This window comes from Triturus cristatus, chromosome 5_1, assembly GCF_964204655.1.
Source record: "Triturus cristatus chromosome 5_1, aTriCri1.1, whole genome shotgun sequence".
Lineage (NCBI taxonomy): Eukaryota > Metazoa > Chordata > Amphibia > Caudata > Salamandridae > Triturus > Triturus cristatus.
In genome coordinates, this window is record NC_140587.1 from 92,109,242 (window position 1) to 92,180,135 (window position 70,894).

The following is a 70,894-nucleotide window of genomic DNA, read 5'->3' on the forward strand; positions in this document are numbered from 1 at the left end:
AGACAGAGTTCTACACTGAGCAGCAATGACACCTTACTGATCCGACAGAGTTCTATACTGAGCAGCAGTGACCCCTTAGTGATTTGGACCGGGTTCTATACAGAACAACAGTGACCTTTCATGTTCGGTCAGAGCAATATTCCAAGCAGGAGTGATCCATTACTGGTCTGAAAGAGGGCTCTACTTAGTGGCAGAGATCCAAAACGTATTTTTTGGAGCTCTGTATAGAGTAATTGGCGGCCCGCTCTAATGTTTTAAACCTCTGTAAGGAGCAGCTGTGATCCATGACTGATGTGACAGAGCTTACTGATCCTTTTTTGAACTGAGGAGACACAATTACAAACACTGTTGCAGATATCCCCTTTAGTTTTGTAAAGGTGCCGTGATCTGTTAATAGAAAAGCAACAATCACCTATGCTAGGAAGAGAGTTCTATATAGGGCAGTGGAGATACTTCACATTTTGCACGAGGCTTTCTGTAGGAATGACGTCAATTCTTCTTCTTGCCTTCATTCCTTGTTGACCTAAAGTGAAAGGTTTCGAGGAAAGGGTAAAATTAAAACAAAGTACCCTATTACTTGTGTTAAACATTCTTACGCCATTCATTGACAGTAGGAAGAAAACTGCCTGCACACTCTTGTTTCAAGGGCTGTGTTCTACAGGTACACCACTTTCTCTATCAAAACAGAGAAGCTGGGGGCGTGGCTGAACATCCCGCAAGGTGGCTGCAACCCGCTGAGGCTCCTCGATACGACGGAGACGGGACCTCCTTTGAGTCAGTGGTCCGCTTCTTTTTCCAGCTTGAAGCAGTTTATTTATGATGTGAACTCCGGGCACAGGTATCTTCTTTTCTGACCTTTAGCAAGCCACACAGTCTGCATTCTGTATTGTGCCAAGTATTATAGCTAACTCTTTGTTTTAACCAATTTTTTCTACTTTATCCACCTGGCTTGTTTTTCTCTTTGATGGTTTATACATGTGGCTCATATTCTATGAGCTTTCAAGAGGCAAACTGTACCTACGGCAATTTTCCTATTCACTGCCTACAAGGTCCTGGTGGTCGCCAGCTGTGATTTCTTTGGCGGTCTTTTCTGCCCCTCCCCCAATATTGACGCTCTGCTAATCAATAGCTTTTCGCTCACCAGTTTGCTTGGTTCTTTTGGCAATTTAACTCACCTGTTTATGGAGCCAGCCCAGGTGCCCTGTCAAAAGACCACAATCACAAACATGGCCTCTGTTCGCAAAGACATCACTACTGCCTCAAAATGTCAGAAGAAAGAGCCTAACTCCCCCACTAAGTCTCTATTACCTCTAACTGTCGAGGACCTAATGGAAGAAATAAGGCGAATGAAACTATTTGTCAAAGATACCAATGCCGCTCTTCAACGGCTTGAGGAGAAAGGGTCTAATTTGGAATCCAGGGTGTCGACGGTGGAGCAGCGGATCAGCGATGTTCAAAACGCAGCTTCCAGGATTGACGTCATGTCTAAAGAAGTCGCTGTCTTTAAGCAATAAACTGAGGATTTGGCAAATCGAAGCAGGAGAAATAACATCAGAATTTATGGCATCCCTAAAGGGGTGGAAGGCTCTGACATGCTGTCTTTTCTTAAGGTTCGGATACCCAAAATAGTCAGTCTTAAGGCAGGTACCAACCTTAATTTACAATGTGCACACTGCTTCGGTCCTAAATCTGGAGGACCATCGACCTGATCATCGTCTAGTTGCCCTAGAGGGATAATTGTCCTTTTTTTGGAGTACACTGACCTTTTAATGGTTCTGTCAGCGGCTAAGCAACGAAAACAGATGCTTTGGTGTGGGCAGAGGGTATTTATCTCTCAGGATGTGGCTTGTGCAATTGCAGCCAGACGCAAAGAGTTTCTTTCACTTCTCCCTGATCTAAGCTCCATGAACGCTAGATATGGCCTCGTGCACTCATGTTTCTTCAAGGTTACATACAAAGAAAGAACTTTCTCATTTGATTGTCCAGATGATGTAAGGCAATTCATTGCTCGGCACAAAGGAGAAGAGATGGATTTTGGGAAAACCTGAACTTGATAATCTTTCTTCTTTTTGATTATATAATATTCTTACCCCTGTTCTCTTAACATACTTCTAATCTTTTAGAGATTGTTGCTACTGTGGTTACTCTTAAGTTTATTCAGATATCCATTGTATATCTGCTCTTTTCAGGTTGATTTGTCACTAACTTCATGTTTTTTCCTACTTACAGATGTTTGTCTGTTCAGATTTCCCTCCTTGATGTGGCCATTACCATGTGCCTTCTTCCTAATCCTATTGTTAATAGTTCATCTTCATCTGTTGGTAAGTGCTACCCCATTCACTGGTCTTGCTTGTGCAAACCTTCATTTCTTTGGTGCTTGGTTTGTTCCTGGTTACTTCCTTTCTTTTTTTTCTTTATTAACTGCTGTTCCTTTCCTTTTTTATATCCTTGTTCTATTTTTGGTCTCTGTTCTAATGTTTTTATTCTGTCAAACTGCCGCCTTTCTTCCTTTCTACGCTTCCTCGCCTCTCCTCGATACTTTTCTTACACTTGTTGTATACATTGTTACGCTTGACTGAAGCTTTCCTTCTTTCTGTCAACCTCTCTTGCTCTATCAAGTTCACCTTTGTTTCTTTCCCTCTTCTTTTTTATATATTATTTCTGGGTTTTCTCTCCTAACTCTCTCTTTTTTTTTGTTCTGTAACCTTTTATCTTATTCTCTTTCTTTTTCCTTTTCTTTTATTTCCAGATTGATTTTTATGTACTTATTTTCAAAAGGTTTTTATAATGGTTCCGTTATTTTCTCCACAGTAAATGTATAGTGTTATTCTCTACAAATTGCTCATGTTTTTTTAAAAATACTTTTTATTAGCAAATATCAGTATTTCAATCACATTACAGAGGAAGTAATAAATCCGGCAACACTACTACAATAGGCAATAGAAACCATTACAGAATATAGGTTGGAAAGTCTAGGGCGAAGGGGGATCTTCGTTGCTTGCGGCAAGGGGAGGTTGACATATATCCCCCCGATAGGCATTCCACAAACCCCACACTTGATACCACTTTTTAGGGCACCCTCGGGCCACATACACTGTATTCTCCTGAAACATTGACCAGTCCAAATCGTTCTCCCAGTCTCTCACTGTAGGTGGGAGTAGCGCTCCCCACCACTGGGCAATATTTCTCTTGGCAATCATAAGCCCCAAAGTAACCCACTGTGTCGTGTAATCATTTAGGTCTGTCGGCTTGCATATATTTAATAAGCATCTGCGGGCTTCCAGGCGAAGATGTGTGGACAAGACTGCATTAATGGTGTCGTGTATGAGGCGTCAATAAGGTTGTATAAACTCGCATTCCCAAATTATATGCATAAAGGTGCCAACCTAACCACACTCTCGTCTGCACTCACCCTCGTCCAATCTCCCCATTCGTACCAGCTGAGGTCCAGTCACGTAAACCCTATGGAGGCTTTAAAGCTGGACTAATCGGAGGTGAGCAGGTATTGCCACGACTCTGGGCGAGGAAACGACGTCCTGCCATTCCTCATCATCCATCTCGATACCATCTTTGGACCATTTCTCTCGAAGTTTTTTATATATCAATGAGATAGTCCAATCTGGGATGTGGCCATCTAGTACTCTATCTTCCAGTGGGGAGGATTCGGGAGGAGTAGTACCACGCTGCCAGTGGGAGCGCAGGGCGTGCCTAACCTGTGTGTACCGGAAAAGTTCTGAGTCAGCCAATTCAAATTGTTGTTGCAGTGCAGAGAATGATTTAACGTCCGTCTTGTCCCACAGGTCACCTACGCGCGTAGGTCCCATTTGTCGAACCCCTTACTTTTCCACAAACTACCCAGCTGTTCTGAGTCCCATAACAGTGTCGCAAGTGTAAGTCTGCGTTCCCTTCCCAGGCCCTTACAGGCTGTGTGCCAGACATATACTGAGCGCTTGGTGTGGCCCGTAAATGGAAAGCGTTGCGGTTTGTAATAAAGGACTCTATTGTAGTTCCCACCAGAAAGCAGCCACCTGTCCATGTTATAGCCTGGATCTTCCGGTCAGGCGTAGGTACCATGGTTGATGGAGGCCAAGTGAGCCGCCCAATAATACTTTTTAATGTTGGGGAGGCTGATACCTTTATCATACCAATTCAGGGAGAGTTTGCCAAGAGCGATACGTGGCTTTCCATCCCATAACAAATCTCGCTGGAGGCTCTCTACCTCCCTGTAGTAGGAGGCCGGGAACGGGTCTAAGGAATTCTGCAGGACATATAAAAACCGGGGCAAGGACATCATTTTAAAAAGGGCCGCCTTTCCCAGTAGGGAAAGGGGAAGTGACTTCCAGTTATTTATGTCTTTTCGCAGCCTAATTAAAGGGGGATGTAAATTCTGGGTATAACGAAGTGAAGGATCCAGGGAAAGAAAGATTCCCAGGTACTTGAAGCCGTCAGTTCATATCTGTATTGGACACCCCTGCGGTGGGACCGGCTGCTCTCCCGCCACCACAAACAGCAGGAATTTACTCCAGTTAATAGAGTATCCGGAAAATCTGCCAAAAACAGTGAGGATATCTAAGACCACAATCAAGGACTGCCTCGGATATGTCAGATAAAGCAGAATATCGTCTGCGTAGAGGGAGATACGGTCTTCCCATTCTGGAAACCAGCGCATGCCTCGAATCATTGGGTCTCTGCGTATCCAGGCCGCCAGCGGTGCCAGTGCCAGAGCAAACAGGAGGGGGGACAATGGACACCCCTGCCGGGTTCCTTGACTCAACTCTAAGGTTGCAGATTTTTGTTATTAATAACCACCTGGGCAAGAGGCTGAGCATACAAAAGTTGTACCCATTGAATATACTTCAGGCCAAACCCCATCTTTTCCAACACCACCCAAAGATACGGCCATTCAATGGTGTAGAATGCCATGGTGGTATCGAGGGATACTATAATGGCTGGCTCCAGGATGGCGGCTGCCCTGCCTAGAACGCCATGCACCCTACCCAAGTTAAGTGTAGTGCTTCGACACGGAATAAAACCCGATTGGTCTGGATGGACCAGTGCCTCGATCACTGTGGTTAGCAGTTGAGCCAGGATCTTGGGCTCCGCATTTAAATGGGATATCGGCCGATACGACCCACACTCAGTTTTGGGCTTCCCTTCCTTGTGAATGGTGATTATGGTTGCCGTCCTCTGGTCTATCGGTAGGCACCCCTTGACTCTGGCATCTTCGTACATAGTCTTAAGATATGGGGCCAGCCTGTCTGGTTTAAGTTTGTAGAGTTTGATTGGTAATCCATTAGGGCCTGTGGCTTTACCTGATTTGAGGGATCTGATGGCTGTGGCTATTTCCTCATTGGATATAGCACTATCTAGAAAGTCGCGGTCAGTAACCAAAAGCCTGGGCAACGTTATGTTGACTAACATCTGGCGGGAGTCCTCCACAGAATAAGGAGTCACTGAGGAGAAGACAGCGCCGAAATGAGCTGCAAACTTGTCCACAATGTCCTGGGGATCCGTGAGGGCCCCACCCCCCTGTCCATGGAGCTCGGGCACCAGCTGGCTGGCCCACTCTTTCTTGTCTAACCATGCTAGTAGTTTCCCGGCTTTGTCTCCCACCTCGTATAACCACCCCTGGGCAGTTCTCCCCAGGGTTTTAGCCTGGTCAGTCCCTAACGCTCTAAATTCCCGCTGTTTGAGTGTGAGGTGGTGAAGTTTATTGGGTGTGTCGTCTAAAATCAGGTCAGCCGCCAATTGGCTAATCTCCGTCTCAATGACTTCCATTTCCCTCTGACGCTCTTTCTTCTTTCCCGAGATTAAAGAGAGGGCCTGACCCCGGATCACAGTTTTGAAGGCCTCCCACAGGATCTGCGGGGATTCCACAGAGCCCTCACTGTCAATAAAGCAGTTATCTATGGCCACGAGGAGTTCCTTGCAGAGTTTTGGATCTCGGAAATACCACGGGTTGATGGGGGCCACCCGTCCCACCTGTCTATAGCTGGGGACCAAGTGGAGCCAAATTGTCGAGTGGTCAGAAATGCCTCTTGCAAGATGTTTAATTTCATGAATGTGGGCAATTTGGGACGCGGGGACGAGAAAATAATCTATACGTGATAGGCTCCCATGGACCCCAGATTGAAAGGTGTGCTGCACTGTGTTTGGGTGATAGGACCTCCAGCCATCCACCAACCCCATGGTCTCAAGGAAGTCAGGGAGCCAACAAGAAGAGGAGTTAACTGCACGGGGGTATACCCAAGACAACTGAGTTCAGGTCCCCAAATTGCTCATGGTTGTTTCTAACTTCTTTTTCTCTTTTTCGTGACTGGTAATGTACGTGTCCTGGAATGTGAAGGGTTTACGGAATCCTATTAAGAAACAAAGGGTACTTTGGCAGGAATTTAACTGACAATTCTAGAGCTTTTTTTTAAACATAATGCATCTTGCATCCAAGAGCTCAACTCCTTTCTTTAGTGGCTATTGCCTTAGACTCTGAAAAAGCCTTTGATCGTCTTCACTGGCTTTTTTTGATGCACACCCTTAAGTAGCACAGCTTTGGTCCTGTTATTTTGTCCTTCATTAGCTTTCTTTATTCCTCCCCAACTACCTCTGTTTTTGTCAACAGATCCCAATCATCTTAGTTTACTCAGGGCTGCCCCCTCTTTCCCTTATTGTTTATACTATCCCTCGAACCCTTTCTTCACTTCTTACGTCATTATTCTTTATTTCATGGGTTTCAGCATAAAGTGTCTCAAACTAAGTTTACCGCTTCTGCGGATGACATCCTGTTATATGTGTTAAACCCTCAGGTTTCCATTCCTGCTTTTAATGATCTTTTGTCTCCCTTTGCCTCTGTATCGGGATATAAGTCAAACTTTACCAAGTCTGAAGTTCTACCCCTAAACAAATTCTGCTTAAAGGAGATTTTCGTGGATGTGGGTTTTCAATGGAATCCTAAACATATCTCTTGCCTGGGAATTAAATATTCTTTCTCCATTGCTAAATAAGCCCAACTTAATTTAGATGATGTCCTACTTAAAGTGCAACATATGTCAGAAAAATGGTCACCCTCATATTTGTCTTGGTGGGGTAGGTTGGGCACAATCAAGATGATGATGCTTCCCGTCAACACTTTTTATTTATCCATGCTACCAGTCAAGATTCCATTGAAATTCTTCAAATCACTCAACTGTGTCTTAATTAAGTTCTCATGGAACAAACTTAAGGCCCGTAGTTCTCAGTCTTCGTTATCTGCGACCAAAGATAAGGGCGGTGTTAATTTCACCAATTTCAGATAGTACTACTCTTCTTTTTTGATACGTCAACTTTTACCTTATCTTTCCTTTCCCGAGGACACTCCTTCAATGGTCTGGGGTAAATTGGAAGACTCTTTAATCCAACCTTTTCCTTTCTCATCATTACCTACTTTTCCGCATCCTCCTTGCTCTTTCTTATTTCACACTCCAAAATGCTCTCTCCTTTGCAGAAGTTTCTTGATGCCTCTATATGGCACAATAGATCCATTAATTTTCTAATCGTATCATTTTCTGGAAGGATTGGGTCAATAAGGGGATAATTCAAGTCAAGCATTTATTCCACGTAACAATCCCTCTCTCCTTCAGTGAGCTTCAATTTAAATATGGACTGCCCGCCTCCTCTCTTCATAAATATGATTCTTTTTAAATCTATCCTGATTCAGCAGTACTCCTTTCTTTCCCAACCCTCTTTCCCTTCACCGGATTCATCATTAGTGCCACTGCCCACTTCCTCTTCCTTCAAGGCTTCTCACATCAACAAATATCTACATTACTCTCTTCCCAATCGATCTAAGAGTAAGGTTGAACTGTTATGGGAAACAGGTTTACAACAAACCTTCTCTATATACACCTGGAACTCCATCTGGGCACGTTTACACCACATGTCCTGTAATGCTAGCACTACCCAGACTTTATATTACTTTTACAATAGGCTGTACCTAACCCCATCATCTATTTCTAAATACACCCAGGGTTCCTCACTTGCCTGCTGGATCTGTTCAATTACTCCTGGTACATACTTACACTCCTTTTTATGTCCATATATTAACTTGTTTTGGTGAAAAGTTTGTTAAACAATTTCTTCTATATGTTCTATGAGTTTTATCTTTAAAATAAACTCCATATTTCTGGGAAATACTTCCCCAGTCTGGTTTGGTGCCCGTAAACCTGGACCATTTGTGGATCTGTTATTGGCAATTGCCTTCCAGGTTATTACTTCCAATTGGAAAGGTCACCCTTTCTGCCTGGTGGAACCTTCTCTGCCATCACCACAGATTGGACAGGGCTTTTGTCACTTCTTCTCACCAACTTCTCCAAAAAGAGGCTTTCTGGCCTCCACTTACCAATTATTTATCTTCCCGTGCTACTCAGATCCAGGATAATACTTTTGTTTTTCAACCACCATGAGCCTTACCGTCTTAAGTTCCTTACACTGTATATATTAGAACATTTACTGTTACCTTTGTGGTATTGTTTATTCACTGTGTAATTATTGAAGTTAAATATGATTATTTCTATATAGAGCGCTGGATTTTTCTTTTGTATGTTCTTTTAATTTCTTCCTCCCTCCCTTTTATCATAAATGCTAAGTTAATAAGGTATATTCTTCATATTGACTCTTCTACTCCATTGTTAACTATTTTCATTGTACCATATCACATTCATATTTCGATTTTCATACATTTGTATTATGTTTCTTTGATTACTTTTAACTTATATTGTAAATTGTATCCTTGTTATTTCATGTATTTCAATTAAGCTACATTAAACAAAAAAAAACAGAAGCAGTTACTAATAGAACAGGTGGCTAAGGCATGAATAATACAGACCCTTTTGGTTCATTGGATACTAGAGCCACATATGCTAGTACTTAACCTACCAGATAGGGAACAAGCACACAAGTTAAGTCCCCACCTTCTTTTCCATCTACGGTTCCTACAGACGGCTACAGATAGACTAGTCTGCTGGTCTTTTTTTCCTTGGTGAGGGGGGAGCTAGCACGATGCATCTTACATGGGTTTGCTGGCCACTAAGACACACTTACAATTCATCCACTGGGCCTCCAACCCTCCACCATAGTACTTGGCCAAAGGTGGACCACTGCCATAATTACATCCCCATGGCCTCCCCTGCAAAATAGCAGTCTACGCTATTCTCTCTCCAGGCTCTAAAATCTGGGAGATGTCCTAATGTTCCATCTACCAGGATGGCATTTTAGTTTTCCTATTAATTGTACTCTAGAATGTGCTGCATATATTATTGAAAACATGGAAATGATGGCCAATTTACCAGATGTATCAGAATGTTTTCTTGTTGGAGATGTAGAAGTGGTCACGGTTTCTGATGCAGAAGTTTGTGTGTGAACAATCATCTTGAAGGCATTTGTAAACAATAGTGTTTTTGAGGGTGTGATAGCAGGATTTCCTGGGGTGTTAGCTTTGGATGTGTTTTTAGGTGGTGAGGTTGGGCATATGCTCTCCACTGCTCCAATCAAATAGCAAGTTAAATCCACCAGAGCTCCATCCACTTTACAGATGCCATCTGCACCTTTTTTGATCACTTGATAGTTGCCATCAGCAAGTTTATTGATAACTCTGTGCATGCCATCTTCAATAGCCCGCTTTACTTTGCATGGGACACCAATAGTTATAATTGTTGATTTCAGGCTAGTCGTCGTTGTGTTCTGGCTCGTCAGGATGAGTTTGGTTTCTGTTAAGACATAAATGTGATTGTAATTAGACTCTCCCTGAAGTGTCACTAGCAGTATCTGACATAAATGTGTTATTATTATTATTATTATTATTATTATTATTATTATGTACATGCAAAAACAAACGCTTTTGTGAAAATTGAGATGCACGGATTTTATATTCTATAATATCAAACTCTGATCCATTACTGCTGAGATGGATCTCTGTTTAAAGAAGCGGTGAGCCCTTACTGATAGCTATAGCTTTATATAGAGCAGTGGTGACCCTTAGGGATGTGACAGTGCTGTGTATGTGGACCTCCAGGGAACTTTCTATAGGGAACAAGAGGTGACCCCAATCTGAAGTGTCACCGCTTGAGATAGAGCAACAGATATTCATATTTTTGTAACAGCTCTTTAGACAGACATACAGTAATTTTCCTGAACAGTAGCCCCTTTAATGGTGCTATTGATATCTATAAAAGTTATCTCTACTGCTCAATCTGATTGCACAGAGGTGTGTACTGAGTAGCAGTGATCCCTTACTGATGTGATGGGATTCTTCAGAAGGTAACTGATTGGACAGCACTGTATACAGATCCGCAGTGTTCTGTTACCTACCGGACATCGCTCTGTACCGAGCAGCTGTGATCTCTTATCGATTGGTCTGCGTACTGTACAGATCATCAGGGACCTTTGCTGTTTGGTCAGAGCTCTATTCCAAGCAGGAGTGATCCCTTACTGATCGGAAAGAGGGCTATACTGAGTGAAAGTGATCCCAGCACAAACTGCAGTGCTCTGTATGGAGCACCTGTGATCTCTTTCTGATGTTTCAAAGCTTTATAAGGAAAGAAATGAGTCCATAACTGATGTGACAGAGGTGTGCACCGAGCCATACTGATCCCTTATTGAACTGATGAGATATGCCTAAAAAGGAAGTGGCTATTTACAATGCCAAACAGTACATAACCTCTACTATTTACCCAGCGGCTGGCAAAATAGTACATAATCTCAGGTGTTTAGCCAGCCACAGGCTAAATAGTAGAGATGATGTACAGTTTGACAGGCGTCCAGATCAATACTGTGAAGGAGGTCTTTATTTAGCCAGCCATGAAGATAAAAGGGACTTCAGGCAATGGTAGAGTGGTGGCCATCTTTTACTGGGGATGAAACATACTTGAAGCCTTTTTAAAGTAAGTGCATAAACAGATATACAATAGTTCATACAAAGGTGAACGGATTAATCTAAGTGATTTATAAATGAAAAAACAGTAAATCTATTTTGAATAAAACCATTTATGTTATTTTAACATTCAAATAAGAAATGCTTGATTTAAGCTTTTGTTTTATGGCCTCCCGCATATGGCACACAGCTGTTTTATCCATCAGTCTAGGAGTATTCGGCTTTCTGCAAAGAATAATGAATATGGGTTTAAAGCATGTTTCATAAATGTTTTATTCACTCATTCACATACATTGCTTTTGTAATGTTTATGATCCTTCTTTTGGTGATTTCGGAAGGCTGGGCCCTTTTTGGGCTTCCTATGCAGCATGTGCTATCTTTCGACTTTTTTAAGGAGGATTATGATTGCCTAGTGTTAGAAATTGGGTCTCTAGTTGACAGAGGTATGCACCCTGGCCAAGTATGAAACACCCTCCTAGTCAGGGTACGCTAGATACAAACCAAAAGATAAACTGTGCTCACCCTCTGGTAGCCTGGCACAGAGCAGTCATGCTTAACTAAAGAGGCAATATATAAAGTATTTAGGCAACACACACAGTAACAATGAAACCACAACAAAAAAAATCCCCTCAGGGTGTCCGATTCACAAAGGTAAACTTAGACCAAAAGTCTAAGCTTAAACCAGAAGTCTAAGTTTAGGCCTAAAGTCTAACTTTACTACTAGTAGCTTTACTACTAATAACTAACTGAGACCAAAAGTCTAACTTTAGTCCTAGTAAAGTTAGACTGTAGGACTAAACTTAGACTTCAGGACTAAACTTATACTTTTGGTCTAAGTTTACCATTATGAATCGGGCCCAATGTTAGGAAAATAGATGATACCAACAAAAATCCAATAAGTAGAACCAAAGTTAAGATTTTTGGAAAGATAGCATTAAAACATTGTGCTTTTAGTCAAAAAGTGTCAACCGGGGATATCTGTGCACGCTTGACCGAGTTCAATCCGAAGTTCAGCCCGACTGCGATGGAGCGTGTGTCAGATACACGGACCAGCCTTGGCCCGCTGAAAAAGTACCTTGGATGGAAGTTTCGTCGACATCAAAGTCCCAAAGCGAGGAGCAGAGAAGGCGATCCGTCATTATCAATCCCTTGGATGCAGGCGATACGTCGTCGTCGAGCCGCACAGTTCATTGTAGCGATGTTCTTGAGCAGCACTGCATTGGTGTTGAAGGAAATGAATCGATTCCAATTGGGGCAAAGTCGCTGATGCATGCATTCTGCGGGGTCAGCACAGAAACGCTCCCTTTCAAGGGCCCAGGACTATATTGGCACCACTTGGTAGGGCACGTCACACAGATGGCAGAGTCTAGGTGCTGTTGCAGGAAGTCTTTGATGTCCCTGAGACTTCAGAAGGGGGGATAAGCCAGCATGCCCTTAGAGTCACTCTGGGTTCAAGTGAGTGGGTCCAGTCCTTTCCTCAGCAGGACAGAGGGGAGCAGGCAGAACAACAGAGCAGAAAACAATTCTTCCAGAGAAGCGGTCCAGTAGAGTGGCAGTCCTTGTAGCAGCACAGCATTCCTTCTTCATGGCAAAGTTCTTCATAGGCCCAGTCGTTTACTGTTTTGGTGTAGTCAGAGACTCAATACTTATTCCCAGTTCTGCCTTTGAAGTGGGTGCTTATAGCCAGTTGTGCTTTTACAGTAGGGGTGACTTTAAAGAAAGGCCCTTGGAGTGCACAGAGGTCCTTTCTTCGTAATCAGCCATTTGTGGGGGCATGCAACTACCTATTCAGTTGTAAGTGGCAGCTCCTGGCCTGGAAGAGCCATCTGTATTGCTCCACCCTTCAGATAATACAGAATCTCCCACACGGTGGCTCAAACACGGCGAAGCAAAACATAAAACACAACAACACCTAGAAAAGGGTTTTATTTTACAAAATGCAAAGACTCTCTTATAAAGAGTAAGGCTTGGGGTTTTATTAATGCAGTGCTCTCTAACAAAGGCTTTCAAAGACCTCATATAAATCACATTCAAATACACATATATATATATATATTACCTACTGGCGGTCGCCAGTAGGTAGTTATAGTTAGGACCACGTTTCCATAGGAAATCCGCAACATTCTATTTTGAATAACTTTTGCGCCGGTCGACGAATCTTCGCGAATTTTTCAAAATAGGTGGGGCGCTACGCTCCGCTCCTACCCTGAAAGTCTCGGGGGGATTCGTCAAGCGGGGGCTGAGATAAAAGGGGGGTCCCAAAACGCGTTTTTCCCATGCATTTTTGCATAGGACCTTTAGACACAGCTACAGCCCGAACGGCTGAACAGAATTACTTGAAATTTGGCAGAGAGGTAGTCCTCAGGTCAAGGAAGTGCCTTTTGTAGGTTTGGTGTATATCTGTTCAGTAGATTCTGAGAAAATAGCCTTTAAATCAATATATATATCTGAGCCAGCTTACGGTGCACTTACGGTGCGCTTACCGTACGCGTACGGTGGCGTGCGCGAGCGCGATTCTGATTGGCTCTTAGATCTTAGTAAACATTCGAATCGGCCGAAACCAGGAAGCAGCGGCCGCCATTTTCTCTCTCGCACTGAGAGTGTGGATTAAAATACTAAGCACAAAAACATGTAAAGGGGCTGTTTGGACAGCTCCAAAGCACCTAGCCATGTTGAGGGAGTCCCCAAAGATCCCCCAAGGCCAAAAACTGATTTTTTTTTTCCGCTAATTTCGCCGATTACGCTTACCGTACGCGTACGGTAAAAAAAAATTAAAAAAAAAAAATTATCCACACTCGCCCCACCCCGTGTGCAAATGGTGCCCGAAGTGCTTGGCTTATAACAGGTGTGAAAAATTAAAATATTACCTTTCAAAACGAAGTGCATCATATGTCCTCCATGTGCGCACGGTGCGCGAAGCGCATCGTGCGTACATGGCCCATCTAGCGTAACGTGGGCACGCGGTGCGCGTAGCGCACCACGTGCCCACCGTGCGTGCACGGCACTAACTGCGTAAAGTAGGCACGCGGTGCGCGAATCGCACCGTGCGCGCACGGAACGAACTGCGTTAAGTGGGCGCGCACGCCACGAATGGCGTAAAGTAACTTAGCATTTAAAAAAACGTACAAATTCACTGAAAAAACCATAGGTTTCACACACGTTATAGTTAGGAATTAGCATTTAAAAAACCTTGCAAATTCACTGAAAAAACCATAGGTTTCACACATGTTATAGTTAGCGGAAATTTTACTGATAAAAAACCAATGAAATTCCCCCGTTATAGTTAGTGCAGGCAACTATAACTCACGCGACCGCAATCTTCTGCTGATGACATATGTGTCTTTATGAAAAAAAAATATTTGTAATATATGTATAGCTAAAAATTTATGGAAGAAGACATGGGCAAATAAGTGTCTAAATACAGTATTAGCATCAGCAGAGGATTGCGGTCGCGTGAGTTATAGTTGCCTGCACTAACTATAACGGGGGAATTTCATTGGTTTTTTATCAGTAAAATTTCCGCTAACTATAACATGTGTGAAACCTATGTTTTTTTCAGTGAATTTGCAAGGTTTTTTAAATGCTAATTCCTAACTATAACGTGTGTGAAAGCTATGGTTTTTTCAGTGAATATATATATATATATATATATATATATATATATATATATATATATATATATATATATATATATATATATATATATATATATATATATATATATATTCACTTAAAAAACCGTAGGTTTCACACATGTTATAGTTAGCTGGACACTTCACTCGTAAAAAACCAATGAAATTTCCCCGTTATAGTTAGTGCAGGCAACTATAACTCACGCGACCGCAATCCTCTGCTGATGACGTCAGATATTACATCACTGATGACATATGTGTCTTTATGAAAAATAAATATTTGTAATATATGTATAGCTAAAGATTAATGGAAGAAGACATGGGTAAATAAGTGTCTAAATACAGTGATGTAATATCTGACGTCATCAGCGGAGGATTGCGGTCACGTGAGTTATAGTTGCCTGCACTAACTATAACGGGGGAATTTCATTGGTTTTTTACGAGTGAAATGTCCAGCTAACTATAACATGTGTGAAACCTATGGTTTTTTAAGTGAATTTGCAAGGTTTTTTAAATGCTAATTCGTAACTATAACGTGTGTGAAACCTATGTTTTTTTCAGTGAATTTGTACGGTTTTTCAAATGCTAAGTTATGTATTTATTAATTATTTTTTTTTCAGGTTTTTCACCGTGCGCGCATCGTGATTTTTTTTTTTTTTTAAATCGCGAAATTCTATTTTGAATAACTTTAGCGCCGGTTGACTTATCTTCGTGAAATTTTCAAAACTAATGGGGCGCTCCGCTCAGCTCCTACCCTGAAAGTCTCGGGGTGATTCGTCAAGCGGGGGCTGAGAAAAAAGGGGGGTCCCAAAACGCATTTCCCCCATGCATTTTCACATAGGACCTTTAGTCGAAGGTACAGCCCGAACTGCTGAACAGAATTACTTGAAATTTGGCAAAGAGGTAGTCTTCAGGTCAGGCATGTACCTTTTGCATATATGGTGTCAATCTGTTCAGTAGTTCCTGAGAAAATTGCAGTTAAAAGTACATAAATATCTATGTGCGCGCACTGTGCGCGCACCGTGCTCGCACGGGGCGCGCACCAAATGTTCGCGAGCGTAATTCTGATTGGTGGTTAGATGTCAGTCAACATTCCAATCGGTCGAAATTAGGAAATGTCGGACGCCATTTTGTGTGTGACAGTGAAAAAGAAAGGTGGAGATCGTGAAAAGGGGGCAGGGTAGAGAGTTCCTGACCCCCTAGCCTTTGTCAGGGGGTCCCTGAAGGACCCCGAAGGGTGAAAAAAACATTTTATTTTTTTTCAAAAAATCGCGGGGTGCGCGCACGGTGCGCGCACCCCCCAGCCGCCATTTTGAGTTTTAGAGGCAGAAGAGAGCTAAAAACACAAGTGGAGAACGTGAAAAGGGGCCAGGGTAGAGAGTCCCTGACCCCCTAGGCCTTCTCAGGGTGACCATGAAAGCCCCCTAAGGTCCCAAAAAAAAAATAATTTATAAATATTGCGCGGTGCGTGCATGGTGCGCGCACGGTGCGCGCACGGCGGCAAAAAATTAATTAAAAAAATAGAATTAAAAATCAAGTTTAAGTGTTTAGATGTTGCTTGGCTCTAAAAAGAGCCATTGTGTTCATTGAGTGTTTTTTTGTACCTACAAGTAAGTACCGATGCAGAGTCTAAAGTTCAAGAGGAAGACTCTGTTCCCTTCATCTGTGAAATGTACACCGCCTCCTCTATAAATGCCTTGCATGTTGTAACGCAAGTTGTTGTGGTATATAGAACCCATACCATAGTCTCTGAGGAAAGCAGAAACAGACTTATTGACGTGCTTTTTTGCTTTCTCAATCTGCGGACAATATTGGTTGGACCAGTTCCACTTTTGCCTTTGGCATATATTAGAATATACAAAGGTAGTTTGTGGAAAAAGTGACATCAATTGCACAAAGGTGTCCTTAACAAGCATTTCCAGACCTACCCCAGTTAAAGTGCCTAGGTCATTTCCACCACAGTGCACAATTATAAGGTCAGGCTGTGGGAGATGTAGAAAGGATTTCACCAAAGGCATTAATTGGTGCCACTTTAACCCTCTCTGACCAATCCATTTAATGTCTACATTTGACAAAGCAAGGTCTTTCACAATACCTCTTTTTTCCGCATACTTTTCACTCCAGTAGACATAGCTATGACCTACAATCCACACTGTGAACATCTTTCAAGGAGATCTGGATGCACTCAGAAGGTGTCTTTCAGTAGAATGGCAATATGAAAAGAAAGATAGTTGTAAAATGGAGGCTTACATACTTTTTTTTAATAAAAAGAACTCATTGGCTGTTTCAGACCATTCAACACTAAAAACTAGGCTGTATGTTTAAATTTTTAAAAGCATGTTTTGTATTGGTTCAGAAAAATGTGTTCCCACAGAAGATTACTTTGGATATGCTGTTAGGTTTGAAAAGCCAAGCACTCTTGCTCTTTGGATTAGAAACATTGTGTGCTGAATTTCTGACCTCTCTGCTCACACCAGTGTTCCATGATCTGTTGCTATGGTAGCAGGCAGAAGTCATGTTGGGGGTAGGTATCATTTGGAAAGGGTTGAAATTTGCAACCAATAGAAATGTGTGTTTCAATTTAAAAAAATGTGGGAAGCAATGTGATTTGAAGTTAACATGTATATGTGTGAAAAAAGAGAGGGAAATTTTGCCATTTAGTGGTTCTGGTGCGAGGAGTACAGCTCAGAGATTCAGGCTCTGATAATCTGCTGTGTGAGTGGCACATTTCTTTCTCAACTAACTACTTTTTTTTTGTCCTCATTTGCCTTACCCCTCGTAAAATAAATAAATAAATAAAATAAAAAATAAACCACCTTTTTTTCATAGAATGTCCCGTTGAACCAGCTGTTTATTTGCAGCACTTCAGGCAAAGACATTCCAATTACTCAAAGGAGGATCGTGGGAAGAAGATTTTTACTCCACCAAGGATTTTACATATCCTGCCGGACCATAATGCTGGGAGGCCCTTTTGTTGATAGTCCGAGGAGTGATATAGGCATAATCATAGGACCCGGGGAAAAAAAAAAGAAAAAAAGAAAAACCCCGGACTCCTTTCTCCATGACCTCAATAAATCCTAAAAAACAGATTTTTCTTATTACAGGATCTAGCCATACCCACTTTAGACACTTCATACAACGATGTCAACCATTCTGAGTGAGTCGGTGGTGAGGGCTCAACCCAGTATTTGCATATTTGTCTTCTAGCGATAAGAATCGCATAGAAAAGTAACGATCTTGCAGGCCCCCTAATGGTATCGTCCAAACCAAAAATAAATAACGGTAAACAGATGGTCAGAGGAACCCTAAGAATGGATTCCATTGATGAAAAAACTTTGCTCCAAAACTCCTCTAGCAGAGGGCAGTCTTTAAACATATGTATGTCCGATGCTGCTAGGAGACCACATTTATTGCATGCTTTATCGGGCTGGAATTTTGATAATCTGAGAGGAGAAAGGTATGCTCTATGGGCTGTAAAAATGTGATTGCGCCTAAGCCAAGCAGGTTTAACAATTTTGAACAGTGTATTAAATGAATCTCTCCACATTGCATACTCATCTGCTGCCCCCATAGATCATCTGCTAATTTAAACTCGCCGTCTACTTCCTCTACTATTGCCCAGTACCATATAGAGACCTCCCTTCTCACTCTAGGCTTTGAAACAAGTTGCTCCTCTAGATTACTCTCCCTTCCTAAAGGCCCGGTACTCTTAGCCTGTGACTGTACCCAGCTTTTCAATTGGATATATTTAAATTTTGAGAGTCCGGGCCCAATCATCTCATAGAGCACATCCCAGGGAGGCAGGTCGGCACCATCGAGTAGGTCTCCCCACGTCAAAAACCCTGCTTCTCTTAAAGGCTTGCTCAAGCTATCGCGGAAGCATGCAGGAGTGCCAGGGGAATTCCATATTGGGGCCTTTCTTGAAAAATAAGCCAACCCTATTCTCCTTCTTATTGCTAACCAGCTACTAGCTAATGACTGAAGGATTTTTAATGTAACTTTTTAAAAGAATTTATGGTCTCCAAACTTGAACATAAAGCCATCTTCTGACAAATCTGAACCCCTCAGCATAGCCCGGAACAGGTGCTAGTGGGTGTCTTCAGCAGCATACGACAATGAGATAACTGGAATGCCCATGCATAATATTGCAAATCGGGCATAGCCAGACCCCCCTTCTCCCTCTCCCGCCTAAGCTTCTTCCATGCTAACCTAGTAGCTTTATGCTTCCAAATAAATGAGTTTAATTCTCCTTGACATTTTGCCAATTGTTTCATATTAAAGGCCAGTGGGATAGCACCAAAGAGAAACAATATATTGGGGAGGATAGACATTTTGACCAAGTTAATCCTTCCCAAGATTGATAAAGGAAGATGCACCCATGAATTCATCTGATTTTGGCATTCTTTAAAGATTTGTTTAAGATTAAATTCTGGGATCTTTTCCACTTCCTGGGTTATTCTGATACCTAAATATCTCATATTAGTGACAATGTGTTCCATGCCATGATCTCAGTTTTACTTGGATTAATCTCGTATCCCGAGATCAAGCCAAACTCTTCTGCGCGTGTGATGATCGTGGGGAAGGCACTGTCAAGATCTGCTGTGAAAATTAGCATATCATCTGCATACAGTGCCACTCTCCTCTCCCACTCTTCTAGTTTAAAAGGGATGATGTTATGTTCTTCTCTTAAAACCTGTGCAAAGGGTTCAATATATAGATTAAACAAGAGAGGGGAAATGGGGCAGCCCTGTCGCGCACCCCTGGTGATGGTAAAAGGATCTGTTAGAGCCCCATTGACAAGTAATCTGGCAATCGGAGCCTTATACAGTAATTCAATTGCCCGGCAAAAGCCAGCTCCCAAGTTAAACTTTCTCATCACCTCCAAGAGGTATGGCCAGTAAACCCGATCAAAGGCCTTTGTCGCGTCTAATGTTAATACTGCCAAGGGGAGGGAAAAGGAAGACGCGATGTCAATAGCACCTATTAGATCGTAAGTGAGGTCTGTTAATTGTCGCCCTTGGATAAAGCCCTTCTGATCTTGATGGATAACATTGTCCACTACACCCCCTAGCCTTTTTGAGAGGATGGCGGTGAAGATTTTATAATCAGAATTAAGGAGTGATATGGGGCGATAAGATCCACAGTCAGTAGGAGGTTTTCCTGGTTTTAAAACTAGGACAACTGTCGCTTCGCTCCAAGACCCAGGAGGGTCGTCTCCATCCAGCAATATGCTATTAAAAAGTCTCGATAGCACAGGGATTATAGACTCTTTAAGAAGATGATATAACTCTGCTGGAAGGCCATCAGGCCCTGTCGCCTTCCCTTTTTTGGTGTTATTGATTGCCATTCTAATTTCGTCTTCGGTGATTTCGTTATCCAAAGCATCATGCTGTACCCTCGTAAGACTTGGTAGCCTGATCTTATCAAGCCAATTACATCTTCTCACAGGGTCCTCAATGGTGTCATTGGTATATATTTCTTGAAAAAATTTACACGAAAAGCCACCCCAATGTCTAAATTAGATGACCGAGGTAAACTTTCTCCTTCCACCACTATCTGCTTGATATGGTTCCGGACCTGGTCCGATTTTACTTTCCACGCGAGCAATTTACCAGCACTTTCTCCAAATTCAAAATGGGAAATTTTGCTTGCTTCCCATCTGCGAGAGATTCTGTCTTGGAGAATACACTCCAGTTGTTTTTTTAGGGAATTCTTCCAGATCAGCCTTAAGGTTATTTCCTGGTTTGATATTTAATTTTGATTGGACTCTAGCCATATCCTCTTCTAACCCCTTAACAGCATTACTGAAATTCTTTTTCCTAAAGGAGGCACGATTAGTAATACAGCCTCTCCAATAGGCTTTCAAGGTATCCCACACAGTCGATATTTTCGCTGAATTCAGGTTTAAGTTGAGAAACTGAATAGTCTCAAGATTAAGAAATTTTATCTTGTCCTCCTCTAGTAATATAGTGCGATCAAAAGACCACGATCTAGGATTTTGCTGCTGCTGCAAAAGTGTTAAAGAAAAAGCTAATGCAGAGTGGTCTGACAGATGGGATGAAAGATGTTAAATAGATTTAATCATATCCTTAACGCATAGCTGAACAGAGCATAATCAATTCTAGATTTATGATGGTATTTTAGATTGATAAACGACACCCCAGGTTGGTCTCCTGCACGCTCTCTCCAAACATCTGAGAGGCCGATCTGTCTCATAATGCTTAATAGGGTAAAGCGTGATTTGGAGGGAGCCCCAGATCGTGACTTAAGCGATTTGTCTAATCCAGGATTTAACACAATATTAAAGTCTCCCATCCAAATAATGGGATCAGGAAAGTCAAGCAGATAGGTACTAACTGTATCTAAAAAGGAAGGATCATCTTGATTAGGTCCGTAGTAGACTACCAAGGTGAAAAGCGAATCCGACAGTGATGTTTTTAGTATAAGCCATCTTCCACTGAAATCCTCTCTACATTCGAGTACCTGTGCCTTTGCTTGTTTTTTAAAGAGAACCATCACCCCTCTAATATTGGCCGTCTGATCTGTGCAGACAAAGACATCGACCCATCTCTGTTTAATTAAAATTTCAGATGTCTCTGCTTTTAGCAGATGTGATTCCTGGATTGCGATGACTTGCGCAGGTGAATCCTTTAAATATTGTAAAATTCTAGCTCTTCTGTTCCTTGTACGCAACCCATTCACATTCCAGGACAGAAAATGGATTAATGCCATAGGATTCTTATTTCAAACTTTAATGCCATCCCACCGGCCCGACAAGATATTGACTTTAATAAGCTTTCAAGGACAACGGATAGGTTCTGAATAAACTGCAAAAAGAAGTTAAACCCAAAAAAATAACACTGGGGCAACAAAAAATGAGGACTTTTTATACTTTGACCCTTCCCAAACCCCCTCCCCCCTCCCATGGCAAACCCCACCCTTATTACTATGGCCTGATGTAAGGCCATGTTTACGTCTCATTGCTTCTGCTGATCCCCCCCTATCCCACTACTGGAGGGGTAAGGTCTAAAAAAAGTGTCCAATACATACACAAAAAAGACGAACCTACGTAATGTGCTACCATCGATTGAGAGTTAATTAGGAACCCCACTAGAAATAATATTTTTTTTTTTCCCTCTTTCCTTCTCCTTTTTTTTTTATTTTTATTTTTTTTATTTTTTTTCCCCTCTTTTTCCCCTCTTCTTCCCCCTTTCTCTCCTTTCTTTTCCCTTCTACTTTTCCCCCTTCTCTTTTTCTCACCATTTAATCTTTATTACTAATTTGTATATATGCATCTCTTTCTCTTCTTTTACCTTTCACCTTCCTGAAAGTCAGGGGGGGGGCATACGCTAGTATATTCAAAATTCCTAAGATGGTTCCGTTCAATCTTTCTCACTTCTGCCTAAGGACTCCATCAGCCTCATATGGAGATCTAATGTTAAACATTTTATTGTTATGCATAATCTTGAGGAAGGCAGGAAATCTCATCTGCACTGTGGCACCCAGTGCCCTGAACTTGTCCATTCTCTGTCCCAGTTCCCACTGGCGCTCCAAAGTTACTTTAGATAAATCCAAACGCACCTCATACGAGAAATCTGGTCCCTTTAATGACTTCGCCTTAAGCGCCAAGTTCAGAATCTTCTCCTTTAGCGCATAAGTGAGAAAGTTTATATGGATTTTCCTCGGTTTCACTCTCCCGGGATTCAATCAAAATGGATCCCTATGGATTCTCTGGATATCTTTTCCAAGGAACTCCAGTGACTCTTCCAGATTGAGAGAGTCCTTAAGCATAGCCACAATATAAGCCTTTAAATCACTCCCCTCCTTCCCCTCCGGGATCTTTAAGAGGCGTAAGTTATTCCTTCCTGAATTATTTTCAAGTGACTCCACTCTCTCCCTCAGGACATCTCCGTCCCTATGCAGAGCCTGAATTTTATCTTCAGCAAACCCAAGATTAGCCTTAAGATGCTCAACATAGCCCTCCAGATTCTCAGTCCTTGCATTCAGGAAATCTACTTTCTTTTCTAAGGCATCACATGCAGCTCTTATCTCGGCCTGGTTCTTTAAGGAAACCGCAAAACCTCGTTCTTTAATGACATGAAGAGGGCCTCTATTGAGTGAGTCTCCACTCCTACCCCTCCTCCCTTCTCACAGTCAGTCAGAGTTACAGCCTGGGTTGCATCCTGATCTGGTGCCGCTTCCGAAAAAACAATAATGGGCACAGCGTCAACAGGGATAGTAATCATACTATTTGGAGCTACGAGTGATGATGCCACAGAATGTGTCATGGGGGTATAGCCTGAATCAGTATAGAGTCTATGGTATTAATAGCTTCTAAGGCATTAAAGGTGGCAGAAGAAACAGAGGTTGACATAGTAGATAACATCAAAATATCAGGTGTACTGGATGCCCCCCTATTAGACCCAGCAAAGGTAGCAGGATTCTCCGTCCTGGAGGACAAGAAGGGCAAGACTCTTAGGTCCCCCCCTAAGATGGAAGTACAACACAACTCGAGGGGGGTCTCTTGGCTTGTGATATTTAATATCTGGGGCTGGACCCTAAAAAAGGAGCGAAGAGAAGGGGTAACTTTTACGATAGTAGATTTAGTAGAGGCCTTAGCAGAGCTCTTCTTGCTTGTCTCAATTACTCTCCTCCCCTTCACAGAAATGTTCTGAAGATTCTGAGGTATATACTCCACCTGAGACAAATCGGTTTGCTGCCCCCTTTAGGCGCCCGATTCTGGTATGCCGAGGGGGATCCTCTGAACCCCTGCCTCCTCTTCTAAACCCCAGGAAACACAGTCCAGTGACCTCTCCTGGGTATTCACCTCTCTCTTTCCCTTCCTTTTGCGCCCTGCTCTGCGTGTACTTTGCTGTTACTTTTGCAGAGTAATTTCAGCCCGACCGGCCTTCTTCGCTCGAGTAGAGAAACATATACTAGAACTCTCTAATAGAGGACTAAAAAGCTTCTTACCGGCCACGGTATCATGCCCCTGGTCTTCATTATCCTCCACCTCGGCAAAGACAGCAACCTTACCGGCTTTAGGGTCCTTAACGCCACTCTGCAATAGGTAAGCTCCGATCCCCCTTGTGCTGACGCTGTCTGAGCTCTCCCGGAGGAGACCGCGAGCCGCCGCTCTGCGACCACATCACAGCTCCAGGGCGGCTCTGTCCCAGCGTGGCAAAAACAGAGGGCAAGAGAGACCGGGACTCATTCAGGGAGCCTCTCCAAAACCTCAACGTAGGTAAATGTCGTCTAATCTCCCGCAAAATCTTCTCTTAAACCGATGATGGCAACATGTGTTCTCGCTCAGTAGGATAGGGGAGAATGCAAAGCAGGGATGTGCGCTACCGCTCAGCTAGCGGGCGCCATGTTTCCCTTGCTCACCAGCGCTCAACTAACTACTTTTAAAGGTGAGTTATGAATTTGAGAGGGGATGTATGTGGTGTATTTTGATATAAATAATAGAAATTTGTTTCTTCTTTCAAAGTTGTGTTTTACCTTTTATGTTTTGGAAGATATTTAACTGCCTTGAACTTGTAAGATATTATGGAGTATGTCTTCACCATAAGTTAAGGTGTACTGGTATCACCCATGAATACTGTTTTGTGCCTAGAATCACATCATGAGTCTGTGTGCACACAGGAATTGTTGTCAGAGATTTAATTTGTGTTGCTCTTGTTCTGTAAGACTTGCACTCGTAGGAAAGGGGCAGCTTGTTTTCTTGAACTGTGATGGTTAGCATTCAGCAGAAATCACTATCTCACAGATGAGAGGCAAATGCTAACACATTTGAAAACAACAGGGTAGATTTTCCTTCCACTCCTGCAATGGGTGAGGTAGTTCCTACGTGTTCAAAACTCCAATTAACCCTTACTACAGGTGATCTTACATACATCTCTGCAGTCTTCATGCAGTTGTGCAAGCGTCCATGCAGATCTCTCTTGCACCTGACAATACACAGTCTCCAGAAACACACTCTTAGCACACAGCCATCTGCTTCTCCTGCACTCCCATGCTTACTATTCAGCACTGTGTGGTATTTCAGATAGCAGTGTGTAACGCTAACACATTCAACATCACCAAGGCTCATTTCCTTTGCTCTAGTCTAATCACTCACCCAGGTTCCACATGCTCATGGTTTCATGTGCTCTTTTCTGCCTCTCTAAACTATAAGGAAAATGTGTCAGGCTGTTACAGTAATTATCACTTGCTCTACCACAGTAGTAAATGTGCTTTGAAATTGCCAATCAAATATCGTTTTCTGCCTAGAATCACACCATGAGTCTGTGTGCACACAGGAATTGTTGTCAGAGATTTAATTTGTGTTGCCCTTGTTCTGTAAGACTTGCACTCGTAGGAAAGGGGCAGCTTGTTTTCTTGAACTGTGATGGTTAGCATTCAGCACAAATCACTATCTCACAGATGAGAGGCAAATGCTAACACATTTGAAAACAACAGGGTAGATTTTCCTTCCACTCCTGCAATGGGTGAGGTAGTTCCTACATGTTCAAAACTCCAATTAACCCTTACTACAGGTGATCTTACATACATCTCTGCAGTCTTCATGCAGTCGTGCAAGCGTCCATGCAGATCTCTCTTGCACCTGACAATACACAGTCTCCAGAAACACACTCTTAGCACACAGCCAGCTGCTTCTCCTGCACTCCCATGCTTACTATTCAGCACTGTGTGGTATTTCAGATAGCAGTGTGTAACGCTAACACATTCAACATCACCAAGGCTCATTTCCTTTGCTCTAGTCTAATCAATCACCCAGGTTCCACATGCTCATGGTCTCAAGTAGCTGTTAGGACATGTGCTCTTTTCTGCCTCTCTAAACTATAAGGAAAATGTGTCAGGCTGTTACAGTAATTATCACTTGCTCTACCACAGTACTAAATGTGCTTTGAAATTGCCAATCAAATATCGTTTTCTGCCTAGAATCACACCATGAGTCTGTGTGCACACAGGAATTGTTGTCAGAGATTTAATTCGTGTTGCTCTTGTTCTGTAAGACTTGCACTTGTAGGAAAGGGGCAGCTTGTTTTCTTGAACTGTGATGGTTAGCATGCAGCGCACATCACCATCTCACAGATGAGAGGCAAATGCTAACACATTTGAAAACAACAGGGTAGATTTTCCTTGCAGTACTGTAATGAGTGAGGTAGTTCCTATATGTTCATAAGCAAAATTAACCCTTACCACATGTGCTCTTTCATACATCTCTGCAGTCTTCATGCAGTTGTGCAAGCGCCCATGCAGATCTCTCTTGCACCTGACAATACACAGTCTCCAGAAGCACACTCTTAGCACACAGGCAGCTGCTTCTCCTGCATTCCCATGCTTACTATTCAGCACTGTGTGGTATTTCAGATAGCAGTGTGTAACGCTAACACATTCAACATCACCAAGGCTCATTTCCTTTGCTCTAGTCTAATCACTCACCCAGGTTCCACATGCTCATGGTCAAGTAGCTGTTAGGACATGTGCTCTTTCCTGCCTCTCTAAACTATAAGGAAAATGTGTCAGGCTGTTACAGTAATTATCACTTGCTCCACCACAGTAGTAAATGTGCTTTGAAATTGCCAATCAAATATCGTTTTCTGCCTAGAATCACAACATGAGTCTGTCTGCACACAGGAATTGTTGTCAGAGATTTAATTTGTGTTGCTCTTGTTCTGTAAGACTTGCACTCGTAGGAAAGGGGCAGCTCATATGATAGGATTTGAAAAGCTCAAAAAAAATATAGTAATATATTTAAATTACAAAAAGGTATTTTTTGTTTAGTTTCCTTTAGGTATGGCTGAACAACACTGAAATAAATTAAACATGCCTTTAAAATCAAGAAAGAGAAAAGAACAGCAAAAACATCTATATTTGAAGACAACTGGACAACAAAAACTAGTTGAAGAACCTCATGTTGGAAAAAAGAAAAAGTCTTCTGGTAAGCAGACTAACGATTTTTTAAAAAATATCCTCAAACATAGAAAAAATGTAAAAAGTATATCCTCTGCAAATAGTGTTTCAAGAAGAAAACAACAAGACAATAGAAAGAAAATACTAAATGCTAATGTACAATCAGAAGCAAGAAAGAATGACTTAAAAAGAAAAACAGAATTTCAAAACATTCGTCAAAAAATGTTTCAGAGAAGAGTGGTGTTCAATTTGCTAAAGGATGTGAAAAAATATAGGAAGAAAGCAATATTTTATAAGAAAAATAAACATATTGAATCAATTGTTGCAAAGGCTTTGGAATTAAAAAGAAAACTATTCATTTTAATTTTGAACAGGATCCGTACATTAGATAAAATAGTCAATGTAATGAAGTCAAAAAGCAAAAGGAAAAGAGTAGTGAAAAAAATAACTTTTGTAATGTGTTCTTAGGAGAATGGAAGAATAGTTCAAGTGCTGAACCATTTTTTAATGAAGAGAGTTATCTTCAAAGTAATAGTTTGCTGCATGCAGTTGACACCAGTGGTCGAATTTATGAAGTTAAAGATGGTTGTGTAATGGAAAAGGAGAAAATGGTTCCAAGAAATGAAGAAGAAGTGTTAGCTGATGAGGTTATGGGGAAACGTCCTAAAGCCCCAGTGTACACTTGGAATTGTAGTAGTATTTGTACTGTACGACAAGAATCTATTGATAAATTACGTGACTTTCTAAGAGAATATAGTAAAAAAAAGTGTTAAACAGAAGATTAAGGTGCTTCAAAGACTAGATCCATGCAGAGTGAGAAAGAATACTGGTTTGCAAGGACATTCTCTGGCTTGTCTTTCTAGGAAAGTTTGTCACAGTGTTTTTCACCATTTTAGGATGCTGGCAGTACATCATACTGAAATGAGAAAGTTTGTGAGAAGATTGTATTTTGCTAAAAGTCCAGCACTAAAGTTAAATGAGTTGAATAGTGCTCTGTTGCGTGAATCTGTATCAGATGTAGAGAAGGTTACTGATGATATTCAGTTTTGTTACTTTGGTCCAGAACAAGAAAGTGCAGGAAATGACTCAGTTATTGAAGAAAATGTGGAAGAGAATGTAGAACCCACTGTTAGTAAAAATTTTGAAGATCAAATGACAAAATGTTCTATCATCTCTAATGAAAGACCAAATATTACTTGTATTTGTTGCCGGTGAAGCCATTATAAAACTCAAACAAGGAATGTTGATCTCTATAAAAAAAAAGTGAAAAAGAAAATAATTATGAGTGGAAGGATTTTGCTACATATTTGTTTCTGGAAAATTGTTTTGATTTGGGTGAAGATCAGCGTATTTGTAAATACTGTTATAACAAGTTAGAAGAAAATAAAATGCCAGCTAGAGCTGTACATAATAATTTAGAATTGGTGGAAATTCCTGCAGAACTTAGTGATTTAAATACGTATGAGCCTATACTCATTCAATGAGTCCATCCGTTTCAGACTATAGTTCGAATGGAGCCCAAAACAGGTAAATTTCCTCCTTCAGATTTACAAAGAGGTTTAAAAGGAAGAGTTGTCTATTTGCCATTAGATGTGAAAAAAAATATTGAAACAATTGATGCAGATAGTTTGGAAACTGAACCATTAGTTATTCTGGTTAATGGTGTACCTACAAAGAATAAGAAAATTTGGCAGGAGCTAGTAGATGTACGAAAAGTACAAAGAGCAAATTTATATTTGAAAAGAAATAATAAGTACTATGAATCAATTTATATGGATGAAGATGAAGAAGTTTTACTAGCAGACACAGGAATACCAACTGGGCAAATTGAAAAAGTGGATAAGTCAAAAGAAGAAGAAATATATCAACATTTCAGCATACATCCTCTTCATTCTAAAGAAGTTATGGGAAACACTATTGATCTGTTTCAGATGAAAAAAGCAAAAGGAACTCCCGTGAGTGTATGGGAGGAGAGCTTGGAAGCTCGTTGTTTTCCCCAGCTGTTTCCTACAGGAAAAGGTGGACGATATGATGAACGTCCAGTACAGATTCCTGCTTCTGAGTATCGGACTACAAGATTATATGCAGAAGATCCAAGATTTTGTCAAAGTATTCCTTATTTGTTCCATCTTTTATTTGAAAGTGACTTGTCTGCACTATCTTATGCAGTAAATCACATTTTAAAAACTGGAGTACATCTACATAATGTGTCTGCAAAGGATTTTATGAACAAAGTGCAACAGCGAGATGATCATTTGGAATCTCAATTGATTAATCTGATGGCTTGTCAGCGTGGAACTAATGAATATTGGTACCGACGCCATGGAGAATTGAAATGTATGTTACGGAATTTAGGAACTCCTACATGGTTCCTTACCCTAAGCTGTGCTGAGTACGCTTGGGATGATTTACTGGATTTTCTTCGAGAGGCAAATTCAAATATTGAAAACATCCAATACAAGACAGCAGGAGAATTGTGCTCATTGGATCCGGTTAATGTTTGCAGATATTTCAATCATAGATTTGAGGCTATGATGTCCTTCATCTGCAATAAAAAAAATCCACCTCTTGGAGAAGTTGTGGATTTCTTTTGGAGAAAAGAGTACCATGCAAGAGGTGCTCCTCATATTCATATGCTGTTGTGGATCGAGGATGCCCCAAAATTTTGAACAGATTCTGATGATGCAGTTTTATCTTTCATTGAACAATATGCAACATGTGCTATACCTAAAAGCACAGAAGAAAAAAACTTAAAAGAGCAAGTTTTACGTTTCCAAAGTCATCGGTGTGGAAAATACTGTTGACGAAAGTACAAGAGTAAAGATAAATTCTACACAAAATGTCGATTTGGATTTCCACGACCTGTTCTTTCAAAAGGAAGAGTAAACAGTTTTATGTCAGCTGTGCGACATACCATTACAAGAAAATCTCCGAAAAATACCTACAACCTAAGAACAAAAGAAGAGTCAAAATATATAAATGACTACAACCCAGTCATTTTATCCATGTGGAATGCTAACATGGATATTCAGTATGTAGCTGACAATTCTATTGCTGTTGCTCGGTATGTCACATCTTACATCACTAAATCTGAGAAAACGGAATTGAAAGAAATGTGGGAAGAGATTTCTCACGAGAAGACTGTCAGTAAAAAGCTATACAGTTTCAATTTAAAGATGTTATCGCATCAAGAAATTGGGTCATACGAATGCTCAGATAGGTTATCATCTGCAAGTCTGTACTCCAAATCCAGAAGAATAATTTGGGTAAGTTTAGGCCTTGCAGGAATGCGAAATCGGGTACTGAAATCTATTCGAGAAATTGAATATTTAGCAGAGAACGAACCAGAAAGTACAGACATTTTGAAAACAAATATGTTGGACACATATTACCCAAACAGAAGTCATCATCTTGAGAACATGTGTCTCTATGAAGTGCTGCAGAACTAAATTTTTACACGGAATGCCACAGAAGACATCAACAATGGAAAATATAAAGTCATTGGTGAGGAAGGATGTTTGGTGAAACAAACAAAAGGAAGTTTGATTAATCACAGGAAGCTGAGTTGCGACACCACTGACAAAAAGGAATTTTACTACTTAGCACTTTTACAGCTGTTTAAACCATGGCGGTCAGAGGATGAATTACTTGGAGATTTTCAGAGCTATTTATGAAGAAGTCACAAAACAAATTGATCATGGATTACTACATGAAAATAAAGAGTGCTCATGCACATCATTTGAACCAATCAGAATGTATGTGAGTGGACACGCTGGAACTGGAAAAAGTTTCTTAATTAAAGTAATTAGAAGCTACCTACAGAAGAAAACTGATTCACCATTTTGTCTTGTGTTGTTACTGCTCCAACTGGGTTAGCAGCATATAACATAAAAGGAATTACCTTACATCGTTTGCTAATGTTACCAGTAGAGCATGAGAACAAAATAGAATACCACAAGCTAACAGGAGAAGCATGTTTTGAAGTTTCAAGAGTGTTGAAGAAAATGAAAGTTCTCATTATTGATGAGGTAAGCATGGTATCAAACTTAATGCTTGCCTTTGTGCATTTAAGAATGCAGCAAATTCTAAAGACAGACTATGATGTGTTATTTGGAGGAAAACATGTTATAGTTTTTGGGGATCTACTGCAGCTCACTCCAGTTAAAGGACAACCAGTATTTAATACTCTTGCACATGAAGACACGAAAAAGTCATTGGGAAGTATAGGTAATGTGAATATTTGGTCATACTTTGAGAACAAAGAACTCATTACCAATATGCGGCAAGCAAATGATGATGATCATGCAAGTATTCTCAAAGATATCAGAATTGGACTACTCACAGAACATGGCAGAAAAGCTTTACAGAGTTGATTGCTATGTAATTTGTTTCCAACAGAACAAATAGTTCCAGAGAAAATATACAAGAAAATTGCAGAAAAAAATACTGTAATCTGCTTAATGCCAACACTACATGAATGCTCTATATTCAATGAAGAACTTTTGAAATTGGGAAATGAAGAGATTATGAAAATGGAAGCCGTGGATAAAATACAGCATGAAGGAATAACTATTATATTGACAGGCAAATTGAAAACTAAATTGGATTCTCTAGAGAAAAACATATCAAACAGCTGGTTTAGAAAAGAATCTTTATGTATGTATGAACTGTCAAGTAATTTTAAGACGTAATTTGAATGTAGAAAAAGGTTTAGTGAATGGAGCTATGGGTAAAGTTGTGGGTTTTATTAATTACCAGAAAAAAGATGGAATTGAATTTTTTAAAATAAAATTTGATCAGATTGAAGAGGTTAAAGACATTAGTCGTTGTTCAGTTCGTTTTTTGCTTGTGAAAGACTTATATGTACGTAGGAAGCAGTTTCCGTTTTCACTAGCATATGCTGTAACTATTCACAAATCTCAAGGATTAACTGTAGATAGTGCTTTTGTAAACATTGGATCTAGTGTGTTTAAAGAAGATATGGCATACGAGTGAAAAAATGATCTGGTTTATTCATGATAGACATTGATGACTCAAAAGTTAGTGCTGATGCAAATTGTGTAAAGGAGTATAATAGATTAAGAAGAAGCTATGCTCCTCATTTAGGTCAGTATCCTGTGTTTGAAAAACGTGTTGTTTGTCGGAAAAGGAGAATTGAGAATATCAGTAATGAGGATGTACAGAAGAGAAAACAAAAAGAGAGTGATGTGATTGCAAGCAAAAAGAAAAAGGACAATGTTGAAGAGGTTGTTGGTTGTCATTTTGAAAATAGCTCTGGTGTCAACTGCTACGCTAATGTAGGGCTGAATGTTGTATTTAATCTTGAAAGTTTGCAAGAGCAGATAATACTAAATCATGAAAAAAGATTTTTTTCTCTGCTGAGTTTCCTTTATGAGAAGTTGAGTAATGATAAAACTAAAATAGAAAGTGCTTCTGATGTTAGAAATCTTTTAGATGTATGTTCTGGATGTACACAGTTTACACAAAATGTCCAGCAAGATGCACAGGAATTCTTAATGTATATGCTTATGGTACTGGAAGATGAAGGGGTAGAAATAGAAAATATGTTTGGTCTCTCTTATAAATGGGATCATTGTTGTGAAAACTGTATGAACACATGCAGCACTAATGTTGATTCTGAAAGGTTCATACATTTAACATTACCAGAGAGTAAATCAGTGACTTTTTTGTAAATTATTTAAAGATGCAAATCACAACATGGAATGTTCTCAATGTAAATCAGAAATGTTATCAACGTTATTTTTAAAGAAATATGGACAGTATATAATTTTAATGATGCAACGTTGTAGAGCTGATGGAACAAAATTGGACACTTTAATAAAGAAGTTTGCAGGAAATCAATTATCAATATCAGGAAAGACTTTTGTTGCAGTTGCAATAACTTTCCATGATGGACCTTCTATAACTTCTGGTCATTACACAGTTTATCTAAAATGTGAAAAAGGCTGGACACTGTGTAATGATTCTCAATTGATTTTCATGCAACGTTTGCCTGCAGAATTACCAAATTCCTACTTAATTTTTCTAAAACCAAAATTTTAGATACAAATTGCAGCATCTGAAGAAACCATTATTTCGATTTTATAGGATTACCATTGGATATTTCACCTAAAAAGGATTTAACCCCTTCGCTGCGGCGCGAATTCCGCCGCAGCGCTGGGGGGGTTTGAGGTAAGCGCGGCGCCGCCACGCTCATGACGGAACCACGCCGTCATGAGTCACGGGCGAGCTGTGCTCATGACGGCGTGGTTCCGTCATGACTCCACCCACTTGCGCTGATCGCCCGCACAGGCAGGGAAACAGCGCCACGTGGGCGGAGCGGCCGCCAACGGCCGCACCATGACGGAACCACTCCGTCATGAGCACACGGCGCCCGTGGCTCATGACGGAGTGGTTCCGTCAGAAGCATGCAAGGGGTTAAAAATTACCATTTGGCCTCATGGAAAGGTTAATGTTTCTATTGTGGACTTCTTTGACAGATAATATTTTGGTGTATGTGCTTAAGCAACAAGATTTACAGACGTTATTTATTGCAAATAGTTATTGTTCTTAGAATATATTTTTAATATATATGTTACATTTCTAACAAGGTATGTTTTACTGAGGATAGATTCAGGGCTTTTTTAAACAATCTTTCAGATTGTTTATTTTTTTGCCCGCTGTTAAGTGATGAATGCAATTGATATCACTATTTTCAGTGAAATTCAATATATTCTGAAAACAGCAAAAAAAGGGCAAAAAAATACTTTGTTAAATATGAAAATATGTGTACTGTATTCTAAAATGTATTGTTAAATATTACTACTTTTTTTCTTTTTTTTCAGATCTAGAAAGAAAATTTAGGAAATTGAATCAATTTTTCTTGTAATTAAAAAAACCCATTTATTTCTAATTAAGTTATTTTGTTGGTCAGGTAAGTTTAAAATACCTGTATTTCTCACCCCTTCACTTTCATGCTCCCTTTTCTTCACTTCTCCTCACTCTGCTTTTCTCATTCCCCTTCCCTCTCTCTTCTTCCTATACTGCTATTTCGTAACTCCCTCACTCCTTCTCTACTACTCCCCTAGGTGTACTGCCTCCATCACTATTTTTTCAACCATGTTTCTCTCCCTGTCTCCATATGTCTCAGTCATTCTAACTGCCTTACTCCTTCTCAGTTTCTTGCTCTCGGTCTCTGTTTCTGTCTCCCTTTGTCTGTCTTACCCTTAATTTCCTTAACATCTCTGTTTCTACCACTCCTCCTCTCTCCATCACTCATTTTCCATCTATGTTAATTTTTTAACCTTATCTGTCATTCTCCTTCCCTCACCTTCCCTAACTGTCACTATCCTTTACTCATAGTCACTCCTATTCTCCTACTTCACTTCCTTCTGTCTGTATCTCACACCCCTTCATCTTTTCGCATTCTTTCCTTCACTCTCCCTCACTCTCCTTTGCTCATTGAAATCCTGACTCCCTTTCTCTCACTCCAGTTTCCTAAATCCCTCCATCCCCTCACTCCCCATCTTTCACTTTCCCTTACCCCCTTTTGTAATCCTCATACCCCTTATCTCACCATCACTCCACTTCTCTTACTTTCAATCCCTTTACCCTGCTGTACTTCATCCGCTTCATCTGTTACTCCCTTTTCCTATCTCCGTCCCTTACTCCCCTTTTATCACTCCCCCTCCATCACTCTCCATTACTCACTGCCATTCCCTTACTCATTCACTCTTCTTACCTGTATCCTCTACCCTTAGTCCTTTTGTTGCAGTCAGTCTTTCACTTCTCTTTCATGACTGATCATACTTTCCTTTTCTCACTCATTCTGTCTGTCCTTTCCTCCTCTTCACTCAGTCATTTCAATCATTCATGTATACACTACACATTCATTCAATAAAATTACAACACAGTATATTAGGAATATAGCTCTTCTTGGAGAAGTGAAGTGAGTTCTGAAAAGAACTGTTTTTTTTGTCTTTTTTGTTTTGTATTTTTTTTTTTCGTTTTTTAACAATTTTGTATTTTTTTTTATTTTTTTAGAGCACCAAAAAAAACTGGTAATGAAAAACTGTTCAACTGGAACAAAAATAATAAATGAAAAAAATTATGGGCTGGAGCATGTGTGCTGCTGTATTTTGTTTTCGATCAAGTTAATACTGCTCTCAGCGTAGCAAAGAACAGCATTGCACACATTACAATGTATGTGCACCTTCTGGAAAAGTGGGCGGATGTCCAGTGACCTGGTACATGGAGAATCTGCGGCCGCAGATGATGTGCTCGGCTGAGCAGGTGGAGGGTTGTCTCTTAGGGCTCTAGTTGACTCTCGAGCATAAGGTACAGGATGCACTTGAAGTGTCTCAACATTGAATAAATACTAAACGAGTATGTCACCTTCGGGGCATTCACCTTCGTTTGGCCCTCTGGAAAGGTGAAGAATTTCCAGATAAAAGAGTCTTTTTGTTTGGTCTGCCTTGGTGGTACCACAAAGGTCTCCTCCTCACTCCCTGAAGTAGACTGCTGTTCTGCCATTTTCAAGTAAAATTGAACTAGAATAGCTGTTCAGCTCCTTGTCCCAGGAAATAAGAAGAAATAGTGAGGGGAGTGGGTGTGGTGTTTGAAGATTCTGGAACAGAAACTACTATGAACCAATGAAAAGTGTTATTTCGTAATCACATGACTTGCCACGTGCGCATGGTGCTCGCACGTATGCGAGTCACGGTGCTCGCACGTATGCGCGCACAGTGCTCGCACGTATGTGCACACGGTGCACGCACGCATCAGAAATGAATTACTTTTAACCCGATCTCTAAAACATGAAAAGGAGGCAGGGAAGACACTCCCTGACCCCCTAGACCTTCTCAGGGGTCCCTAAAGGACCTCGTAAATCAAAAAAACCCATTTTGTTTAATAAAAAATATTGGCGGTGCACCCACGGTGCACGCACACATCAGAAATGAATTACTTTTAACCCGATTTCTAAAACATGAAAAGGAGGCAGGGATGACACTCCCTGACTCCCTAGACCTTCTCAGGGGGTCCCTAAAGGATCTCGTAAATAAAAAACAAAATATTTCGTTTAATAAAAAAAATTGCCGGTGCGCGCATGGTGCGTTCCTCAAAAAAAAAAAAACATTTTAAAATGTTTATAAGTTTATAGAAGATATTAACTATGCTGTTCAACTTTATCCAAATTAAAAAAAAAAAGAGCTGAGCCATTCCATATTACAGGATACAGTCAATCTATAACTATATACATAGGTAGTTTATTGTAAAATAAATATATAAAAAATATGATAATACATACATAAATTAGCATTTAAAAAACCTTACAAATTCACTAAAAAAAACATAGGTTTCACACACGTTATAGTTAGGAATTAGCATTTAAAAACCTTGCAAATTCACAGAAAAAACCATAGGTTTCACACACGTTATAGTTAGGAATTAGCATTTAAAAAACCTTGCAAATTCACTGAAAAAATCATAGGTTTCACACATGTTATAGTTAGCTGGACATTTCACTCGTACAAAACCATTGAAATTCCCCCATTATAGTTAGTTCAGATAACTATAACTCGCGCGACCGCCACTCTATCACAAGGATGATGTCATCAGTGATGTCATGAGTGATGCCACTGACCATGTCATGAGTGATGTAATATGTGACGTCATCAGCAGTGGATTGCGGGCGCGCGAGTTATAGTTATCTGAACTAACTATAACGGGGGAATTTCAATGGCTATTTGATGTGGAGCGATGTTCGTGGCTGTGATTGCCTTTGCTCAATAAATGGTGACCAAAGAAAACTTACCTGTGTGTGGTCCTCTCTCAGCAGGCAACTCGTTGGTTTGATGTTTAGTGGCCCCGCCTGAGCCGCGAGAGTGACCCTGCTGCACTTGGCGAAGTCCTGCTGATGTGTCAACCGGCATTTCGGCTTTGGAACAGGAAGGGTGATTAAGCAAAGTGAAGTGGCAATCCTGAAACCTGCATGCCGTTCTGCATACCCCACTTGGGATTTCATTTCAATTAACGAGGGTGGAACCTTGCAACTCACTGCAGTAATATAAGCACTACATCGACCATCAGGCCGCAGGGTTGGCCACGCCCACAAGGGCGGGGAAGTTATCTTTTAAATGTCGTGCTTGAAACAATGCCGGTTTCATTCCTTGGTAGTCCAATACCTCATGAAGAAGTGCTCCCTCAGGACGAAACGTGTCAGGAGGACTATTTGATGTGGAGCGATGTTCGTGGCTGTGATTGTCTTTGCTCAATAAATGGTGACCAAAGAAAACTTACCTGTGTGTGGTCCTCTCTCAGCAGGCAACTCGTTGGTTTGATGTTTAGCGGCCCCGCCTGAGCCGCGAGAGTGACCCCGCTGCGCTTGGCGCAGTCCTGCTGATGTGTCAACTGGCATTTCGGCTTAGGAACAGGAAGGATGATTGAGCAAAGTGAAGCGGCAATCCTGAAACCTGCATGCTGTTCTGCATACCCCACTTGGTATTTCATTTCAATTAACTAGGGTGGAACCTTGCAACTCACTGCAGTAAGATAAGCACTACATCGACAATCAGGACGCAGGGGTGGCCACGCCCACAAGGGCGGGGAAGTTATCTTTTAAATGTCGTGCTTGAAACAATGCCGGTTCCATTCCTTGGTAGTCCAATACCTCATGAAGAAGTGCTCCCTCAGCACGAAACGCGTCAGGAGGACTATTTGATGTAGAGCGATGTTCGTGGCTGTGATTGCCTTTGCTCAATAAATGGTGACCAAAGAAAACTTACCTGTGTGTGGTCCTCTCTCAGCAGGCAACTCGTTGGTTTGATGTTTAGGGGCCCCGCCTGAGCCGCGAGAGTGACCCCGCTGCGCTTGGCGCAGTCCCGCTGATGTGTCAACCGGCATTTCGGCTTTGGAACAGGAAGGGTGATTGAGCAAAGTGAAGCGGCAATCCTGAAACCTGCATGCCGTTCTGCATACCCCACTTGGGATTTCATTTCAATTAACGAGGGTGGAACCTTGCAACTCACTGCAGTAAGATAAGCACTACATCGACCATCAGGCCGCAGGGGTGGCCACCCCCACAAGTGCGGAGAAGTTAACTTTTAAATGTCGTGCTTGAAACAATGTCGGTTCCATTCCTTGGTAGTCCAATACCTCATGAAGAAGTGCTCCCACAGCACGAAACGCGTCAGGAGGACTATTTGATGTGGAGCGATGTTCGTGGCTGGGATTGCCTTTGCTCAATAAATGGTGACCAAAGAAAACTTACCTGTGTGTGGTCCTCTCTCAGCAGGCAACTCGTTGGTTTGATGTTTAGCAGCCCCGCCTGAGCCGCGAGAGTGACCCCGCTGCACTTGGCGCAGTCCCGCTGATGTGTCAACCGGCATTTCGGCTTTGGAACGGGAAGGGTGATTGAGCAAAGTGAAGCGGCAATCCTGAAACCTGCATGCCGTTCTGCACACCCCACTTGGGATTTCATTTCAATTAACGAGGGTGGAACCTTGCAACTCACTGCAGTAAGATAAGCACTACATCGACCATCAGGCCGCAGGGGTGGCCACGCCCACAAGGGCAGGAAGTTATCTTTTAAATTTCATGCTTGAAACAATGCCGGTTCCATTCCTTGGTAGTCCAATACCAGATGAAGAAGTGCTCCCTCAGCACGAAACGCGTCAGGAGGACTATTTGATGTGGAGCGATGTTCGTGGCTGTGATTGCCTTTGCTCAATAAATGGTGACCAAAGAAAACTTACCTGTGTGTGGTCCTCTCTCAGCAGGCAACTCGTTGGTTTGATGTTTAGCGGCCCCGCCTGAGCTGCGAGAGTGACCCCGCTGCGCTTGGCGCAGTCCCGCTGATGTGTCAACCGGCATTTCGGCTTTGGAACAGGAAGGGTGATTGAGGAAAGTTAAGCGGCAATCCTGAAACCTGCATGCCGATCTGCATACCCCACTTGGGATTTCATTTCAATTAACGAGGGTGGAACCTTGCAACTCACTGCAGTAAGATAAGCACTACATCGACCATCAGGCCGCAGGGGCGGCCACGCCCACAAGGGCGGGGAAGTTATCTTTTAAATGTCGTGCTTGAAACAATGCCGGTTCCATTCCTTGGTAGTCCAATACCTCATGAAGAAGTGCTCCCTTAGCACGAAACGCGTCAGGAGGACTATTTGATGTGGAGCGATGTTCGTGGCTGTGATTGCCTTTGCTCAATAAATGGTGACCAAAGAAAACTTACCTGTGTGTGGTCCTCTCTCAGCAGGCAACTCGTTGGTTTGATATATATATATATATATATATATACGAATATATATATATATATTCACTGAAAAAACCATAGATTTTACAGACGTTATAGTTAGGAATTAGCATTTAAAAAACCTTTGAAATTCACTACAAAAAACATAGGTTTCAGGGACGTTATAGTTAGTTGAACATTTGACTCATATAAAACCAGAGAAATTCGCCTGTTATAGTTAGTTATAGTTAGGCCTGGGCGAAGCACTACGCTACGCTCGCGTAGTTTGCGAAGTTCGCGCTACTTCGCACTACGCGAACTGCACGTAGCACAGTGCGAACACGCGTAGCGCAGTGTTGCGTAGTGCTGCGGTCATTTTTTGCTTGCTCGCAACCGCGAGCAAGCAAAATGACATCCTGGCGAGACTTTTTCCTTGTTCGCGATCGCGAGCATGGAAAATAAACCTCCCGGCGAGATTCCCAACGCGAGAAGGTCAGGTTTCTCATTGCGAGGGGTCGCGTATGCTCGCGACCGCTCGCGATGAGAAACTACCAGTTCGCGTTGAGAAAGCTGCAGCTCGAGTAAAAATCTACTCGAGCAGCAGAAAACTACAGCTCGCACTGTGCAAGATGCCATTTTCAATGATTGCACAGTGCCGGTTGCTTGTCCGCACTGTGCAATCATTGAAAACAACATCTTGCACAGTGCGAACATGTTACTTCGCAGTTCGCGAAGTGCTACGCGTAGCTCGCGTAGTGCGAACTTCACTTTGCGTAGCTTCGCGAAGTGCTACTTCGCGAACTACGCCCACCCTTAGTTATAGTTATAGTTAGTTGAGCTAACTATAACTCGCGCGCCCGTAATGCACTGCTGATGATGTCACATATTACATCACGCATGATGCGCATTTCGTATCCAACGAGTTCGTGGCACTGCGTCCCGCGTAACATCATATACGCATGAAGTCACCCCAGGTACTACTTTGGTATCCGACGGATATGCAGTACCAAGCCACGCGTTACGTCATGTATGTATGGGGTCGCGCCTGCTGCGCGTTGCGTATTCGACGAGTACACGCTGCCAGGCCCTGTGTTACGTCACAGACGTATAGTAACGCGCCGGGTACGCCATTCCCTTTTTTTTGTCTCAAAAGTATATCTAAATAACTTTAAACAGTATATGAGAGCAAGCGATAATCTAAATTATTTTAAACATTTATATATTTCTAACTGTAATAAACTTATATTATGATAAATATATTTTGTCAAAATTGCGTCGGGTGCGGCCTCCTTACGCGCTCGGTGTGCGATTGCCATGTGACCTTTAAAAAAGCATTTGATTGGTTCATAACATTTCCCATTGTAACAGTTGTACGACCCCACCCATTTTACTCATTCTCTCTACAGCGTTTGATGAGAGACAACTTTTCTGCTTAGAAAGCTTTTTTGAAAAGTGTTTTCCTGTATACACATATCTTATACTACACACAACATGCAACGATCATCTTGATCAATATTCATGCTCTGTACATTAGCCTTCCACGTGCGATTGCCATGCATCTCAAACGTTCCATCAAAAAACAAATATATGTTACACGATGCCCCTGGTGTTTGCGTCTGCACATTATTATGCTGCCTTTCGGCCTGGGTATTGCTGGCTCTAAGGAGCATCATCAGCCACGGGCAGACTGCACATCCTAGATCACATGCCATCTCATTAACAATAGTTTCCGCCCTCCCAACACATGCTACACTAATCTAAATTGCACACTCTGCAAGGTCAAAACTACAAAAGAAACACACATGAGTACACTTCCTGGCCAGGCAGGAACTGAACAACGCCCAAGTCCCCGGAATAATTCTTCACACCCCTACGCTGGCCTGGCGTACGCAAGCCCAGCCCACTTGCGTACGTATAAATAGGATAACTACAACGCCACACGTCCCTCTTCTTCCACACTACCTCAAATGATTTGCCGCATCCACCTCGCATATCACAATGCGCAATGAAAAAAAAAGAAATGTATCCATGAGGTGTACTCCATCCTGCCAATCAACACGGGCTCTAAATTGTGAGATCCTACTGCCCATGGTCTACGAAAGGGATCCATGAGGTGTACACTCTTCTGCAATCAACACTCCATTTGAATTGTGTGCACTGCTGCCCATAGTGTTTGCTCACACAACAATGACAGCAGGTAAGCAGAGCGGCCTGGCTGCACATGGCCTCCAATTGAGCGCGCTGCGGCGAGAGGGGTGGGATGCATCACCCTGAGTGCGCACGTGCAAAAAAGCGATGTTGCCATGCGTAATGATGTGATCTCTGACCTCATTCAGTTACATCGGTCTAATTTTAAGGACCTGCTGGACCGTACTGTAGGCCTGAGCCAGCGGGCAGCACTGCCCTACAGACACATGGTGTTGGCTTTTAGGACACTGTAGTGAGCACCTTACTAAGTATACATGCACACAGGCTCCCGCCACTGCATTACACGGACACATAATGCTTCTAGCATGCGCTCTGTTCCTTTGTATGTGAACGTTGGCATAACATATTATTATTTAACCTTGTGTATTCTCGTGCACTCCAACTCCTCTTTGAACCATGATTACCACGAACAGTTGGTAGATCGTACTTCAAAAACGAAGAATGCACTCAACTCCTATTTTCTATCAAGCTTGAAATAAACCTTCATTTACCTCCAGACGTTTCCACCATTAAATTATTTCTCCCTTTTCAGACATTCCATTGATTGCCACAAGATGGGAGGAGCGGGAGTTGACCCCGCAATGATGCCCTGGCATTCTGACACCTTCCAGCGTAGTATCAAGACACCGTCCCCAACCGGAGACCTGGTCTATCGGACAAACATACCCCGGACCAGGAGCTTGCACCAACACATCGTGGGACACACCAGCGGTGGCAGGTGAGTAGTGGAGCCTCGGTGTGCAAGACCTACAATTGAGAACAGTGCGGGGGAAGGGGTTGGGGTGCAGCACCCTGGGTGCACAGGTGCATGCAAGCGATTTTCCCGTAGCTAATAATGTAGGACTATATTATCAAACAACGGCGATAACATTATCACCACTTTAGCGACAGGAAACTGCTGCTAAAGCGACGATAAGGGGTTGATAATATGCCCTTGTAAATTCCCATTGAAGCCCAGGTTCACACCAGCTCCTAAACAATGTTATCGCCCTTCCTTCATAATATGGCCCATAATCTCTGGCCTCATGTATTTAATTTTAAGGACTTGCTGAACCACACTCTTTCTCGCAGACCCCAGCGACCTAGACAAACGGGTGATGGAGGGTAAACACTAAGGGCTGGGTGCAATAGGCCGACGCTCTGTCTCCTCCTCCCTCTCTTCTTTTGACTCTCCCTCCCCTTCTCCCTTCCACCCACTCCCCCTCCCTTCCATTCTCACTATGGTCCTTTCATTCGGACTACCTTTCTTTACCTCTTACACATAGCACACATACTTATGTTTCATTTTTGTCTTGCAGGTTTCCTACGCTGCTTCCACTGGAGTCCAACCTACATTTTTTTTTTATTATACTGTTCTATTAAAGTTACATTTCTGTTTATTTCTGTTTTAATAAGGGTTACTGATTTTTTCAAATAAATAACTGAGTGTATAGGTCTTCTTTTTCTGACGACACTTGTCTATTGTTTATTGTGAAAATCATCTGTTTATAGGAGATTTTAAGGACAACATTATTTAATATTAGAGTGCACCCACCAAATATATTCTAACTGACTATTAGACAAATGAAGCCTGGGTAATTGTAGAACTGCAAGAGTTCTATGGGTGAATCACTTAAGTACTGCCGGTGTGATTACAGAACAAATAAGGCACTGCCTAGGACCACCGAGGCTTCAGGGACTGCCGAGGCCCACCCTGCATATTTAAGTACATACCCGGAGTGTGGCGATCCCCGGACTTCAGTTGGCCTCGACCCCCCCCCCCCCGAACAATTAGTAAACAATACCCGGGAAGGTGGCGCTCCCCTAGGCTGCAAAACGTCTCTGTGCCCTTCCACCCCTAATTTACATGTGACATTAAGATCCCCAGTCCTACAGGGACCCCGCAATATAATAATTGGATTGGCCACGGAACATTACCCACCCACCAGGGGCCTCATTTAAAAGAACGGGTGAGACCCCGCTTTTTGTTTTTTGTTCTTTTCTCTCCATTTTTAACATCCGCATCCCCTCTATTACAGCGATACGAGGTTTTCCTCCTCTCGCTTCAAGTAGTCGAACAAGTATTTGCTATCACAGGGTGGAAGCCATGCACCACCCTCTAATAGCAAATACAAATGTCCAGCGAATGCACACCACGGGACATTGTATGAGCTGCGCCTGAGAGGTCGCCCTCCCTACTACCATGATGCCTTTGTTAGTATAAACGCATACTAACACTTCCTACACACGTGTAGTACAGCGACCAGAATGTAGTGAAGAAGCAGAGGAAGCGCAAAACCTACAAATATAAATCCTACCAGAAGTTGGATGACATAGTTCAATGAGCCGACGACCCTGGCATGAGTAGAAACAGCTACCCGAACAAAACGGGTCTTCAGCACAACGCAAGTAATTTTGAAATATTGCTAAGTGGTGCCTTCTTTTTGCCTTCTCCCACTCGTCGCCAAATTTATGTAGTGAAGAGGCAAACAGCAGTGAATCCAATAAGTAGATTTATTACAAGAAAACAAGACACCTGAAACAAACTCCAACAGGAGCAGACAGCAAAGCAACCGTCTAATCCAGCACCGTGTACAAACTCCGCAAGGTTCCCCTCATGACAGCCCTACATTCTAACATTACATACTGAGGGCCATATTATCAAGGAACGGCGTTAAAATTATCGCCACTCAAGACTCGTGGATGAAACTATGAGCTCATTGCTGTAAAGTCATGTGCTCTGTGTAGTATTCCATTGTAAGTCATAGTAGAATGTTAGTATGTAATTCTACTAGAATCTAAGGGGCATATTATCAAGGAACGGCCGTAGAGAATTCCAAAAGAATTCCAATAGAAGCCCATGTTCTTGTGTTAACATGGGCTTCTATTTGAATTCTCTACGGCACATTATCAAGCCCATTATCGCCGTTTTAGCGGCAGTTTCCTGCCGCTAAAGCGACGATAATTTTAACACCGTTCCTTGATAATATGCAGCAGCAATCAGCTCGGTTTCATCCCCAAGTCTTTACACCAGTAAGCGTAACTACTTCGCTTACTGCTTACGGTATACTATCAACACACAGTTGCGGTCAGTAGTTCGCTTCCCACTCCCTGTATGGTATAAACGCCTACTAACACTACTTGCACACGTATGCTACAAACACCAGACCACACCACTTTACAGCAATGACCTCACCCGAATGTAGCACCATATCACATCACCACCATGCCACTCTGAGCAACACCGCACTTTCAGACCGTTAACAGTGATAACTACCTACTGTCGACTACCAGTAGGTAATCAAGAACAAATTACAATAGTTCCTTGATTCTTTTTAGCTTTCAAAAATTCTCTCTATTACTATATTTCTACTTTTTCATATAAATAGTATTTTTAATATTCAAGTACACATTGAAGTTAGAAATGCAACGTATTCTATCAACAAACTTTCTAGAACATTCTACAACACGTAGAGATTAAAAGTTCATCAATTTTTTTAAACCTAACGATATTTTTTTGCAACATTTTCTCGAACATTTAACGGCACGTGCAGGTTGAAAGTTCACAATTGTTTTAACTTTGAACAGTGCCTTCCAAAGGCAAGTAGCAGGTGTGGTTGAGTTGAGCAAATGTTATCCTATAATACGTACTATAATATGTACGTGCAAACTGCTTTTTCTTAACCACTCACAAACATACTTTACTACAAAACGAATGTGCACCCTACTTTTAAAAAACAATGCTTTTCATCTCCCAATCAGGTACCGTTTTGTATGCGAAAAGAAACTAGTTCCCCATCTTTAAACATATCTCTTATTCTACGAAGGAACTGCATGAGGTACAGACATTTTTCCATACCTTCCAGCCATACCTTCAAAATGCTAGTGTGGATCGTAGGACATAGCTATGTTTTCTGGTGCAAGAGGTATGCAGAACAGAGACGTATTGACTTAACCTACGTTTACAAAATGTGGACATTAAAAGGTCTGGACAGAGAGGATTGAAGTGGCACCAATTGTTGCCTTTGGTTAAAACCTGTTTGCATCTCCAACACCCTGACCTCATGATTGTGCACTGTGGTGGAAACGACCTAGGCACATTGACTGGGGTAGATTTGGAAATGCTTATAAAGGACACCTTTGGACAATTGATGTTACTTTTGCCTCAAACTGTCTTTGTATATTCTAATATATGCCAAAGACAGAAGTGGAAATGGTCCAAACAATTTTGTCCTCAGATTGAAAAATCTCGGAAAAAAGTCAACAAAGCTGTCTCTGCATACCTCAGAGACCACAAAATCGGGTCCATATACAACAACAACATACGTTTTGATATGGCAGATATATACAGAAGTGATGGAGTACACTTCACAGATCAGGGAAACCGAGTTTTCCTGAATAACTTGAAGCTGTGCATCCGCACTTATATGTAGCTCCAACTAATGAACACAAGGGCTCTTTTTAGAGCCACCCTATAACTTACAACTTAGGCCCCCTAATTTAGGGCCATATAACGCCAACTCCCGCACCCTCGCCAAAATGTATTCTCCACACAGCTGTGGCGCAGCGGCCAGACCATCTCACTTTGCAGCACAGACCTCTCGCTTTGATCCCCAGCTCTACTCACCCATAGGGGTGAGTGGTTTGCGCTCTACAAATACCATATTGATTTACCTTCGCACTCCCTATAAAACACCACCTAAGCACCATACACAAGCTCAGTGTTCTAAACAAAAGTTCCTCCAAGTACCTATAACTACATGCTGACACTACTTGCACAGATGTGGCACAGCGGCCAGAGCACATGACTTCACAGCATATGACACACAGTTTGGGCTCACGCTTTAATCCCAGACTCTGGCAGCAGCTCAGCTTAGCAACATGAGACTCTCGACAATACCTCACATATATTCCGTACCCCAGGACTTTCATACCAGTACAGATCAGTAGTTCTTCCTAGTAGTTATAAACACATCCGGACACTACTTACACAGACTATACCCAATACCTCACTTAATTTCCGTAGCCCACCACTTACACATTGGTAGGGGTAAATACTTTGCTTTGCACCCCATATATAGCACACATATAGCACACCCCAAACACCCCACAGAAGTTACAATGCTCCTACCCTTCTATTTCCCACTTTTTCCCCCTTTATCCCCACTTTTTTGTATCTTACTCGCTTCAACGGAATCACAAAATGGCAGCCAACACTTCCTAGTTGCAACCGCTCGCACAGCTCGCAGCCAATCAGCAACAAGCTTGTGCTCATAACGCCTCAGCCAATCAGATGGCAGAATTCCCAAATATCGATATCTGTAAATTTCGATATTTCGAAAAAACTACTGAACGAATTTACACCAAATAAACAAAAGCGTGCTTTCTAGACCAAGGCCCTTCTCCCTGCCAAATGTGGGGTAATTCCGTTCACCCGTTCGACCTGTAGCCTGTCTAAAGTTTCCTATGGAAATTAACATGGAGAAAACACGTTTTGGGACCCCCCTTTTTTCTCGGCCCCCCCTTGACGAATCACCCCCAAACTTTCAACATAGGAGCTGATCTCAACAAAGAATTAGTTTTGAAAATTTCACGAAGATTCGTCAATCGGCGCCAAAGTTATTGCAAATAGAATGTTGTCATTTTCCTATAGTAACTAGGTCCTATCTATAACTACCTACTGGCCAGTAGGTTATATATATATATTTAGTATACTATGTATACATGTGAAAATGTCTCGGTCCGCCTAATTGACTCGGTGGCACGGAAACAATGGGTGGAACTGATGTCAGCATGCCGACGAGGTCCTCTTATGGCTCTGATGACGTCATACGGTGTCGCGAGCGGAGCCGTAATATTATGACGTCCTCGTCGACATGGGAAAGCTAGGAAAAAATTTCCGTGGAATGCTGGTGCAGGGGATGTTCACCTAAGTGTTCAGGCTAGTCCTTTGGGAGCAACTGTTTATGTTGCCACTCCAGAAACTGAAACCAGTGATCCGAGGGCAGAGGCCCTGCAGATGGCACACGAGGTGGGGTGCCAAGTCGTGTGCACCGGTGGGGCAGCAAAGTGACAAGCACCACAACCCACAAAAAAGGTAACGAGGGCACTGAATAACACAGGATCCTCTCTTTGTATCTGGCAGGAACAACGAGGTTATAATGCCCTAGTTCCGAAATGTAGAATTAGTGCTACAACGGTCTTCAAGAGGACCTGCGATGCCGCTTCTGCCTCCCGTAGCCTGGAGGCAGCACATGGGTCACGCGGTACGGTCATACTGCGGTGGGACACACACTTGTTGACCTCTCATGGCACTGCTCCACATTTCAGGGAGGACGCTTTCCATTAGCTGTGTTTTCTGATGAAGTGTCGCGACGGCCCCGTCCAACAACAGAACTCCTCCACTGTCTCATCGGAAGTGAAACCACGCCACGAGGACACTTTCACAATACAACAGCCGGGAATGCACTTTTCGGTAAAAAAAACACAATCCTTCCTCTTAATTCATCAAATAAACGACTCACTGAAGAACAGGGGCCAGCTTCAATCAGTAAACAGCCTTACAACGACTTTTTTACTTCGCGATACCATTACAACGCTTGCATTACCACGCATGCGCTGTACATCGCGAAGTCATTACTACGCATTTGTTTTAACGCATGGTCATTTACCATGCATGCCTTTACAACAAATTTAGTTGTAAAGGTATGTATGGTAAATGACCATGCGTTCTAAAAAACATGTAGACGATCCACGTCGTTGTAAGGAAACAGAGGCTGTTCCGTTTCCTCACAACGAAGTGCACTGTCCCTCAGAGACGACGTAAAGCAGGAACCACGGGGAGTGAGAGTTAAGGGGGATTGGGCATGGGGTGGGGGTTTCTTTTTTAGGGTTTAGGGTAATGCAGTGGTGTTTGGGTAGTGTAGGGGGTCGTGCTGGGAGTAGTGTTTTAGGGTTAAGGTAGTGCAGTGGTGTTTGGGTAGTGTAAGGGGTTGTGCTGGGGTATTGTTTTAGGGTTTAGGGTAGTGCCGTAGTGTAGGGGGTCGTGCTGGGAGTAGTGTTTTAGCGCTTAGGGTAGTGCAGTGGTGTATGGGTAGTGCAGGGGGTCATGCTGGGGTAGTGTTTAGGGTTTAGGGTAGTGCACTGGTGTTTGGGTAGTGTAGGGGGTCGTGCTAGGGGTAGTGTTTTAGGGTTTAGGGTAGTGCAGTGGTGTTTGGGTAGTGTAGGGGGTCGTGCTGGGGGTATATTTAGGGTTTAGGGTAGTGCAGTGGTGTTTGGGTAGTGTAGGGAGTCGTGCTGGGGGTAGTGTTTTAGGGTTTAGAGTAGCGCAGTTGTGTTTGTGTAGTGTAGGGGGTTGTGCTGGGGTTAGTGTTTTAGGGTTTATGGTAGTGCAGTGGTGTTTGGGTAGTGTAGGGGGTAGTGCTGGGGTAGTGTTTTTGGGTTAAGGGCAGTGCAGTGGTGTTTGTGTAGTGTAGGGGGTAGTGTTGGGGGTAGTGTTTTAGGGTTTAGGGTAGTGCAGTCATGTTTGGGTAGTGTAGGGTTTCATGCTGGTGTAGTGTTTTAGGGTAGCGCAGTGGTGTTTGGGTAGTGTAGGGGGTCATGCATGGGGGAAGATTTAGGGTTTAGGGTAGTCCAGTGCTGTTTGTGATGTGAGGGGGTCGTGCTGGGGGTAGTGTTTTAGGGTTTAGGGTAGTACAGTGGTTTTTCTATAGTGTAGGGGGTTATTGCTGGGGGTAGAGTTTTAGGGTTTAGTATAGTGCACTGGTGTTTGGGTAGTGTAGGGGGGTCATCCTGGGGGTAGTGTTTTAGGGTCTAGGGTAGTGCAGTGGTGTTTCTGTAGTGTAGGGGGTAGTGTTTTAAGGATTAGGTCAGTGCAGTGCTGTTTGTGTAGTGTAGGGGGTCATGTTTTAGGGTATAGGGTGGTGCAGTGATGTTTGGGTAGTGTAGGGAGTCGTGCTGGGGCTAGTGTTTTAGGGTTTAGGATAGTGCAGTGGTGTTTGGATAGTGTAGGGGTTCCTGCTTGGGGTAGTGTTTTAGGGTTTAGGGTAGTGCAGTGGTGTTTCTGTAGTGTAGGGAGTCATGCTGGGGGCAGTGTTTTAGGGTTTAGGGTAGTGCAGTGGTGTTTGTGTAGTGTAGGGGGTAGTGTTTTAGGGTTTTGGGTAGTGCAGCGGTGTTTGTCTAGTGTAGGGGTTTGTGCTGGGGTAGTGTTTTAGGGTTTAGGGTAGTGCAGTGGTGTTTGTGTAGTGTAGGGGGTGGTGTTTTAAGGTTTAGGGTAGTGCAGGGGTGTTTGTGTAGTGTAGGGGGTCATGCTGGGGGTAGTGTTTATGGGTAGTGCAATGCTGCTTGTGTAGTGTAGGGAGTCATGCTGGGGGTAGTGTTTTAGGAATTAGGGAAGTGCAGTGGTGTTTGGATAGTGTAAGGGTTGTGCTAGGGGTAGTGTTTTAGGGTTTAGGGTAGTGCAGTGGTGTTTGGGTAGTGTAGGGGGTAGAGCTGGGGTAGTGTTTTAGGGTTTAGGGTAGTGCAGTGCTGTTTGTGTAGTGTAGGGGGTCGTGTTTTAGGGTTTAGGGTAGTGCAGTGGTGTTTGGGTAGTATAGGGGGTCATGCTAGGGGTAGTGTTTTTGGGTTTAGGGTAGTACAGTGGTGTTTGGGTAGTGTAGGGGTCATGCTTGTGGTGGTGTTTTAGGGTTTAGTGTAGTGCAGTGGTGTTTGTGCAGTGTAGGGGGTCCTGCTGGGGGTAGATTTAGGGTTTAGGGTAGTGCAGTGGTGATTGTGTAGTGTAAGGGGTCGTGCTGGGGGTAGTGTTTTAGGGTTTAAGGCAGTGCACTGGTGTTTGTGTAGTGAAGGGGGTCGTGCTGGGGGTAGTGTTTTAGGGTTTATGGTAATGCAGTGGTGTTTGTGTAGTCTAGGGGGTTGTGCTGGGGTAGATTTAGGGTTTAGGGTAGTGCAGTGGTGTTTGGGTAGTGTAGGGTGTCATGCTGGGGGTAGTGTTTTAGGGTTTAGGGTAGTGCAGTGGGGTTTGTGTAGTGTAGGGGTAGTGTTTTAGGGTTTAGGGATGTGCAGTGGTGTTTGTGTAGTGTAGGGGGTCATGCTGTGGGTAGATTTCTAGGGTTTAGGGTAGTGCAGGGGTGTTTGTGTAGTGTAGGGGGTAGTGTTTTAGGGTTTAGGGTAGTGCAGTGGTGTTTGTGTAGTGTAGGGGTCGTGCTGGGGGTAGTGTTTCAGGGTTTAGGGTAGTGCAGTGGTGTGTGTGTAGTGTAGGGGGTCGTGTTTTAGGGTGTAGGGTAGTGCAGTGGTGTTTGGGTAGTGTAGGGGGTCATGCTAGGGGTAGTGTTTTTGGGTTTAGCGTAGTGCAGTAGAGTTTGGATAGTGAAGGGGTCGTGCTGGGGTAGTGTTTTAGGGTTTAGGGTAGTACACTGGTGTTTGGGTAGTGTAGGGGTCATGCTTGGGTTAGTGTTTTAGGGTTTAGTGTAGTGCAGTGGTGTTTGTGCAGTGTAGGGAGTCCTGCTGGGGGTAGATTTAGGGTTTAGGGTAGTGCAGTGGTGTTTGTGTAGTGTAGGGAGTCGTGCTGGGGGTAGTGTTTTAGGGTTTAAGGCAGTGCACTGGTGTTTGTGTAGTGAAGGGGGTCGTGCTGGGGGTAGTGTTTTAGGGTTTAGGGTAGTGCAGTGGTGTTTGTGTAGTCTAGGGGGTTGTGATGGGGTAGATTTAGGGTTTAGGGTAGTGAAGTGGTGTTTGGGTAGTGAAGGGTGTCATGCTGGGGGTAGTTTTTTGGGTAGTGCACTGGTGCTTGTGTAATGTAGGGGCTCGTGCTGCGGGTAGATTTAGGGTTTATGGTAGTGCAGTGGTGTTTGTGTTGTGAGGGGGTCATGCTGGGGATAGTGTTTTAGGATTTAGGGTAGTGCAGTGGTGTTTGTATAGTGTAGAGGTCATGCTGGGGGTAGTGGTTTAGGGTTTACGGTAGAGCAGTGGGGTTTGTGTAGTGTAGGGGTAGTGTTTTAGGGTTTAGGGAAGTGCAGTGGTGTTTGTGTAGTGTAGGGGGTCATGCTGTGGGTAGTTTTTTAGGGTTTAGGGTAGTGCAGTGCTGTTTGTGTAGTGTAGGGGGTAGTGTTTTATGGTTTTTGGTAGTGCAGTGGTGTTTGTGTAGTGTAGGGGTCGTGCTGGGGTAGTGTTTTGGGGTTTAGAGTAGTGCAGTTATGTTCGGGTAGTGAAGGGGGTTGTGCTGGGGTAGTGTTTTAGGGTTTAGGGTAGTACAGTGGTGTTTGTGTAGTGTAGGGGGTTGTGCTTGGGGTAGTGTTTTAGGGTTTAGGGTAGTGCAGTGGTGTTTGTGTAGTGTACGGTTCATGCTAGGGTAGATTTAGGGTTTAGGGTAGCACAGTGGTGTTTGTGTAGTGTAAGGGGTAGTACTGGGGGTAGTGTTTTATGGTTTAAGGCAGTGCAGTGGTGTTTGTGAAGTGAAGGGGGTTGTGATGGAGGTAGTGTTGTAGGGTTTAGGGTAGTGCAGTGGTGTTTGTGTAGTGTATGGGGTTGTGCTGGAGGTAGATTTAGGGTTTAGGGTAGTGCAGTGGGTTTTGGGTAGTGTAGGGAGTCATGCTGGTGGTAGTGTTTTAGTGTTTAGGGTAGTGCAGTGATGTTTGGGTAGTGTAGGGGGTCGTGCTGGGGGTAGTGTTTTAGGGTTTAGGGTAGTGCAGTGGTGTTTGTGTAGTGTAGGGGGTCGTGGTTTAGGGTTTAGGGTAGTGCAGTGGTGTATGGGTAGTGTAGGAGGTCGTGCTGGGGGTAGTGTTTTGTGGTTTAGGGTAGTGCAGTTGTGTTTGGGTAGTGAAGGGGGTCATGCTGGGGGTAGTGTTTTAGGGTTTAGGGTAGTGCAGTGGTGTTTGTGTAGTGTAGGGGTTCCTGCTTGGGGTAGTGTTTTAGGGTTTAGGGTAGTGCAGTAGTTTTTCTGTAGTGTAGGGAGTCATGCTGGGGGCAGTGTTTTAGGGTTTAGGGTAGTGCAGTGGTGTTTGTGTAGTGTAGGGGTTAGTGTTTTAGGGTTTTGGGTAGTGCAGTGGTGTTTGTCTAGTGTAGGGGTTTGTGCTGGGGGTAGTGTTTTAGGGTTTAGGGTAGTGCAGTGGTGTTTGTGTAGTGTAGGGGGTGGTGTTTTAAGGTTTAGGGTAGTGCAGTGGTGTTTGTGTAGTGTAGGGGGTCATGCTGGGGGTAGTGTTTATGGGTAGTGCAATGCTGCTTGTGTAGTGTAGGGATTGTGCTTGGGGTAGTGTTTTAGGGTTTAGGGTAGTGCAGTGGTGTTTGGGTAGTGTAGGGGGTAGTGCTGGGGTAGTGTTTTAGGGTTTAGGGTAGTGCAGTGGTGTTTGTGTAGTGTAGGGGGTTGTGCTGGGGGAAGTGGTTTAGGGTTTAGGGAAGTGCAGTGGTGTTTGTGTAGTGTAGGGGGTCGTGTTTTAGGGTTTAGGGTAGTGCAGTGGTGTTTGGGTAGTGTAGGGGTTCATGCTAGGGGTGGTGTTTTTGGGTTTAGCGTAGTGCAGTAGAGTTTGGATAGTGAAGGGGTCGTGCTGGGGTAGAGTTTTAGGGTTTAGGGTAGTACAGTGGTGTTTGGGTAGTGTAGGGGTCATGCTTGGGGTGGTGTTTTAGGGTTTAGTGTAGTGCAGTGGTGTTTGTGCAGTGTAGGGGGTCCTGCTGGGGGTAGATTTAGGGTTTAGGGTAGTGCAGTGGTGTTTGTGTAGTGTAAGGGGTCGTGCTGGGGGTAGTGTTTTAGGGTTTAAGGCAGTGCACTGGTGTTTGTGTAGTGAAGGGGGTCGTGCTGGGGGTAGTGTTTTAGGGTTTAGGGTAATGCAGTGGTGTTTGTGTAGTCTAGGGGGTTGTGCTGGGGGTAGATTTAGGGTTTAGGGTAGTGCCGTGGTGTTTGGTTAGTGTAGGGTGTCATGCTGGGGGTAGTGTTTTGGGTAGTGCACTGGTGCTTGTGTAATGTAGGGGCTCGTGCTGCGGGTAGATTTAGGGTTTATGGTAGTGCAGTGGTGTTTGTGTTGTGAGGGGGTCATGCTGGGGGTAGTGTTTTAGGGTTTAGGGTAGTGCTGTGGTGTTTGTATAGTGTAGAGGTCATGCTGGGGGTAGTGTTTTAGGGTTTAGGGTAGTGTAGTGGGGTTTGTGTAGTGTAGGGGTAGTGTTTTAGGGTTTAGGGACGTGCAGTGGTGTTTGTGTAGTGTAGGGGGTCATGCTGTGGGTAGTTTTTTAGGGTTTAGGGTAGTGCAGGGGTGTTTGTGTAGTGTAGGGGGTAGTGTTTTAGGGTTTAGGGTAGTGCAGTGGTGTTTGTGTAGTGCAGGAGTCGTGCTGGGGGTAGTGTTTCAGGGTTTAGGGTAGTGCAGTGGTGTGTGTGTAGTGTAGGGGGTCGTGTTTTAGGGTTTAGGGTAGTGCAGTGGTGTTTGGGTAGTGTAGGGTGTCATGCTGGGGGTAGTGTTTTGGGTAGTGCACTGGTGCTTGTGTAATGTAGGGGCTCGTGCTGCGGGTAGATTTAGGGTTTATGGTAGTGCAGTGGTGTTTGTGTTGTGAGGGGGTCATGCTGGGGGTAGTGTTTTAGGGTTTAAGGTAGTGCTGTGGTGTTTGTATAGTGTAGAGGTCATGCTGGGGGTAGTGTTTTAGGGTTTAGGGTAGTGCAGTGGGGTTTGTGTAGTGTAGGGGTAGTGTTTTAGGGTTTAGGGATGTGCAGTGGTGTTTGTGTAGTGTAGGGGGTCATGCTGTGGGTAGTTTTTTAGGGTTTAGGGTAGTGCAGGGGTGTTTGTGTAGTGTAGGGGGTAGTGTTTTAGGGTTTAGGGTAGTGCAGTGGTGTTTGTGTAGTGTAGGGGTCGTGCTGGGGGTAGTGTTTCAGGGTTTAGGGTGGTGCAGTGGTATGTGTGTAGTGTAGGGGGTCGTGTTTTAGGGTTTAGGGTAGTGCAGTGGTGTTTGGGTAGTGTAGGGGGTCATGCTAGGGGTAGTGTTTTTGGGTTTAGCGTAGTGCAGTAGAGTTTGGATAGTGAAGGGGTCGTGCTGGGGTAGTGTTTTAGGGTTTAGGGTAGTACACTGGTGTTTGGGTAGTGTAGGGGTCATGCTTGGGTTAGTGTTTTAGGGTTTAGTGTAGTGCAGTGGTGTTTGTGCAGTGTAGGGGGTCCTGCTGGGGGTAGATTTAGGGTTTAGGGTAGTGCAGTGGTGTTTGTGTAGTGTAGGGAGTCGTGCTGGGGGTAGTGTTTTAGGGTTTAGGGTAGTGCAGTGGTGTTTGTGTAGTCTAGGGGGTTGTGATGGGGTAGATTTAGGGTTTAGGGTAGTGAAGTGGTGTTTGGGTAGTGAAGGGTGTCATGCTGGGGGTAGTTTTTTGGGTAGTGCACTGGTGCTTGTGTAATGTAGGGGCTCGTGCTGCGGGTAGATTTAGGGTTTATGGTAGTGCAGTGGTGTTTGTGTTGTGAGGGGGTCATGCTGGGGATAGTGTTTTAGGATTTAGGGTTGTGCAGTGGTGTTTGTATAGTGTAGAGGTCATGCTGGGGGTAGTGGTTTAGGGTTTACGGTAGAGCAGTGGGGTTTGTGTAGTGTAGGGGTAGTGTTTTAGGGTTTAGGGAAGTGCAGTGGTGTTTGTGTAGTGTAGGGGGTCATGCTGTGGGTAGTTTTTTAGGGTTTAGGGTAGTGCAGTGGTGTTTGTGTAGTGTAGGGGGTAGTGTTTTAGGGTTTTTGGTAGTGCAGTGGTGTTTGTGTAGTGTAGGGGTAGTGCTGGGGTAGTGTTTCAGGGTTTAGGGTAGTGCAGTGGTGTGTGTGTAGTATATGGGGTCGTGTTTTAGGGTTTAGGGTAGTGCAGTGGTGTTTGGGTAGTGTAGGGAGTTGTGCTGGGGTAGTGTTTTGGGGTTTAGAGTAGTGCAGTTATGTTCGGGTAGTGAAGGGGGTTGTGCTGGGGTAGTGTTTTAGGGTTTAGGGTAGTACAGTGGTGTTTGTGTAGTGTAGGGGGTTGTGCTTGGGGTAGTGTTTTAGGGTTTAGGGTAGTGCAGTGGTGTTTGTGTAGCGTACGGTTCATGCTGGGGTAGATTTAGGGTTTAGGGTAGCACAGTGGTGTTTGTGTAGTGTAAGGGGTAGTACTGGGGGTAGTGTTTTATGGTTTAAGGCAGTGCAGTGGTGTTTGTGAAGTGAAGGGGGTTGTGATGGAGGTAGTGTTGTAGGGTTTAGGGTAGTGCAGTTGTGTTTGTGTAGTGTATGGGGTTGTGCTGGGGGTAGATTTAGGGTTTAGGGTAGTGCAGTGGGTTTTGGGTAGTGTAGGGAGTTATGCTGGTGGTAGTGTTTTAGTGTTTAGGGTAGTGCAGTGATGTTTGGGTAGTGTAGGGGGTCGTGCTGGGGGTAGTGTTTTAGGGTTTAGGGTAGTGCAGTGGTGTTTGTGTAGTGTAGGGGGTCGTGGTTTAGGGTTTAGGGTAGTGCAGTGGTGTTTGGGTAGTGTAGGAGGTCGTGCTGGGGGTAGTGTTTTGTGGTTTAGGGTAGTGCAGTTGTGTTTGGGTAGTGAAGGGGGTCATGCTGGGGGTAGTGTTTTAGGGTTTAGGGTAGTGCAGTGGTGTTTGTGTAGTGTAGGGGTTCCTGCTTGGGGTAGTGTTTTAGGGTTTAGGGTAGTGAGTGGTTTTTCTGTAGTGTAGGGAGTCATGCTGGGGGCAGTGTTTTAGGGTTTAGGGTAGTGCAGTGGTGTTTGTGTAGTGTAGGGGTTAGTGTTTTAGGGTTTTGGGTAGTGCAGTGGTGTTTGTCTAGTGTAGGGGTTTGTGCTGGGGGTAGTGTTTTAGGGTTTAGGGTAGTGCAGTGGTGTTTGTGTAGTGTAGGGGGTGGTGTTTTAAGGTTTAGGGTAGTGCAGTGGTGTTTGTGTAGTGTAGGGGGTCATGCTGGGGGTAGTGTTTATGGGTAGTGCAATGCTGCTTGTGTAGTGTAGGGAGTCATGCTGGGGGTAGTGTTTTAGGGTTTAGGGAAGTGCAGTGGTGTTTGGGTAGTGTAGGGGTTGTGCTTGGGGTAGTGTTTTAGGGTTTAGGGTAGTGCAGTGGTGTTTGGGTAGTGTAGGGGGTAGTGCTGGGGTAGTGTTTTAGGGTTTAGGGTAGTGCAGTGGTGTTTGTGTAGTGTAGGGGGTTGTGCTGGGGGTAGTGTTTTAGGGTTTAGGGTAGTGCAGTAGTTTTTCTGTAGTGTGGGGAGTCATGCTGGGGGCAGTGTTTTAGGGTTTAGGGTAGTGCAGTGGTGTTTGTGTAGTGTAGGGGTTAGTGTTTTAGGGTTTTGGGTAGTGCAGTGGTGTTTGTCTAGTGTAGGGGTTTGTGCTGGGGGTAGTGTTTTAGGGTTTAGGGTAGTGCAGTGGTGTTTGTGTAGTGTAGGGGGTGGTGTTTTAAGGTTTAGGGTAGTGCAGTGGTGTTTGTGTAGTGTAGGGGGTCATGCTGGGGGTAGTGTTTATGGGTAGTGCAATGCTGCTTGTGTAGTGTAGGGATTGTGCTTGGGGTAGTGTTTTAGGGTTTAGGGTAGTGCAGTGGTGTTTGGGTAGTGTAGGGGGTAGTGCTGGGGTAGTGTTTTAGGGTTTAGGGTAGTGCAGTGGTGTTTGTGTAGTGTAGGGGGTTGTGCTGGGGGAAGTGGTTTAGGGTTTAGGGAAGTGCAGTGGTGTTTGTGTAGTGTAGGGGGTCGTGTTTTAGGGTTTAGGGTAGTGCAGTGGTGTTTGGGTAGTGTAGGGGTTCATGCTAGGGGTGGTGTTTTTGGGTTTAGCGTAGTGCAGTAGAGTTTGGATAGTGAAGGGGTCGTGCTGGGGTAGAGTTTTAGGGTTTAGGGTAGTACAGTGGTGTTTGGGTAGTGTAGGGGTCATGCTTGGGGTGGTGTTTTAGGGTTTAGTGTAGTGCAGTGGTGTTTGTGCAGTGTAGGGGGTCCTGCTGGGGGTAGATTTAGGGTTTAGGGTAGTGCAGTGGTGTTTGTGTAGTGTAAGGGGTCGTGCTGGGGGTAGTGTTTTAGGGTTTAAGGCAGTGCACTGGTGTTTGTGTAGTGAAGGGGGTCGTGCTGGGGGTAGTGTTTTAGGGTTTAGGGTAATGCAGTGGTGTTTGTGTAGTCTAGGGGGTTGTGCTGGGGGTAGATTTAGGGTTTAGGGTAGTGCAGTGGTGTTTGGTTAGTGTAGGGTGTCATGCTGGGGGTAGTGTTTTGGGTAGTGCACTGGTGCTTGTGTAATGTAGGGGCTCGTGCTGCGGGTAGATTTAGGGTTTATGGTAGTGCAGTGGTGTTTGTGTTGTGAGGGGGTCATGCTGGGGGTAGTGTTTTAGGGTTTAGGGTAGTGCTGTGGTGTTTGTATAGTGTAGAGGTCATGCTGGGGGTAGTGTTTTAGGGTTTAGGGTAGTGCAGTGGGGTTTGTGTAGTGTAGGGGTAGTGTTTTAGGGTTTAGGGACGTGCAGTGGTGTTTGTGTAGTGTAGGGGGTCATGCTGTGGGTAGTTTTTTAGGGTTTAGGGTAGTGCAGGGGTGTTTGTGTAGTGTAGGGGGTAGTGTTTTAGGGTTTAGGGTAGTGCAGTGGTGTTTGTGTAGTGCAGGAGTCGTGCTGGGGGTAGTGTTTCAGGGTTTAGGGTAGTGCAGTGGTGTGTGTGTAGTGTAGGGGGTCGTGTTTTAGGGTTTAGGGTAGTGCAGTGGTGTTTGGGTAGTGTAGGGTGTCATGCTGGGGGTAGTGTTTTGGGTAGTGCACTGGTGCTTGTGTAATGTAGGGGCTCGTGCTGCGGGTAGATTTAGGGTTTATGGTAGTGCAGTGGTGTTTGTGTTGTGAGGGGGTCATGCTGGGGGTAGTGTTTTAGGGTTTAGGGTAGTGCTGTGGTGTTTGTATAGTGTAGAGGTCATGCTGGGGGTAGTGTTTTAGGGTTTAGGGTAGTGCAGTGGGGTTTGTGTAGTGTAGGGGTAGTGTTTTAGGGTTTAGGGATGTGCAGTGGTGTTTGTGTAGTGTAGGGGGTCATGCTGTGGGTAGTTTTTTAGGGTTTAGGGTAGTGCAGGGGTGTTTGTGTAGTGTAGGGGGTAGTGTTTTAGGGTTTAGGGTAGTGCAGTGGTGTTTGTGTAGTGTAGGGGTCGTGCTGGGGGTAGTGTTTCAGGGTTTAGGGTAGTGCAGTGGTGTCTGTGTAGTGTAGGGGGTCGTGTTTTAGGGTTTAGGGTAGTGCAGTGGTGTTTGGGTAGTGTAGGGGGTCATGCTAGGGGTAGTGTTTTTGGGTTTAGCGTAGTGCAGTAGAGTTTGGATAGTGAAGGGGTCGTGCTGGGGTAGTGTTTTAGGGTTTAGGGTAGTACACTGGTGTTTGGGTAGTGTAGGGGTCATGCTTGGGTTAGTGTTTTAGGGTTTAGTGTAGTGCAGTGGTGTTTGTGCAATGTAGGGGGTCCTGCTGGGGGTAGATTTAGGGTTTAGGGTAGTGCAGTGGTGTTTGTGTAGTGTAGGGAGTCGTGCTGGGGGTAGTGTTTTAGGGTTTAGGGTAGTGCAGTGGTGTTTGTGTAGTCTAGGGGGTTGTGATGGGGTAGATTTAGGGTTTAGGGTAGTGAAGTGGTGTTTGGGTAGTGAAGGGTGTCATGCTGGGGGTAGTTTTTTGGGTAGTGCACTGGTGCTTGTGTAATGTAGGGGCTCGTGCTGCGGGTAGATTTAGGGTTTATGGTAGTGCAGTGGTGTTTGTGTTGTGAGGGGGTCATGCTGGGGATAGTGTTTTAGGATTTAGGGTTGTGCAGTGGTGTTTGTATAGTGTAGAGGTCATGCTGGGGGTAGTGGTTTAGGGTTTACGGTAGAGCAGTGGGGTTTGTGTAGTGTAGGGGTAGTGTTTTTGGGTTTAGGGAAGTGCAGTGGTGTTTGTGTAGTGTAGGGGGTCATGCTGTGGGTAGTTTTTTAGGGTTTAGGGTAGTGCAGTGGTGTTTGTGTAGTGTAGGGGTAGTGTTTTAGGGTTTTTGGTAGTGCAGTGGTGTTTGTGTAGTGTAGGGGTCGTGCTGGGGTAGTGTTTCAGGGTTTAGGGTAGTGCAGTGGTGTGTGTGTAGTATATGGGGTCGTGTTTTAGGGTTTAGGGTAGTGCAGTGGTGTTTGGGTAGTGTAGGGAGTTGTGCTGGGGTAGTGTTTTGGGGTTTAGAGTAGTGCAGTTATGTTCGGGTAGTGAAGGGGGTTGTGCTGGGGTAGTGTTTTAGGGTTTAGGGTAGTACAGTGGTGTTTGTGTAGTGTAGGGGGTTGTGCTTGGGGTAGTGTTTTAGGGTTTAGGGTAGTGCAGTGGTGTTTGTGTAGCGTACGGTTCATGCTGGGGTAGATTTAGGGTTTAGGGTAGCACAGTGGTGTTTGTGTAGTGTAAGGGGTAGTACTGGGGGTAGTGTTTTATGGTTTAAGGCAGTGCAGTGGTGTTTGTGAAGTGAAGGGGGTTGTGATGGAGGTAGTGTTGTAGGGTTTAGGGTAGTGCAGTGGTGTTTGTGTAGTGTATGGGGTTGTGCTGGGGGTAGATTTAGGGTTTAGGGTAGTGCAGTGGGTTTTGGGTAGTGTAGGGAGTTATGCTGGTGGTAGTGTTTTAGTGTTTAGGGTAGTGCAGTGATGTTTAGGTAGTGTAGGGGGTCGTGCTGGGGGTAGTGTTTTAGGGTTTAGGGTAGTGCAGTGGTGTTTGTGTAGTGTAGGGGGTCGTGGTTTAGGGTTTAGGGTAGTGCAGTGGTGTTTGGGTAGTGTAGGAGGTCGTGCTGGGGGTAGTGTTTTGTGGTTTAGGGTAGTGCAGTTGTGTTTGGGTAGTGAAGGGGGTCATGCTGGGGGTAGTGTTTTAGGGTTTAGGGTAGTGCAGTGGTGTTTGTGTAGTGTAGGGGTTCCTGCTTGGGGTAGTGTTTTAGGGTTTAGGGTAGTGAGTGGTTTTTCTGTAGTGTAGGGAGTCATGCTGGGGGCAGTGTTTTAGGGTTTAGGGTAGTGCAGTGGTGTTTGTGTAGTGTAGGGGTTAGTGTTTTAGGGTTTTGGGTAGTGCAGTGGTGTTTGTCTAGTGTAGGGGTTTGTGCTGGGGGTAGTGTTTTAGGGTTTAGGGTAGTGCAGTGGTGTTTGTGTAGTGTAGGGGGTGGTGTTTTAAGGTTTAGGGTAGTGCAGTGGTGTTTGTGTAGTGTAGGGGGTCATGCTGGGGGTAGTGTTTATGGGTAGTGCAATGCTGCTTGTGTAGTGTAGGGAGTCATGCTGGGGGTAGTGTTTTAGGGTTTAGGGAAGTGCAGTGGTGTTTGGGTAGTGTAGGGGTTGTGCTTGGGGTAGTGTTTTAGGGTTTAGGGTAGTGCAGTGGTGTTTGGGTAGTGTAGGGGGTAGTGCTGGGGTAGTGTTTTAGGGTTTAGGGTAGTGCAGTGGTGTTTGTGTAGTGTAGGGGGTTGTGCTGGGGGTAGTGTTTTAGGGTTTAGGGTAGTGCAGTAGTTTTTCTGTAGTGTAGGGAGTCATGCTGGGGGCAGTGTTTTAGGGTTTAGGGTAGTGCAGTGGTGTTTGTGTAGTGTAGGGGTTAGTGTTTTAGGGTTTTGGGTAGTGCAGTGGTGTTTGTCTAGTGTAGGGGTTTGTGCTGGGGGTAGTGTTTTAGGGTTTAGGGTAGTGCAGTGGTGTTTGTGTAGTGTAGGGGGTGGTGTTTTAAGGTTTAGGGTAGTGCAGTGGTGTTTGTGTAGTGTAGGGGGTCATGCTGGGGGTAGTGTTTATGGGTAGTGCAATGCTGCTTGTGTAGTGTAGGGATTGTGCTTGGGGTAGTGTTTTAGGGTTTAGGGTAGTGCAGTGGTGTTTGGGTAGTGTAGGGGGTAGTGCTGGGGTAGTGTTTTAGGGTTTAGGGTAGTGCAGTGGTGTTTGTGTAGTGTAGGGGGTTGTGCTGGGGGAAGTGGTTTAGGGTTTAGGGAAGTGCAGTGGTGTTTGTGTAGTGTAGGGGGTCGTGTTTTAGGGTTTAGGGTAGTGCAGTGGTGTTTGGGTAGTGTAGGGGTTCATGCTAGGGGTGGTGTTTTTGGGTTTAGCGTAGTGCAGTAGAGTTTGGATAGTGAAGGGGTCGTGCTGGGGTAGAGTTTTAGGGTTTAGGGTAGTACAGTGGTGTTTGGGTAGTGTAGGGGTCATGCTTGGGGTGGTGTTTTAGGGTTTAGTGTAGTGCAGTGGTGTTTGTGCAGTGTAGGGGGTCCTGCTGGGGGTAGATTTAGGGTTTAGGGTAGTGCAGTGGTGTTTGTGTAGTATAAGGGGTCGTGCTGGGGGTAGTGTTTTAGGGTTTAAGGCAGTGCACTGGTGTTTGTGTAGTGAAGGGGGTCGTGCTGGGGGTAGTGTTTTAGGGTTTAGGGTAATGCAGTGGTGTTTGTGTAGTCTAGGGGGTTGTGCTGGGGGTAGATTTAGGGTTTAGGGTAGTGCAGTGGTGTTTGGTTAGTGTAGGGTGTCATGCTGGGGGTAGTGTTTTGGGTAGTGCACTGGTGCTTGTGTAATGTAGGGGCTCGTGCTGCGGGTAGATTTAGGGTTTATGGTAGTGCAGTGGTGTTTGTGTTGTGAGGGGGTCATGCTGGGGGTAGTGTTTTAGGGTTTAGGGTAGTGCTGTGGTGTTTGTATAGTGTAGAGGTCATGCTGGGGGTAGTGTTTTAGGGTTTAGGGTAGTGCAGTGGGGTTTGTGTAGTGTAGGGGTAGTGTTTTAGGGTTTAGGGACGTGCAGTGGTGTTTGTGTAGTGTAGGGGGTCATGCTGTGGGTAGTTTTTTAGGGTTTAGGGTAGTGCAGGGGTGTTTGTGTAGTGTAGGGGGTAGTGTTTTAGGGTTTAGGGTAGTGCAGTGGTGTTTGTGTAGTGCAGGAGTCGTGCTGGGGGTAGTGTTTCAGGGTTTAGGGTAGTGCAGTGGTGTGTGTGTAGTGTAGGGGGTCGTGTTTTAGGGTTTAGGGTAGTGCAGTGGTGTTTGGGTAGTGTAGGGTGTCATGCTGGGGGTAGTGTTTTGGGTAGTGCACTGGTGCTTGTGTAATGTAGGGGCTCGTGCTGCGGGTAGATTTAGGGTTTATGGTAGTGCAGTGGTGTTTGTGTTGTGAGGGGGTCATGCTGGGGGTAGTGTTTTAGGGTTTAGGGTAGTGCTGTGGTGTTTGTATAGTGTAGAGGTCATGCTGGGGGTAGTGTTTTAGGGTTTAGGGTAGTGCAGTGGGGTTTGTGTAGTGTAGGGGTAGTGTTTTAGGGTTTAGGGATGTGCAGTGGTGTTTGTGTAGTGTAGGGGGTCATGCTGTGGGTAGTTTTTTAGGGTTTAGGGTAGTGCAGGGGTGTTTGTGTAGTGTAGGGGGTAGTGTTTTAGGGTTTAGGGTAGTGCAGTGGTGTTTGTGTAGTGTAGGGGTCGTGCTGGGGGTAGTGTTTCAGGGTTTAGGGTAGTGCAGTGGTGTCTGTGTAGTGTAGGGGGTCGTGTTTTAGGGTTTAGGGTAGTGCAGTGGTGTTTGGGTAGTGTAGGGGGTCATGCTAGGGGTAGTGTTTTTGGGTTTAGCGTAGTGCAGTAGAGTTTGGATAGTGAAGGGGTCGTGCTGGGGTAGTGTTTTAGGGTTTAGGGTAGTACACTGGTGTTTGGGTAGTGTAGGGGTCATGCTTGGGTTAGTGTTTTAGGGTTTAGTGTAGTGCAGTGGTGTTTGTGCAATGTAGGGGGTCCTGCTGGGGGTAGATTTAGGGTTTAGGGTAGTGCAGTGGTGTTTGTGTAGTGTAGGGAGTCGTGCTGGGGGTAGTGTTTTAGGGTTTAGGGTAGTGCAGTGGTGTTTGTGTAGTCTAGGGGGTTGTGATGGGGTAGATTTAGGGTTTAGGGTAGTGAAGTGGTGTTTGGGTAGTGAAGGGTGTCATGCTGGGGGTAGTTTTTTGGGTAGTGCACTGGTGCTTGTGTAATGTAGGGGCTCGTGCTGCGGGTAGATTTAGGGTTTATGGTAGTGCAGTGGTGTTTGTGTTGTGAGGGGGTCATGCTGGGGATAGTGTTTTAGGATTTAGGGTTGTGCAGTGGTGTTTGTATAGTGTAGAGGTCATGCTGGGGGTAGTGGTTTAGGGTTTACGGTAGAGCAGTGGGGTTTGTGTAGTGTAGGGGTAGTGTTTTAGGGTTTAGGGAAGTGCAGTGGTGTTTGTGTAGTGTAGGGGGTCATGCTGTGGGTAGTTTTTTAGGGTTTAGGGTAGTGCAGTGGTGTTTGTGTAGTGTAGGGGGTAGTGTTTTAGGGTTTTTGGTAGTGCAGTGGTGTTTGTGTAGTGTAGGGGTCGTGCTGGGGTAGTGTTTCAGGGTTTAGGGTAGTGCAGTGGTGTGTGTGTAGTATATGGGGTCGTGTTTTAGGGTTTAGGGTAGTGCAGTGGTGTTTGGGTAGTGTAGGGAGTTGTGCTGGGGTAGTGTTTTGGGGTTTAGAGTAGTGCAGTTATGTTCGGTTAGTGAAGGGGGTTGTGCTGGGGTAGTGTTTTAGGGTGTAGGGTAGTACAGTGGTGTTTGTGTAGTGTAGGGGGTTGTGCTTGGGGTAGTGTTTTAGGGTTTAGGGTAGTGCAGTGGTGTTTGTGTAGCGTACGGTTCATGCTGGGGTAGATTTAGGGTTTAGGGTAGCACAGTGGTGTTTGTGTAGTGTAAGGGGTAGTACTGGGGGTAGTGTTTTATGGTTTAAGGCAGTGCAGTGGTGTTTGTGAAGTGAAGGGGGTTGTGATGGAGGTAGTGTTGTAGGGTTTAGGGTAGTGCAGTGGTGTTTGTGTAGTGTATGGGGTTGTGCTGGGGGTAGATTTAGGGTTTAGGGTAGTGCAGTGGGTTTTGGGTAGTGTAGGGAGTTATGCTGGTGGTAGTGTTTTAGTGTTTAGTGTAGTGCAGTGATGTTTGGGTAGTGTAGGGGGTCGTGCTGGGGGTAGTGTTTTAGGGTTTAGGGTAGTGCAGTGGTGTTTGTGTAGTGTAGGGGGTCGTGGTTTAGGGTTTAGGGTAGTGCAGTGGTGTTTGGGTAGTGTAGGAGGTCGTGCTGGGGGTAGTGTTTTGTGGTTTAGGGTAGTGCAGTTGTGTTTGGGTAGTGAAGGGGGTCATGCTGGGGGTAGTGTTTTAGGGTTTAGGGTAGTGCAGTGGTGTTTGTGTAGTGTAGGGGTTCCTGCTTGGGGTAGTGTTTTAGGGTTTAGGGTAGTGAGTGGTTTTTCTGTAGTGTAGGGAGTCATGCTGGGGGCAGTGTTTTAGGGTTTAGGGTAGTGCAGTGGTGTTTGTGTAGTGTAGGGGTTAGTGTTTTAGGGTTTTGGGTAGTGCAGTGGTGTTTGTCTAGTGTAGGGGTTTGTGCTGGGGGTAGTGTTTTAGGGTTTAGGGTAGTGCAGTGGTGTTTGTGTAGTGTAGGGGGTGGTGTTTTAAGGTTTAGGGTAGTGCAGTGGTGTTTGTGTAGTGTAGGGGGTCATGCTGGGGGTAGTGTTTATGGGTAGTGCAATGCTGCTTGTGTAGTGTAGGGAGTCATGCTGGGGGTAGTGTTTTAGGGTTTAGGGAAGTGCAGTGGTGTTTGGGTAGTGTAGGGGTTGTGCTTGGGGTAGTGTTTTAGGGTTTAGGGTAGTGCAGTGGTGTTTGGGTAGTGTAGGGGGTAGTGCTGGGGTAGTGTTTTAGGGTTTAGGGTAGTGCAGTGGTGTTTGTGTAGTGTAGGGGGTTGTGCTGGGGGAAGTGGTTTAGGGTTTAGGGAAGTGCAGTGGTGTTTGTGTAGTGTAGGGGTCGTGTTTTAGGGTTTAGGGTAGTGCAGTGTTGTTTGGGTAGTGTAGGGGGTCATGCTAGGGGTAGTGTTTTTGGGTTTAGCGTAGTGCAGTAGAGTTTGGATAGTGAAGGGGTCGTGCTGGGGTAGTGTTTTAGGGTTTAGGGTAGGACAGTGGTGTTTGGGTAGTGTAGGGGTCATGCTTGGGGTGGTGTTTTAGGGTTTAGTGTAGTGCAGTGGTGTTTGTGCAGTGTAGGAGGTCCTGCTGGGGTTGGATTTAGGGTTTAGGGTAGTGCAGTGGTGTTTGTGTAGTGTAAGGGGTAGTACTGGGGGTAGTGTTTTATGGTTTAAGGCAGTGCAGTGGTGTTTGAGAAGTGAAGGGGGTTGTGATGGAGGTAGTGTTGTAGGGTTTAGGGTAGTGCAGTGGTGTTTGTGTAGTGTATGGGGTTGTGCTGGGGGTAGATTTTGGGTTTAGGGTAGTGCAGTGGGTTTTGGGTAGTGTAGGGAGTCATGCTGGTGGTAGTGTTTTAGTGTTTAGGGTAGTGCAGTGATGTTTGGGTAGTGTAGGGGGTCGTGCTGGGGGTAGTGTTTTAGGGTTTAGGGTAGTGCAGTGGTGTTTGTGTAGTGTAGGGGGTCGTGGTTTAGGGTTTAGGGTAGTGCAGTGGTGTATGGGTAGTGTAGGAGGTCGTGCTGGGGGTAGTGTTTTGTGGTTTAGGGTAGTGCAGTTGTGTTTGGGTAGTGAAGGGGGTTATGCTGGGGGTAGTGTTTTAGGGTTTAGGGTAGTGCAGTGGTGTTTGTGTAGTGTAGGGGTTCCTGCTTGGGGTAGTGTTTTAGGGTTTAGGGTATTGCAGTAGTTTTTCTGTAGTGTAGGGAGTCATGCTGGGGGTAGTGTTTTAGGGTTTAGGGTAGTGCAGTGGTGTTTGTGTAGTGTAGGGGTTAGTGTTTTAGGGTTTTGGGTAGTGCAGTGGTGTTTGTCTAGTGTAGGGGTTTGTGCTGGGGGTAGTGTTTTAGGGTTTAGGGTAGTGCAGTGGTGTTTGTGTAGTGTAGGGGGTGGTGTTTTAAGGTTTAGGGTAGTGCAGTGGTGTTTGTGTAGTGTAGGGGGTCATGCTGGGGGTAGTGTTTATGGGTAGTGCAATGCTGCTTGTGTAGTGTAGGGAGTCTTGCTGGGGGTAGTGTTTTAGGGTTTAGGGAAGTGCAGTGGTGTTTGGGTAGTGTAGGGGTTGTGCTTGGGATAGTGTTTTAGGGTTTAGGGTAGTGCAGTGGTGTTTGGGTAGTGTAGGGGTAGTGCTGGGGTAGTGTTTTAGGGTTTAGGGTAGTGCAGTGGTGTTTGTGTAGTGTAGGGGGATGTGCTGGTGGAAGTGGTTTAGGGTTTAGGGAAGTGCAGTGGTGTTTGTGTAGTGTAGGGGGTCGTGTTTTAGGATTTAGGGTAGTGCAGTGGTGTTTGGGTAGTGTAGGGGGTCATGCTAGGGGTGGTGTTTTTGGGTTTAGCGTAGTGCAGTAGAGTTTGGATAGCGAAGGGGTCGTGCTGGGGTAGAGTTTTAGGGTTTAGGGTAGTACAGTGGTGTTTGGGTAGTGTAGGGGTCATGCTTGGGGTGGTGTTTTAGGGTTTAGTGTAGTGCAGTGGTGTTTGTGCAGTGTAGGGGGTCCTGCTGGGGGTAGATGTAGGGTTTAGGGTAGTGCAGTGGTGTTTGTGTAGTGTAAGGGGTCGTGCTGGGGGTAGTGTTTTAGGGTTTAAGGCAGTGCACTGGTGTTTGTGTAGTGAAGGGGGTCGTGCTGGGGGTAGTGTTTTAGGGTTTAGGGTAATGCAGTGGTGTTTGTGTAGTCTAGGGGGTTGTGCTGCGGGTAGATTTAGGGTTTATGGTAGTGCAGTGGTATTTGTGTTGTGAGGGGGTCATGCTGGGGGTAGTGTTTTAGGGTTTAGGGTAGTGCTGTGGTGTTTGTATAGTGTAGAGGTCATGCTGGGGGTAGTGTTTTAGGGTTTAGGGTAGTGCAGTGGGGTTTGTGTAGTGTAGGGGTAGTGTTTTAGGGTTTAGGGATGTGCAGTGGTGTTTGTGTAGTGTAGGGGGTCATGCTGTGGGTAGTTTTTTAGGGTTTAGGGTAGTGCAGGGGTGTTTGTGTAGTGTAGGGGGTAGTGTTTTAGGGTTTAGGGTAGTGCAGTGGTGTTTGTGTAGTGTAGGGGTCGTGCTGGGGGTAGTGTTTCAGGGTTTAGGGTAGTGCAGTGGTGTGTGTGTAGTGTAGGGGGTCGTGTTTTAGGGTTTAGGGTAGTGCAGTGGTGTTTGGGTAGTGTAGGGGGTCATGCTAGGGGTAGTGTTTTTGGGTTTAGCGTAGTGCAGTAGAGTTTGGATAGTGAAGGGGTCGTGCTGGGGTAGTGTTTTAGGGTTTAGGGTAGTACACTGGTATTTGGGTAGTGTAGGGGTCATGCTTGGGTTAGTGTTTTAGGGTTTAGTGTAGTGCAGTGGTGTTTGTGCAGTGTAGGGGGTCCTGCTGGGGGTAGATTTAGGGTTTAGGGTAGTGCAGTGGTGTTTGTGTAGTGTAGGGAGTCGTGCTGGGGGTAGTGTTTTAGGGTTTAGGGTAGTGCAGTGGTGTTTGTGTAGTCTAGGGGGTTGTGATGGGGTAGATTTAGGGTTTAGGGTAGTGAAGTGGTGTTTGGGTAGTGAAGGGTGTCATGCTGGGGGTAGTTTTTTGGGTAGTGCACTGGTGCTTGTGTAATGTAGGGGCTCGTGCTGCGGGTAGATTTAGGGTTTATGGTAGTGCAGTGGTGTTTGTGTTGTGAGGGGGTCATGCTGGGGATAGTGTTTTAGGATTTAGGGTTGTGCAGTGGTGTTTGTATAGTGTAGAGGTCATGCTGGGGGTAGTGGTTTAGGGTTTACGGTAGAGCAGTGGGGTTTGTGTAGTGTAGGGGTAGTGTTTTAGGGTTTAGGGAAGTGCAGTGGTGTTTGTGTAGTGTAGGGGGTCATGCTGTGGGTAGTTTTTTAGGGTTTAGGGTAGTGCAGTGGTGTTTGTGTAGTGTAGGGGGTAGTGTTTTAGGGTTTTTGGTAGTGCAGTGGTGTTTGTGTAGTGTAGGGGTCGTGCTGGGGTAGTGTTTCAGGGTTTAGGGTAGTGCAGTGGTGTGTGTGTAGTATATGGGGTCGTGTTTTAGGGTTTAGGGTAGTGCAGTGGTGTTTGGGTAGTGTAGGGAGTTGTGCTGGGGTAGTGTTTTGGGGTTTAGAGTAGTGCAGTTATGTTCGGGTAGTGAAGGGGGTTGTGCTGGGGTAGTGTTTTAGGGTTTAGGGTAGTACAGTGGTGTTTGTGTAGTGTAGGGGGTTGTGCTTGGGGTAGTGTTTTAGGGTTTAGGGTAGTGCAGTGGTGTTTGTGTAGCGTACGGTTCATGCTGGGGTAGATTTAGGGTTTAGGGTAGCACAGTGGTGTTTGTGTAGTGTAAGGGGTAGTACTGGGGGTAGTGTTTTATGGTTTAAGGCAGTGCAGTGGTGTTTGTGAAGTGAAGGGGGTTGTGATGGAGGTAGTGTTGTAGGGTTTAGGGTAGTGCAGTGGTGTTTGTGTAGTGTATGGGGTTGTGCTGGGGGTAGATTTAGGGTTTAGGGTAGTGCAGTGGGTTTTGGGTAGTGTAGGGAGTTATGCTGGTGGTAGTGTTTTAGTGTTTAGGGTAGTGCAGTGATGTTTGGGTAGTGTAGGGGGTCGTGCTGGGGGTAGTGTTTTAGGGTTTAGGGTAGTGCAGTGGTGTTTGTGTAGTGTAGGGGGTCGTGGTTTAGGGTTTAGGGTAGTGCAGTGGTGTTTGGGTAGTGTAGGAGGTCGTGCTGGGGGTAGTGTTTTGTGGTTTAGGGTAGTGCAGTTGTGTTTGGGTAGTGAAGGGGGTCATGCTGGGGGTAGTGTTTTAGGGTTTAGGGTAGTGCAGTGGTGTTTGTGTAGTGTAGGGGTTCCTGCTTGGGGTAGTGTTTTAGGGTTTATGGTAGTGAGTGTTTTTTCTGTAGTGTAGGGAGTCATGCTGGGGGCAGTGTTTTAGGGTTTAGGGTAGTGCAGTGGTGTTTGTGTAGTGTAGGGGTTAGTGTTTTAGGGTTTTGGGTAGTGCAGTGGTGTTTGTCTAGTGTAGGGGTTTGTGCTGGGGGTAGTGTTTTAGGGTTTAGGGTAGTGCAGTGGTGTTTGTGTAGTGTAGGGGGTCATGCTGGGGGTAGTGTTTATGGGTAGTGCAATGCTGCTTGTGTAGTGTAGGGAGTCATGCTGGGGGTAGTGTTTTAGGGTTTAGGGAAGTGCAGTGGTGTTTGGGTAGTGTAGGGGTTGTGCTTGGGGTAGTGTTTTAGGGTTTAGGATAGTGCAGTGGTGTTTGGGTAGTGTAGGGGGTAGTGCTGGGGTAGTGTTTTAAGGTTTAGGGTAGTGCAGTGGTGTTTGTGTAGTGTAGGGGGTTGTGCTGGGGGAAGTGGTTTAGGGTTTAGGGAAGTGCAGTGGTGTTTGTGTAGTGTAGGGGGTCGTGTTTTAGGGTTTAGGGTAGTGCAGTGGTGTTTGGGTAGTGTAGGGGGTCATGCTAGGGGTAGTGTTTTTGGGTTTAGCGTAGTGCAGTAGAGTTTGGATAGTGAAGGGGTCGTGCTGGGGTAGTGTTTTAGGGTTTAGGGTAGGACAGTGGTGTTTGGGTAGTGTAGGGGTCATGCTTGGGGTGGTGTTTTAGGGTTTAGTGTAGTGCAGTGGTGTTTGTGCAGTGTAGGGGGTCCTGCTGGGGGTAGATTTAGGGTTTAGGGTAGTGCAGTGGTGTTTGTGTAGTGTAAGGGGCCGTGCTGGGGGTAGTGTTTTAGGGTTTAAGGCAGTGCACTGGTGTTTGTGTAGTGAAGGGGGTCGTGCTGGGGGTAGTGTTTTAGGGTTTAGGGTAATGCAGTGGTGTTTGTGTAGTCTAGGGGGTTGTGCTGGGGGTAGATTTAGGGTTTAGGGTAGTGCAGTGGTGTTTGGGTAGTGTAGGGTGTCATGCTGGGGGTAGTGTTTTGGGTAGTGCACTGGTGCTTGTGTAATGTAGGGGCTCGTGCTGCGGGTAGATTTCGGGTTTATGGTAGTGCAGTGGTGTTTGTGTTGTGAGGGGGTCATGCTGGGGGTAGTGTTTTAGGGTTTAGGGTAGTGCTGTGGTGTTTGTATAGTGTAGAGGTCATGCTGGGGGTAGTGTTTTAGGGTTTAGGGTAGTGCAGTGGGGTTTGTGTAGTGTAGGGGTAGTGTTTTAGGGTTTAGGGACGTGCAGTGGTGTTTGTGTAGTGTAGGGGGTCATGCTGTGGGTAGTTTTTTAGGGTTTAGGATAGTGCAGGGGTGTTTGTGTAGTGTAGGGGGTAGTGTTTTAGGGTTTAGGGTAGTGCAGTGGTGTTTGTGTAGTGCAGGAGTCGTGCTGGGGGTAGTGTTTCAGGGTTTAGGGTAGTGCAGTGGTGTGTGTGTAGTGTAGGGGGTCGTGTTTTAGGGTTTAGGGTAGTGCAGTGGTGTTTGGGTAGTGTAGGGGGTCATGCTAGGGGTAGTGTTTTTGGGTTTAGCGTAGTGCAGTAGAGTTTGGATAGTGAAGGGGTCGTGCTGGGGTAGTGTTTTAGGGTTTAGGGTAGTACACTGGTGTTTGGGTAGTGTAGGGGTCATGCTTGGGTTAGTGTTTTAGGGTTTAGTGTAGTGCAGTGGTGTTTGTGCAGTGTAGGGGGTCCTGCTGGGGGTAGATTTAGGGTTTAGGGTAGTGCAGTGGTGTTTGTGTAGTGTAGGGAGTCGTGCTGGGGGTAGTGTTTTAGGGTTTAAGGCAGTGCACTGGTGTTTGTGTAGTGAAGGGGGTCGTGCTGGGGGTAGTGTTTTAGGGTTTAGGGTAGTGCAGTGGTGTTTGTGTAGTCTAGGGGGTTGTGATGGGGTAGATTTAGGGTTTAGGGTAGTGAAGTGGTGTTTGGGTAGTGAAGGGTGTCATGCTGGGGGTAGTTTTTTGGGTAGTGCACTGGTGCTTGTGTAATGTAGGGGCTCGTGCTGCGGGTAGATTTAGGGTTTATGGTAGTGCAGTGGTGTTTGTGTTGTGAGGGGGTCATGCTGGGGATAGTGTTTTAGGGTTTAGGGTAGTGCAGTGGTGTTTGTATAGTGTAGAGGTCATGCTGGGGGTAGTGGTTTAGGGTTTACGGTAGAGCAGTGGGGTTTGTGTAGTGTAGGGGTAGTGTTTTAGGGTTTAGGGAAGTGCAGTGGTGTTTGTGTAGTGTAGGGGGTCATGCTGTGGGTAGTTTTTTAGGGTTTAGGGTAGTGCAGTGGTGTTTGTGTAGTGTAGGGGGTAGTGTTTTAGGGTTTTTGGTAGTGCAGTGGTGTTTGTGTAGTGTAGGGGTCATGCTGGGGTAGTGTTTCAGGGTTTAGGGTAGTGCAGTGGTGTGTGTGTAGTATATGGGGTCGTGTTTTAGGGTTTAGGGTAGTGCAGTGGTGTTTGGGTAGTGTAGGGAGTTGTGCTGGGGTAGTGTTTTGGGGTTTAGAGTAGTGCAGTTATGTTCGGGTAGTGAAGGGGGT

At 44.5% G+C, this 70,894-nt stretch overlaps 1 long non-coding RNA gene across 1 annotated transcript; it reads left to right on the plus strand.

The window, feature by feature from the left end:
• The first annotated feature begins 2,231 nt into the window (after positions 1-2,231).
• Positions 2,232-42,294, plus strand: LOC146830290 (uncharacterized). Its single transcript, XR_014961145.1, has 3 exons — positions 2,232-2,321; positions 41,430-41,615; positions 42,196-42,294. It is a non-coding gene; the product is annotated as an uncharacterized LOC146830290 (long non-coding RNA).
• The last annotated feature ends 28,600 nt before the right edge of the window (positions 42,295-70,894 follow it).